Source organism: Sinocyclocheilus grahami, unplaced genomic scaffold (genome assembly GCF_001515645.1).
Source record: "Sinocyclocheilus grahami isolate Dianchi unplaced genomic scaffold, SAMN03320097.WGS_v1.1 scaffold116.1, whole genome shotgun sequence".
NCBI classification, from domain to species: Eukaryota; Metazoa; Chordata; class Actinopteri; order Cypriniformes; family Cyprinidae; genus Sinocyclocheilus; species Sinocyclocheilus grahami.
Genome location: NW_015505295.1, coordinates 993,413 through 1,056,927, shown reverse-complemented (window position 1 = coordinate 1,056,927; position 63,515 = coordinate 993,413). Strand labels below are relative to the sequence as shown.

At 37.0% G+C, this 63,515-nt stretch overlaps 3 protein-coding genes across 5 annotated transcripts in view; all 3 read right to left on the bottom strand.

The window, feature by feature from the left end:
* cers2a (ceramide synthase 2a) overlaps positions 1-1,571 on the bottom strand; it is a 24,178-nt gene extending 22,607 nt beyond the window's left edge. Inside the window, exon 1 of the mRNA XM_016277837.1 lies at positions 1,124-1,571. The gene's annotated coding sequence lies outside the window, so the exon portion shown is untranslated. The remainder of the gene's footprint in view (positions 1-1,123) is intronic.
* Positions 1,572-3,153: 1,582 nt separating this feature from the next.
* On the bottom strand, positions 3,154-41,708 carry celf3a (cugbp, Elav-like family member 3a). 3 transcript variants are annotated; one of them, XR_001609675.1, is made up of 15 exons: positions 41,451-41,708; positions 38,711-38,987; positions 38,184-38,266; positions 18,456-18,504; positions 17,754-17,879; positions 15,966-16,045; positions 15,623-15,766; positions 12,718-12,862; positions 12,474-12,623; positions 11,508-11,567; positions 11,049-11,153; positions 10,630-10,773; positions 8,097-8,233; positions 7,701-7,800; positions 3,154-4,280 (listed from the first exon to the last, which is right to left on the bottom strand). XR_001609675.1 is itself a non-coding variant. In XM_016277836.1 (14 exons), the coding sequence occupies exons 2-13, from the start codon at positions 38,853-38,855 to the stop codon at positions 8,106-8,108; spliced, it is 1,359 nt and encodes a 452-aa protein (XP_016133322.1). In that variant the 5' UTR covers positions 38,856-38,987; positions 41,451-41,708; the 3' UTR covers positions 3,154-4,280; positions 8,088-8,105. The 3 variants fall into 3 exon arrangements, 2 of the variants coding, with proteins under 2 accessions (XP_016133322.1, XP_016133321.1); XM_016277836.1 differs by lacking the exon at positions 7,701-7,800 and having other exon boundaries at positions 8,088-8,233; XM_016277835.1 differs by lacking the exon at positions 7,701-7,800.
* Positions 41,709-47,373: 5,665 nt separating this feature from the next.
* The window catches only part of rprd2a (regulation of nuclear pre-mRNA domain containing 2a), a 38,460-nt gene continuing 22,318 nt past the window's right edge, over positions 47,374-63,515 (bottom strand). Inside the window, exons 2-10 of the mRNA XM_016277927.1 lie at positions 55,322-55,378; positions 55,045-55,103; positions 54,792-54,918; positions 54,511-54,686; positions 53,348-53,702; positions 52,971-53,216; positions 52,438-52,629; positions 48,616-50,619; positions 47,374-48,237 (exon numbers count right to left, since the gene is read on the bottom strand). Coding sequence (XP_016133413.1) covers positions 48,941-50,619; positions 52,438-52,629; positions 52,971-53,216; positions 53,348-53,702; positions 54,511-54,686; positions 54,792-54,918; positions 55,045-55,103; positions 55,322-55,378 — 2,891 coding nt within the window. The 3' untranslated portion in view covers positions 47,374-48,237; positions 48,616-48,940. The remainder of the gene's footprint in view (positions 48,238-48,615; positions 50,620-52,437; positions 52,630-52,970; positions 53,217-53,347; positions 53,703-54,510; positions 54,687-54,791; positions 54,919-55,044; positions 55,104-55,321; positions 55,379-63,515) is intronic.

Below are 63,515 nucleotides of genomic sequence, written 5' to 3'. Positions count from 1 at the left end.
CGCTGTGTTTTTCGTTGCCACTGATGATTCAAACTCGAGTTTTGGGCAGTAGAGTAGCACTTGTTGTTTGTCATTTCTCTGATCACAAATGCAGACAGAGTTTTATGTTTATGCGGCGCGATGCAACGCGTAAAAAGTCTGTATAAGTCATTATAATCAGTAATTGTGTCCCAACTGGATGCAACAAATGCCTCATTTATAATGGGTTTTAATGTTTTTGTCTCGTCGCTCCGGCCTGACACTGCATCATGGTATGGTAAGGGGCGTAACCGTCACACGCTTGAGGTATTCGGCCAATCACAACGCACTGGATAGCTGGCCAATCACAGCACACCTCGCTTTTTCAGACCGATGAGCTTTGTAAAAATCGACACGTTTCAGAAAGGCGGGGCATAGAGGAGAAACAATAATGTACAGTATGTGGGAAAATAATGAGTTTTTTTTTTTTTACTTTAAACCGCATAAACACATTTCATTACACCAAATACACAAAATAATGTTATTTTTAGCAGCATCATATGACCCCTTTAAAACAAACACACATGCGCTGCTTACAAGCATGAACAGTTAGACGTCCACGATAACGGTTTACATTCAAACGTGTAAGTTATGTGAACAGCCGACGTCCAACATCGCAAAATATTCGTGCCTAACAAGATTCACCGCAGACATGGAGTCTGTGGCACTTAAACACTAATCCTCTAATTTTGCACTGACTCACTAAGCTTTACCCGAGCAGCTTTCAAACATAGAACCCGCCCCTAAAAGCCACAAAAGTAAAAACATTGTCGGCTTTCCCCACTGTCGATGCATTTCAGGCTACATGAACAGCATAGGGTAACGTACAAGTTACGACGGATATGTGTTCGTAGGCGTGCTGTAGTCACAACTATGCGTACTTAACATCACGCGCTACAAAATTGAGTGTGTACTTCCATTTCGCCGCTCCCTAATGAAGGCCGTACACATCAAACAACTGACTTCAAGAGGCTATCGAGCTCAAACAAAACCGCAAATTAGAAATCCGACAAATATGAATAAATGAAAATACATTTACAGAAATGACAGTACAGCGACAAAGAGCGACGCAGGAACGAGCACAGCTGCGTATAACGGTACTTACTTTTAGCCGTCTGTTAGTGCGAAACACAAGGGTGCGAGCAGATGAGATGAGATGAGATGGATTTAGCAAAGGTGCATGAAAGTGGGTGTATTCTCGCAGTTATTCAGCGCAATCTATACAATTGTGTGCGTTCTTCATAATCCATAATCCAGTCTGCCTGCATAGTTTTCTTAAATCCCCGTAATAGGACGCCAAGGGAAGTTTGGCGTTAAACAGACTTTCAGACTCTTCCACTTTTGGGTGTTTTCCTCCGCTTCGTTCACTGTTGGTTTTAATCGTATATTTGTCAGTCCACCGATAAGGAATGCACACAGCTCAAACTATATACTTTTTTTTCAACACTTTTCTCCTCACATATCCGAGTTGAAAGTGTCCAGACGTACTTTTACCGGGAGCTGTTCAGAGGCAGGCGAATGAAAGAGTGAAGAGGCGGGGCCAAACCCAGGAGGGCGGGGCAGATGCTGTTTAACGTGACGTTCAACTGCATGTGCGTTATGACGTGCTAAGGGTGACGCAACCTGTGAGCAAGCCCTGATGCTGAAAACCCAACTTTTTGTTATTTCAGATAGATATGACAAATTATATCGAGTTACTACTTGGGTTGAAAAACAGTAAAGCAAAACGCACTAGGTCTCTTTGTGAAGCTTTTCTGTTATTTATATGATGATCTCACACCTGTTCTTTTTTCTGCTTAGGTTTTTTGTTTTCATTATTATTTTTATTTATTAATTTATTTTTACCTGTATTATTATTTATATAATACTTTATATTTTCTATTTATTTTTTGTAGTTTATATTTGTTCAGTACCTTTATATTATATGTTGGAAACCAAAAAAAGAAATAAATAAATATTAACTGTGCGGCAGCGCCCTCTAGTGGACAGAACTACCGCACAAACAGCACAAGAGATCACTCCGTACACATAGATGGACAAATTCAGCTGCTAAAAGTTTTAATTAAAACAAAAACAAACAAAATACACAGAAGGGCTCATTGTACTAGAGCAGGTCAAGTACAAATGCTTCAAATGCTCCAGTTTTAACTACTGTAACAGAAAAGAAAAGGTGGTTTATGTCAAATCAATGATTTTCCCAATGTTACATCCCATCATTTCCAACAGATACCAACCTGCACAACTTCCACATGTCCCATCAACACACACACACTTGCATAAAACCAAAAAAAAAAAAAAAAAAAAAAAAAAAAAAAGCCCCGGTGCTGACTGTAAATGCCAGATGTAAAATAATAGGAGTGATGGTTCATGCTTCTCAATTGCTCAGTTGATAGTTGATCTGGAAGTACGTACATGAAGAACCATAACTGCATAGATTATAGAGTAGCTTAGTCTTATTTAAAACATGATCCATTTGTTAGCCACCCAAACAGAGCTAACGTTCTGCAATTAATATTAGTTATGACAAAATTAAAGAAAGTGTTTTTTTCTGGTTAAGTATACAGTGTGTGTGTGTGTGTGTATATATATATATATATATATACACACACACACTTTTTTTTCAATTTTCAATTTTTTTTCTTATACATTTGTCTGTTGTGAATTTTTTAATCCAGAAGAGTACATCACATTCAAATAATTATTGTCCTCATTGTGCATGTCTCTGATTAATAAAACAGAAAATTTAGTTTAGTACAACGTTTAATTATTAAAATTCCCAGGATATAATGCAGTGGAAACCAAGAACAGTTTCACACTAAGTGTCTATTAAAATAATTTGTGATGAAGTTCATGCAGCCACTATAAAGATGCCGAACTGTTCATACTCGGCTTTGTTAAAGCCAATAGTATGAAGACTTTTAGTACGCACAGAGGATGTTGTTAAAAATAAGGGGTGAAAATATGTTCTGCTGCAAGTTGGTAACAATTATATATACAGTATATATATCATACTTAATCTGAATTTTTATGCATCTGAAAATATCCAAAATACACACATTCATTCCCGTAATCTCACAGACACAAAAATATTGTTTAAAATTTTATTCAAATTTTTTTTTTGTAATTGACAGGTTGTGAAACAACAGTTGAAGAAAATAAATAGAATAATAATAATGATTGTTCATTAATGGTAAATCTGTAAATAAAATGTCTAAAAATACATGGATTCATCAGAACATGTGCCAATGATCCTCTATCTTCATAAATAATTTAAAAAATGCCCTCCATCAAGAAATAGATAAATTAATTGCAAAAAAAGAGATAGAAATCACTTTCCCTAAATAATAATGATAATAATAATAATAATAATAAGTAATAATATCCCAAACGTTTAAATCTTGACCTTCATTTTTAAAGCATGATATATACAGTGAAATACATTTTCATGAATCTTCTCGAATCATTCACAAATTAAAAAAAAGAAAAGAAAAAAGAAAAACTAACAAACCTAAAAATAAAAAACTCTAACAACAGCCTCTCTGTGATAAACTATATTCAGTCACTTTAGGGAGGTTCGCAATATAGGACCAGCATCCTATACCTCAGGTCATTTGTTTCCTTAAGTATTAAAGATGAAGAACTATGTATAACAGGACTCCGATTAGAGACCAAGAGCAAATCCTTCAAAACTCCCAAAAGGACATTCTTTCTCTATCTACCATATTCCTCCCATGATTCTTTGCTCTGATCACATTGACCCAGTCCCACCCTCCCAACCGTTTCGATATGACTGCACATAGTCCCCTTCAAATTTCTATATACATATTTTAGATTGCTGCAGAAAGACTTTAATAGTTCATAGTTCCTTTGAACCCAGAAGCGAAACTAGTGTAGTACTGACATATTTGCATTGGTCCCATTTGTGTGTGTGTGTGTGTGTGTGTGTTTGCAGGGCATAGATGTGTGGGCCGAGGGCAGAAAGGTCACGACCCACAAGCACACGGCACAACAGCGTGTGAAGCAGAAGAGCAAGTGGTGTTGCGTTGCTGATTGGCCCTATATCGTATACTGTTAAGGTAGCAAATCATTCTACTTGACCTGCACTTTGTACGACAAGTCAGTTTTTGTTATTAAATGTATATTTTTGTTTAAATAATCTCGGTAGGTTTTATACTGTAGTTTTGTGAAAGTTGTTGGTCCCGTAATTTGCAATGGAGGAAAAGTGACTTGTAATCGACTCCGATAGTCCTCTCCTTTCTTCCCTGTGAGAGGAAAGAAAACGAAAACAGCAGTTAAAAGCAAGTCATATAAACACAAAAAACACTCCTACTTATTTCACAGAGTTAACACTATTGTGCATTTGGGAAGGTTATCTAAGGCTATGTCCACATTGATCTGGATAAATGTGATCTTTTTTCGTCCACACTAATAATCAGAATTTTCTTGCATCTGAAAATATCACAAATACCCATTTTGGTGCAGCAAAAACAGCTGTTTGAAGATGCTCTCCCAAGTATATAAATTTGAAAACGTTGTAGTGTGGACTGTGATAATGGAGGTATGTTTAGTTATGTGACACATATTGTACACATATATATCTAGGGTTGTACCAGCATTGTTGTGCCTTCTATTCACTTTAATAATATTGCTAAAGATAAATGCCTGCAAAGATGACTGAATATTACTGAATAAAGATGACCGATTTTGAATGTGCCGTGGATGCGCCAGACAGTGGTAGGATATTAGAGGCTTTCGCACCGCATAGTCTTAGGAACTCAGTTCTAGGAACTAGCCAGAGCATGGTGGCTCCTAGAGAACCATTTTCTCCCTCGGGCCAATTGCCTGGTTGCATTCGCACTGGCAGCAGGAACTCTGAAGCGGCCAACAGCGACATCTTTATTCGTGGCATTTACAAACATCAACAGCTGGTCAATGGAGGACACAGTGATCAGAGCTGATTTTGTGGTGTGTGGTGGGTTTCGTGATAACGGAGATGGAATGTAAACAGACAATTTACGCAACTGAATAGGGCTGCACAATTAATCAAAATTGTAATCGCGATTACAATTACGGATGCCACAATTACGTAATCGTTCAAAGCGGCAAGTAATCGTTCAAAGTCCACTTATGTTATTCTGCGTGCTTAAGATGCGTTTTTTTTCTTTCTACATGTTATTTTAAGGGTCTTTCCCATTATTTTATTTTAGTTTTAGTATAACATTATAATACCATTCATATTTGAACTTTTTTTTATAATTTAAAGAAGAAACCAATCCGATGTATAGTTGACATTTGAGGCTTAAAGGGGTCATATGATGCGATTTCAAGTTTTCCTTTCTCTTTGGAGTGTTACAAGCTGATTGTGCATAGATAAGATCCCTGAAGTCTCAAAATCAAAGAGATATTCTTTATCATGTGTGTGTGTGTGTGTGTGTGTGTGTGTGTGTGTGTGTGTGTGTGTGTGAGAGAGAGAGAGAGAGAGCAAGAGAGAGGAGAGAGACAGGGTTAAATCACAGAGTCAGTTGTCTTAACCGTGGCTTGTGTACTGCAAACACATACCAGCTTCATCACTGTGTCTGTCACGCGACTCTGTTCCCCTTTCGGGCTTGAACTGATGGTAAAACTAATGACATTATTTACCGTCTTTACATTTATTTTGAAAGATGAAGCTCGCGATTATGGTAAGGTGCGTTACATTTCCGATGAGTGCTTGCGGTGTTCGGCCAATCACAATGCACTGGGTCAGCTGGCCAATCAGAGCAGACTGCGCTTGTCGGAAGGAGGGACTTTGTAGAAAACTAAGCATTTAAGAGAGGCGGGGCACAGAGGAAAAATATATATTATTTGAAAAATAATGTGTTTTTTGAACATTAAAGCATGTCAACATATTCTGTTGCACCAAATACGCAAAATAATGATCTTTAAAAAAGCATCATATGACCCCTTTAATACTATAGAGAAGCACTAAAAGTTTTTCAGTTAGAGTGTTTTCAGCTTGTTTATTTTCATTTAAAAATACGGCATGCAGTTGCATCAAACAATGGTATAAACATCATTTAATGTAAATTGTGATAATCGTAATTAATAATCGCAATTACAATTTCAAGGGAATAATCGACAATTATGATTTTTGTCATAATCGTGCAGCCCTACAACTGAAAGAGCAAAATCTCCAATGACAACTTGCAGTCTTACATATCATGGAGGCTGAGAAAAACACAATGCTGCAGACAACAGGTTAAAGCCGTTGTCGCTGTTTTCCATGTTCGTGGAGTAAATATTTTTACGTGGCTTTTAAAAAAATGCCGGGTAGCCAGTGCTTCGTATGCTTTTGGTCAATCAGTGTACACTTACGTCACATGTTAGTTCCTATAGAACTGTTTTAGGAGCTAATTTAGTTCCCCCCAAACGCAGTTCCTAGAACCAAATACGTTTCTAGTTCCTGCGGTGTGAACATGCCAAAAAGCGGGAACTTCCGCCAACAGTTCTAGAAACTATGAAAAGGTTCCTCTGGTGCGAAAGCCCCTATTTACTACTAAAATGACAGTGCTAGAATAACTTTATTATGTCTGGTCTTAGTAAGAGTTTATGGTGTTTTACGTGAGCACAGCAAGGGAATTTAAGCATTTTTTAGGTGAGCAACTTTTGGAAAACGCTTAAAAATGCTAGTGTGGACAGAGAGCATTTGAAACGTATTAAATCCATATTAATGTGGACGTAGCCTAATGCTTACCATTCTATACTTCCATGCAACCTACAATGCGAATCAGTGAATGGGGTTTTTATACAAGTGTGTGTTTCTGTGTTAGTGATCGTTTAGAGTGGGGAAACATTTCTGGCAGGCAAACAAATTTCCAACATGCACCATAGGAATTCTGGGCTGTATTGTGTTCAGCTGGGGACTTAACTGCATCTTTTTTGAGAGCTCATACGAATGACTGAATATAAATGAGCAAGTATAGGTTTTCTATTATAACCCAGAATTCCTACAGAGGAATGCTGTTCTTTGGTCGGCACAATGCGTCACTCGTTTCACCATAACAACCACAAAGTGTCACCTCAAACCTCAGCGTGAGAGGTTTGAGAGATATAATGAATGAAGTTCCCTACCTCTCGTTCGCTCTCACGCTCAAAACGCACGGATCGTTCGCCTCATTCACGCAAGCACGTACACAAGCTCACTCGTTGGCACGAAACAGCATATCCACTAGCACAAACGCTCTCGGAATCAAATACAACCACACTGAGACCCCCCACCCCACATTCACAGTAACTATAACACCACCAGACTACATATGGGAGTATTTTGTATAAGAAATAAGAGTCATGACCAAACAAAACACAGAGGAGACTGATCAAAAACAAAATCCACCCAAAAGCAGCACATTGAGCTGGTTGATTAGAGTTCAATAGGATCAATTGAGTTTGAGTAACTCCATTAGCTACCGGAGTTACGTTAGGAGAAAATCAAAGATTAGTGTCAGTTATTGATCAGTATTTATAAAACAAAAAGAGAGAGAGAGTCACAACGCACCAAACACAGTCCATAGTCACCACGGTAACCCGCCATGCACTCTCAGCATGGAGGATACATGACAAAGGGCCAAAAAACAAAACTGCTAATGGCAACCATCACAGGCAGGAATATCTCCACAGCAACCAACACAGGCCAATCAACTTACAAACCAACGCTGTGGGAGGAAGGGGGAGCTTTATTGGATGCTAGGCCACCGTAGCCATAGCGACGTGGTCTCCGCACGAGTTATGATTGGACGGGGCAGCCTTGGTGTGGATGAGGTTGTGTTTGTATGTATGATTGTTTTTTTTTTGTAGTTTTTTTTGGTGAACAATGACACAGCACAAAAACAATAAATGAAAGTAAAAATTAATGAGTGTTTTTTTTTTCTTTCGGCTTCTAATGCTGATGAGTTACGCTTTAGGTTACAGTATTTAATTATACATCATTAGGTCAGTGGTAACAAGTTTAATAAGTCAAAACAGGCTAGACTGTTTAGTTTAGAACTGCTCACAAAGCATAATACCGAGAGATTTAATGAAGAGGCACTCGCTTTCCTCACCTGTTCGGCTCAGTATGGGCGGTTGGCGTCTTTAGGCCTCTTCAGCTGAACTTTAAGCCTCTTCATGCCGATCTGAAAGCCGTTCATGGCCTGGATGGCAGCCTGAGCACTCGCCGGGTTGTCGAAGCTTACGAAACCTGCGGTGTGAAGGACGTGACCAGCAACAAGAAAGAAATAGAAGATGTAAATGCTGTGGAGGAAGTGCTTCGGTGAATGAGTCACTGATGATTCCCTTGTCATTTCAACAGAGTTTTAACGGTCAACTACGGAGAGGTATGACAGACTAATTAAATAAATACATAATTATATAAGTCATGGAATGCAATAAATAAATTGCAAAATACAATTAAATGTATGCATAAATAAGGCGTGAAATGCATATTTTTGTGTGATATGAGAAAGTGACAATTTTCATTTCAAAGCATATTTCATGTCATTTTTCATTTTAAGGCATATATGTGACCCTGGACCACAAAACCAGTCTTAAGTCGCTTGGGTATATTTGTAGCAATAGCCAAAGATACATTGTATGGGCCAAAATTATCGATTTTTCTTTTATGCCAAAAAATCATTAGGACATTAAGTAACAATCATGTTCCATGAAGATATTTTGTAAATTTCCTACTGTAAATATATCAAAACTTAATTTTTGATTAGTAATATGCATGGCTAAGGACTTCATTTGCACAACTTTAAAGGCGATTTTCTCAGTATTTTAATTTTTTTGTACCCTCAAGATTCCAGATTTTCAAATAGTTGTATCTCGGCGAAATATCCTATCCTAACAAACCATACATCAACGGAAAGCTTATTTATTCTGCTTTCAGATAATGTATAAATCTTAATTTTACCCTTACGACTGGTTTTGTGGTCCAGAGTCACATATCATGTTGTATTTTAGGTTTTTATGTTACATACATTAATTTCACACCCAATTTATTTATTTGTACTTTTCATTATGCTTACATTTATTGAATGTAACATTGATGTATTTATTTATTATTACGGCATTTTTCGTTTCATATTTGATGACATTTTTGATTTTAAGATGTATTTCACATTCTTTTTCATGTTACATGAAAAATCAATAAATATTAGAGATGCACCGATTGCAATTTTCTTGGCCAATTCCGATTTCCGATTTTTTGTTAGTGTGATCTGCCGATACCGATTTTTGTCAATTCCAATTTTCTTTCTAAGAACTATAATTGACAGCATTTACAAACAAAAATCTACTTTTCTTCAACGCAAAGTTTTATTTTCATAAAAAGTAAAAAGTCAGTAATAAAATAAGAACAAATAAAAAAAATGCAAACAACAGCACAAATAAATGCAATAGACTAAAGAGCGCTATGAAACTAAGTTTTTCGGGTTAAGTAAGTTTTTATTCAGTTAAGAAATACTATAGAAATTAAAGTAATCAAATGTAAAATAACACATCCAGTGTTATTGTACATTTGATTACTTTAAAGGGGTCATATGATGCGATTTCAAGTTTTCCTTTCTCTTTCCGACGAGTGCTTGCGGTGTTCGGCCAATCACAATGCACTGGGTCAGCTGGCCAATCAGAGCAGACTGCGCTTGTCGGAAGGAGGGACTTTGTAGCAAACGAAGCGTTTGAGAGAGGCGGGGCATAGAGGACCTACAATAATGTACAGTATTTGAAAAATAATGTGTTTTTTAACATTAAAGCATGTCAACATATTCTGTTACACCAAATACACAAAATAATTATCTTTAAAAAAGCATCATATGACCCCTTTAATTTCTGTTTTCTTCATTGTAAAAATTAAATACAGATTTATGCTTACCATTAAAGATATAAATGTATTCAGTCAAGAGCAGAAAATTATTTTCTTTGTTTTTTGTTCTTTGATTAACATGACAGACAGCAGCAGGAATATTGGACTGCGGTCCCTTTAAGAGTTTATCCACGGATCCAATATACTGTTACACAACATGCGTTCTCTTTCTCAACTATTTAACGTTCCAAAACTGACTGTGTTTAACTGGATACTCGCCAAGATGGGCATTTTGACATAATTTTGTATGTATTTGAACGTTTTAGCGCAGTTAGCCACTCATTTTGGTATTTGTGGCTCACAAGCGGTTTGTTTGAGACTGAGCGCGGATTGTGCGCTCCACTAATATAGATCAGTGGTGGTGCGCGCGTGTTTAGTATAAGCGCGAAACATGCAGGAATGACTAAAATAATGCGCAATACAAGCACTATTTAACCGGAGCGAATGAGACGTGTGTGAGAGAGAAGAGGGTGAGAATGCGTGGCTGATGTTATTACCTGTGCCGCTGGTAATAAAATGGATCGGCTCGAAATCGGAAAGAAGTGAGACTGACAGGCCAATCACCGATCCGAGCCGATCATGAGGAAAATCGGCCGATTCCGATCACTGGCCGATCAATCGGTGCATCTCTAATAAATATATTTCATGCCTTATTTATTTATGCTTACATTTCATTGTATTTCAGATAGTCCTTTTTCATGCTCTATATATGGCTTTTGGAAATCACTCACCAAAGCATTTGCTCTGGTTGGTGGCGCGGTCAACGAACACCTTGGCTGAGATGACGTTACCGAAGGGCAGAAACATCTGCAGCATCTCAGAGTCAGTGAACTCCTGAGGAAGATGATAAATAAAGATATTGCAGCCTTCTGGGCCTGGAGAGAGTAAGAGGAGAGAAGATATGAGACATTGGCAAGAGCAAAGGAGGAAATGAAATACATCAGACCACACAGTTACACATGTTTCAGTCTAATTCTTCTATCATAAAAAGGAAGTAACCATGTTGATTCCTTAATAAAACATTTTTGTGGCGCAGCATGAGATTCGGAGAACAATGATTGAGAAATGTGTTCAATAATAGTCTAGGGAATAATCAAAACAGGATGTCAGTGGTTATAGTAGCCAGTTGAACAGGAAATTACATCATTACCTTCTCGTTGTTGCAGCTGCTGCAGCTGCTGTGGCTGTTGGGCGACTAAAGTGTGCTGATGTGGGAATGGTTGACCGACCAATCCATAAGCAGCAGGATACGTAGCTGTGGGTGGAGTAATGAAGTTAAACATGAGATCAGGATAAAGTAATCTATTCAAGTGCCATTCCACAGTCTGTTTTTGTTGTTTTGAGCAGATCAAACCTTGAGGAAGACAAACTGCATTTGCCGGCCATGCTGTAAAAATAGCCTAAATCAACTCAGCTAGTGACTAGCTTCAATTAGTCTTTGATTAAACCTCAGTAGTGAAAACAACTACTGACAGTATTGGGAATCCCATCAAAACTTTGTTTTCGTTTAGTGAAAACAATTTTCTTTTGTTGAAAGAGAGAGTACTGTATTTCACATTCTTCACTTTGACATATTTCAAATAGAGATTCAAGAGTTCAGAAGTCTCACCCGTGTAGTGTTGCATGCCTGTATACGCCTGCTGGAGAGGATCCAATACAGGACTCTGAGCTGAAGTATAGATAAATATTGAAATCAAACAGAAGAAAAGCAGTGATGAATGAGACAATAATAATGGTAATGGTAATAAAAATAAAAAAAATTGAGTACTATGAGTATTAGTTTTATTTAAAGTCCGTGTAAAGCAATATTAAATGTGTGTTCTGAGTTTGTCACACCACAGAAAAATGTGTTCTTAACCACACAGCCAAATTTGAATGATAAAAACCACTAAGTAAATAAAATAAGGTATCAAAATCTTGAAAAAATAAGCAGTATTCTTTGCTCTCAAACACTGGCGGAGTGTCCGCTGTCAGCACTAAAACCACGCCCACTCGTGGAAAAGCTGCCGTCTCGCTCAACCAGTGTTGCCAAGTCTAAAGCAACCCCAATAACGTGATATTTAGCCTCTGGAATGCAAATTGTACCAGGGGAACCCTGCCAAAAAAAAAGTATTTTACCCCCCGGAATTTTTACCAGGGAACCCTTCCCGAAACGCGATTGGGCTGGTTTTGTTGCGAAAACCCAACAACTCTGCTCTCAAACTTCAAATACCGCTACAACCTGAATGGATGCTTCCTCTAGCAGCTTAATTTAAATAAGGAGACCGAGCTGTATTGCAGGCGAACCACTGATGCTAATGATTTTAGCCCCGCCCAAAAAAAACCTGAACATGGTGAAAAACTGTTTAACGGTTTAACTTCACAAGTTCGCAGTCTTTGTAACATGTTTCAGCAAAGCATTTCTAACATTAATAATGAGTTTAGAAAAAATTCTCAGAATTGACCTTACTCGGACAAGGATTATGCCTAATAAATCAAGCGAAGCAGAAATCGTGAAAACATTTAAAATATGATTTCTCATGCAGCCCTACAATATAGTATAATAAAGAATAAAGACTGGAGGAGCTATCCTCACCCTGATACGGATGGACACCATTGGTGTAGAGGGTTTCAGAGGCAGAATGGCCATTGGTTAGTGCAGGGACTGGAGGGTAACCGCTGACTGCGATTTGTGGAGGCAGAGCAGGCACAGGTGTAGCAGCAATGGTAGGAGGAGTGCTCGTACCTAAAGCAGAACGACAATTACAAATACTTGAATAAATCCAACTGGAATGGGAATACTAAATATAAACTGCTTTTTGTAGCAGGCTGTCATTTACCTGAGGAGGGTGTGATTGAGGCGATGGGTGTGGCTATGATGCTGCTGGGATTGAGAGCAGCCAACTGCTGCATCTGCACTGCAGCAACCGTCGCAACGGGAGACAGATATGCGGACTGAGCCACCAAGGCCTGCTGTTGGACGAGCTGGATGGGACAAAACAAGGAGTGAATCCAAAGGACTATGACACATCAAGCTCTGACTAAATTCAAGTACTGTGCAGGGGTTGTACAGGGGTTATTAGGTCAATGCCATTTCAATTAGAACTTCCTGTGTGCAGAACGGAACGGAAAGTAATTATGGAAGTATTTCTGGTACCAAACCTAATGCAACTTCCAGTTATTGCTATAATCCTCAATTTCATCCCAATGTATTTTCTGTGAAATAAATCCTGGTGCATATAGTGGCCCATAAAATATTTGGACACTTAAACCACACGTAAAGTATAAACTTGCGTAATAGAAACAAAAAAAGGAAACCTATTAGAATTAAAAGACAGAGACTGTTCAAAATAAAGTCAAAAATATTTGCTTCCTCAATGGACATGATGCTGGTAGGATTATAAAAATTATTTAAATGTTTAATTTAATCTGTAATCTTATTCAGTTCATGTCATATGCACTACTGTTCAAACATTTGGGTAAGATCAGTAAGGATTTTTAAAATGGTTTTCAAGTCTCTGATGCTCACCAAGGCTGCATTTATTTGACCCAAAATACAGTAAAAACAGTAATATTATTACAATTTCAAATAACTGTTTTGTTATTTAATATATTTACAATATATTAGCATCATTACTCCAGTCTTCATGTCACATTATCCTTCAGAAATCATTCTAATATGCTAATTTGCTGATCAAGAAACATTTGTTGTGCTGCTTAATATTTTTTGTGGAAAATGTGATTTACTTTTTAAAGATTCTTTTATATTGAAATTAAAATAGAAATCTTTTGTAATAATATACAAGTCTTTACAAGCATTAATTTCTGACTCCAAAGTTTTGAATGGTAGTGTAAGGCTACGTCCACACGAAGTCAGAGCTTTCCCTATCCGATCTGTTTTTTCTCCTCGTCTCAAGAAATATCTGCATCCACACGAAACCACGAAACCGATACAAAACGATGTAGTATACATGCCAGATCAGCATGTGGCACTGTAATTCTGCCACAGAGACACACTAAAACGGAGAAGAAGACTTGGACTATGCGCATAAACCTTGCGCGCGGTATACAAACGAACATGGAACAATACATTTATTAATCTGTGTTAATGTTAGTTAATAAAAAAGACAATTGTGCAGTGTTTGTTCATGTTTTTGTTGCTGTTACGTGACGTGGCAGTGTCTGATTAGGGGCGAGACTTGGGCTGATGACGTCATCGTTTCAGAAAATATATGGATCAGTGTTGCCAGACGTATGATAATTATCGTATTTGTACGATAATTTTGACCTCTGTACGAAGTACGATCAATAATGAAAAAAATCCCATAATGTACGATAATTTTGAAATTTCAGAACGTGTTTTTTCCAAAGTCAACCTCGTCAAAACAAAGCCATGAAATCAGCTCATTACAGATGCTCTAAATGGGTTGGTGCACACCTCAGGACCCTCAACATCTGGCAACATGCAGGATTCTGATGACAGCGACTCAGAGGTGGAGTTTGGACCTTCCCACAAGGTACGTCTATGGTCCTATGATTTCCGCGATGCGGAAAACACGGATGGAATTGCGGAATCCAGTCAACGGAATTTACTGTATAACGCGGAATGTCACGGATGAATTAATCAAAGGAAGGTCATTACACTTAAATCGTGATATGGACTAGTATCTGTAAATGTTAAGCCGCAAAAAAGGCTATTTAAATATAAATCCTGCATGTCCTGTGTCTGTCTGAATCATAGTCTAAGGACTGAATGAATGTCACGCGGTTTTGTTTACTACACACATACTGAAGCGCACGTGACGCTCGCGGTGATTTCAGCATCTGCCTTCTCACTAAATAGGACATAAATACATGAGCAACATCCCCAGAACAGAACTGCTCTGAGACTGAAAAATATATAGTTTCTGCCAGAAATGTATTCCTATTGTTAAGTAGAATGTACGTACAACTACTAAAATTATTAAGGAATAATCACAATATTAATTAAAAGATAAATTAAATTAATGTGTTATGCAGAATTTCTAAAGAAAAAAGAAAAACATTTCATAAGGCTATAAATAAAAGTAGTTTTTATGCATTCAAATAATTAGACATATTAAAACACAGAATTTGGTAACAATAAACAAGGTGAAAAAAATAGAACATTTCATAAGACCCTAAACATGAAATTTTTGTTAAACTTTTTAATAGATTTGTTGTTGAATTGTATAAGTTTCATTATTTAATTAGACATGCTTTTGATTAATACAATTTTATTTAACCATTTAAAAAGGTGTCCAGAAAAATGTAAATGGAAAAAAAACTGAATCCCAAAATTTTTTTATTTGGAATTTAAAAAAAAAAAAAAAAAGGAATTTGGGAAAAAATAAAACCTATTTCATAGGGCCCTAGCATAGTTATTTATTTATTGTGGTCATTTGAAGGTTGTGTCAAAAAGTTGTTGTTCTAGTCTAGTAGATAAATAGCTGTTTTCTGTAAGTTTTTACTCGTGTACGATAATTTTCTTCCAAATACGATAATTTTGAGCTTCTGTGTACGATACTTGGACATTTCCAATCTGGCAAAACTGATACGGATTCGATGTCCGCACGAAAACGCAAGTGCACTCTCCCAAAACGCCGGATCTGTCTGGACGAAACGCCTTACGATACGAAATTTATGTGTATACAGCTAAACGCGTCTCTGTGTGGACGGGGCCTAAGTATCTTCTTGCACTGGATCTTGTGTGGTGTTAGTGCTCACTGCCTGTGTGTAGGCGTTGTAGGCGCCCAGGTGTAGGCTCATGGGACTAATGACACCCAGCTGGGAGGCCACCTGCTGCATACGCCTGATTCCTCTCTCCTTCTCTGTGTCTGCAAACTTCACCACCAGACTAGAAGACGCACCCTGAGGGGATAAAGAAAACCAAATAAAAGAAACTGTCAAGTCTCGAGGTAAAACATGCAGTGGGTGATGTTTAAACAAAGCACAAAGACTCTGTAGTGAGTAAGTATGACTATCTAAACAATGTGCTAGTGTGTTGTGTTATGCTTGTAGGTGTGACTGTGGGTGGAATTCTGAATGTGACCGTGAACGGAACACTAACCGGGAGAGTGCGGCTGCCATGGAGAGTGCTAATGGCCGCCTGCGCTTCTGCATTACTCTGGTATTTTACAAATGCACAACCTGCAACACACAACACATTATTAGACAAAGCCAGAGCGATGTGGCAAACGCATTAGGCTGACATGTAATAGTCTAAAACAATGCATCATCAAGTGGGAGTTTTTAAACATCCAATTAAATCAAATACAACAAGCTGAGTTTGGTACTAATGCCCAAATTATTTCCCAAGGCCTATGTCTGTAGATATGGGAGGGTAAAAGTGAAACAGTTAATGATTTACTACAGCAGGTGCATCTGTTCCATTCACACTCACACGTAATTACCCAGAACACACATCCATCACGTTATAAATCACAGCCTGTCCCGAACAGACTATCATTCATCAGCCAACATATGCATGAGTGAACACACTGCTGCAACCCTACTAGTGTTGTATTACTACAGATGTGCCTGCAATCTTACTGAAAGAGTCTTCAAGTCAAAGACAACTGGAAAGCCTTACTAAAACCATTTATTTCCAACAATTTATCCGATCTATATTATGTGGTTAATTTGCGGTCAGTGCTCAGAGTGTGAGTCTGTGAAAATGGGGCTCACTGAAAGAGTATTTTTGTAAGGGAATGTAATTGAACACTCCACTCCATCTGTTCCAAAGAAAGAATAATAATGGGTAAATATTTTTTTCAATTATTATTAAATAAGTATTAAATTATAAAAATCATTAACAAAAATATCTGTAAAAAATAGGATTCACTAAACGAATAAAAAAATTTGTAAGGGAGTGTAATTGAACACAGGCAGAAGATCCACTTAAACCATCTCTTCCAAACAAGAAATGCTAATAAATAAATACATAATAGCAAATATGTTTTTTTTGTTTTCGTTTTTTTATCTAAACAATAGTAAATTATCAATTATTATTACTGATTAATTATTATATAGAATGAGAATATATATAAACAAATATAACCAAGGTTAGGTGGGGGAAAAAGTAAAATGATAGTGTTTAATATTATATTAGGATACACAATTCTTCATTAATATTTTTGTCTTGTTTTTAGTCAAAATATCTAAATATCCTTAAAAAAAGACAAATTTGCCAGAGCAAAATTGCAAAAAAAAAAAAAGAAATCTGTTTTCCTAGAATGTATATTGAAAATATGAGCGCACATTTTTCTGAATACAGATTTTTCATTTGTTTTAAGCATACACTTTAACTACTAAAAACATATTTTTGTAAGGAAATGTAATTGAACACAGACAGAAAGTCCACTCCATCTCTTCCAAAAAAAGAAATGCAAAGAAAGAATAATGGGTAAATATTGACTTTTAATTATTATTAAATATTAAATTATTAAAAAAAAGATTTAAAAAGTCATTAACAAAAATAACTGTGAAAAATATGATTCACTAAAAGAATAAAAATACATCTCTTCCAAACAAAAATTGCTAATAAATAAATAATAGCAAATATGCTTTATTATTTTTTTTATTATAACAATAGTAAATTATTAATTATTAATTAAATAATAATTATATAAAATATTATATAAAGCAATTAATTAAAAATACAATAATAATTATCATTTTTATTATTAGTAGTACATATAAAAAAATATTAATATTATTATGATTAATTATTATTAAATATCTATTAAATTACAAAGCAAAATCATTAATACAAATTATTATTATTATTATTAACTGGTTAACACTATTCCTTGCAGGGGAAACACGCAGTGCACGTATCTGAATGTGGTTTGCACACCTTTGCTGGCTCCGTCAGGCCCTCGGAGTACTGTGCACTCCTCTATACTCCCGAACGGCTCAAACAATTTTCTGACATCGGTGTCTGACAGCTGTTTCCCCAACATCCCCACAAACAGCTTCCTGTCTACACACAGAAAGATAGATCATGGTAAGTATACATATATTAGAGAAAATGCTGTGTGGAATCATGTATCATTCTTAAGTGGTAATAACCATCAAATCATCGCAGCCAATATCTGTCACTCCATGTTAGTGTAAGCGTCATGGTGCGATAACATGAAAGGCCACTAGAGAGCCCTAGAGGACCGTCACTTGCTGAGCAACACAATTGCACTAGCTCATGTTTTGTTTGTGTATCAATGCAGAATAAAAATGAAAGAGCCATTTGCATTGTATTTTGGATTGTGTTGCTGTTTTCATCCAATAAGAGATTATTAATTCAGTCTGTACTCATTCCACACCCATTTAATGGGTTTAAAATGTTGAATTCTTGAATTATTAATACATTTTTGGCATTTGTAATACAAATTGTGAAGTGTGTGTGTTTACTTTGAAGAGAAAACTATCCTCATAAATGAGCAAAATGTGACAAAACTGTCCTTTGAAGACATTCCTAAAGGTAAAATTGATCAAGTCAATCTTAAATATGCATATACATACAAGATAAATAGACATCCGTGTGTGTGTGTGTGTGTTATACCTCCTCTGCCCTCACTGTCCGCTGGCTTCACTTGAATGGGGCGGTTCATCTGAAACAGAGCACATGATCACATGATGAACTGCACTTTATAATCCAGCTCTTTAATTTCCTCTTGTGTTTGTGTGTGCTTTTATTGCAGAGCATCATGAATGTATGTGCATGATGTAGATCTCATGACCTGCCCATCTGCCTCAATATTCCAGAGTTCAAAGAAAAATCTCCACACTGGCTCTGCTTCTGTTGTGTTTCCGTCCATTTATCTCTGCTCTCTCCATGTAGCCTTTGTACTCGTTTGCCTCTATTTGAGGCCTATTCACCAGCTTCTCTCTCTCGCCCACTTTTATCTCTCATCAAGAATCAGTTTTATGCTCTTTCTCTCTCCATCACACCTAATCCTGCTCCTCTCTCTCTCTTTCTCTCAGGCACCAGGAAAAGCACACACCCACGCGGGATTGGGGAAGTGATGGGATTAAGCACGCTCGCTGGCTAATCTGGATTACAGACGCACGGCAGATTAAAAATGGTGAGAGATTCTGGGTTTGTGAAACAGAAAAGAGAAAGAGGCACCGAGGTAAAGAGAAGAGGGATGGTGATCTGAGAGGGAAAAGAAACATGAAAATAGAAAGAGGGAGAGAGAGCAAACGAGAATGGAAAGGGGGGGAATCAAGGAAAATTAGAATATAGAAACAAATATAACCAAGGTTATGTGGGGGAAACGCTATTTGACAATTTTATATTAGGATACACAATTCTTCATTAATATCTTTGTCTTGTTTTTAGTTAAAATATCAAAACAGCCTTAAACAAGATACATTTACTTGAGCAAAATTACATTAAAAAAATGAAATTTGTTTTCCTAGATTATATGTGTACATATTTTTGTTATGAATACTGATTTTAAATTTTTTTAAGCTTACACTTTAACTACAAAAAAGTGAGAAAGTTATTAAATGAAGTTATTGAATGCTCTTCTTACTACTTCCACAAAGGGAAATCAATCAATATACTAAAAAAGAATTTATTTTTTAAAGAAAGCAACACTTTTATTTATCAAAGACACGTTAAATTAATCAAAAGTAAAACGGCATTTACATTTAAAAGGCATGTTACAAAAAATATCTATTTCAAATTAATGCAGTTCTTTTGAACTTTCTATTCGTCAATGACTGCTGAAAAACGCTTTGTGAAAATTCAGCTTTGCCATCACAGGAATAAATCACATTTTAAAATACATATAAATTGGAAAACAGCTATTTTAATTTGTAATAATATTTTATTACATATTATTAATATATATATAAAATTACAGATATATCAGTTTCACAATTATGAGCACAACTGCTACAGTGCTAAACTGTAAAAGAAAGGTGACAAACTATTACGTCTATATTATTCTCTAAAAACAAACATTAAATGATTGTTAGGACTAAATAATTTTTTTTACCATGAAATGAAAAGAAAATATGAATTAGCATGAACAGTAGATAGTATTAGTATTGTAATTCAAATGATTTCGCAATTCTACGTGGAATTGTTCAGCTCTAATTGAAATAAATACAATTAGTAAAGGAGTAGACGAGAGGCAAGGAGAGAAGCTGTGAGCTAAATTGCTCATATCAACATAAAGGCGTTAATTATGCAGCAGGTGACATTTCGGCCCAATTCAGATCGCTTGTTTTATCCGACCAGCAGCGATTACTCATCTGGGGTCCGCATTGATCAGGTACTCGCTCGCAATCATTCACACACACTCATACAGAGATGTATAAACCATACATAATGACTTTCACTATTTCACAGCACGCCAAAAATATATTACACGACTCACGGAGAAGGACACAAACAGAAGGGCATTTATCAGGGTGACTAATGAAGCAGGTCTCATTGATTGCTGCAGTAATGTAAAGCACTGTAAAGATCTCCAACACCCACTATACGTCTGTCCTGGATCAGTTTTTTTGCTTTCCTGGTGTAAATCCCTCTGGTGATTACTAATCTGATCTCAGCTGTAAGAGCTTGTTTTGCAGCGCTTAAATCTGATTTGCCCAAATTGCTTTGTTTATCTTCAGAAAACACCGGCATATGGTGGGGTAAAATAACTTTTGAGGGCATTTTAGCATTGTATTGAGGGCAGCTGCTCCCAATTTAGCTCACACACAAGTTTGTTTAATGGTTCTTCCATCACTTTCAGGCAAGAACTCTTTTCTTGGACCCTCAAAATTCAAAGTAGTGCTGGGCGGTATACAAATTTCATACCGAATACCGATGTTTATTTTTGTTATATGATATGAATTTTTAAAATAACGCAAAACCGGTGTATGTCGCTTAAACAACGTTCGGAACACGACACTGTTTGAAAGGGGTCCCTTTTCACTGTTGCACTGTGGTGAGGGAACAGCTGTATGTGTTACTAAGCGTGAAAGTCATGTCGGATAGATCGTATTTACGAGCTGAACGCACATGAACGCCACCACAAAGTCGTTATTACCAGTGGGAAACTCTAAATTTTCCGAGTTGGGGGCGTGTCAATGAGAAACATGGCAGAATCCATGGATGCAACGTCTGTAGTTGACGGTAAATTTTTTTAAAATTGATAGTTTAGTTGTCCTATAAACTTAAATTGGTCATGTTCTTGTTACGCAGCTGAAATTTAAGTAAAAAAAATGCAGACCCTGTTGTATTTTCTTGTAATTTATTAAAAGAAGGAACTGTCTTGTGCCGACTAAACTGACTTGAACGCACCTGACGTCATAATTACGACTCATCAACTCGTAAGTACGAACGTCCCAGGAGGACTTGAACGCAGCATAATAGAACGTGATGACAGAAGAACTCATCCACTATATCCACATTGACCTCCACAAATATCCACCGCCCCCTACCATCAGCTCCCGCGTCTCACACACACACGAGCGTGACTTTAGCACTAGATTTAGCAACTTTCAGACCCTTTTAGCGGCTTTTTTCCATAGAATATTCATACTGACAAACCTAGCGACTTTTTTTGGATACACCTTAGCTATGATTCAGTTGGAAGATTTCGCCAGTGCTGTCCCGTGAACGCGAGGTCTGACTTTCCCGGAGAAGTGTCACCTCTCTCGGCATCTGTTCTGTGCAGTGAGCGGCAGAGAAGCAGCGCTTTCAGTTGGCCGCACCGCAGCAGACTCGTCAATAAATGAGTACAAAACAGCGTTTCCTAGCACCTGTCGCTTACTGATTGTTTGGAATTATAAATATGAGCGTAGTTTGTCTGTTAATATCACATACACTTTTTTTGTTTGTTGTTTTTTTTAGTTTGTTACTCGGACGCAGGCAGTACGCTGCATGAGACAAAAAAGTAATATAGCCAAAACAACTGCATAGCCACTCTTTAGTGTAGATGCATGTTGATTTTATCAGACGATGCCGCGATTATCCTGGTTAACATGTATTAAAAGGGGTCGGGTTTAGTCACTATTTAGTGTGGTATTTTTTGACAATATTCACTCATCATGACAGTAAAATAGAGCATTCCAAGTCGATATACTGCAGTATTTCCTCTCTCAATCAGTAGAAAATATGGTTAACACCCGGACATGCATGAAAAAAAAATACCATCATGTAATTTTGAAAAATACCGTGATATACATTTTTGGTCATACCGCTCAGCACTAATTCAAACCATTATTTGCTGAAAATCTTGTTAAATATGACTGGAGTTCACGTACATTCAAATATGGGTCAATGGAAACAATGGCATTTGATGTCATTAATATGCCATACTGGAATATACACTACTGATCAAAAGTTTGTGTCAGCAAGACTTCTCTTTTTTTAAATGCTTCTGTTTAGGAAGGATGCATTACATTGATTAAAATTTACAGTAAAGGCATTTATAATGTTACATTATGCTGTTTTTCTATGAAAAAAATTATATTCATCAAAGAATGCTGAAATAAAATGTTCGCAATTTCCACAAAAAACACAAAACAATTTTCAACATTTATAATATAAAATGTTTACAAATCCAGCTTTGCTGTGTCACAGGAATAAATTACATTTTAACATGTATTCAAATAGAACATGTTTATTTTAAATTGTAAAAATATTTCACAATATTACTGTTTTTACTGCATGTTTCACTAAATAAATGCAGCCTTGTGAGCATAAGCGGCTTTCAAAAACCAACCCCAAACCTTTGAATGCTAGTTTATAAGATCATAAATAAGATTTGCAGTGGAGTGAAAAAACATAATAATAAAGCAAATAGCCTCTTGAATGTCTTCAGAAGACTTATAGACAATAGAGCAAACAAGTAACATTCACTTCCAGTGCATGGTAAAGATTCACTAGGACATTCTGACAGTGACTGAGTAAATGATGACAGAAATTTCCTTTTTTGGTGAACTTTTCAATTAAATAGTTTAGTGGTGACCCCGACTAAGGATTTTCATAGTCGAATTGTAATTTTCGAATGTTGCCGATATTCGACTGATAGCGAATCATATATTTTGGGGGTGGGGAAAAATACATTACCAAGAGTCAAGTCAGACATTCGACAGCCATAATTACGTTAACACACAGGGAAAATGTGTAACGGTCGCCTCGCAGATACAAACGGGGTAGGCTAAATAATGTTTTATGTTTTGATTAAAAGATAGTTAACATTAAACCCTAAGAATTCACAACATTTTTTACAATAGTGCTCTCATTACAACGTTATGTATATGCAGGGCCATCCTTAGGGGGAAGCAACTGGTCGCTCCCTACCTCGCACCGGGCCCCACGTCAGCTAAGGACGGCCCATAATGCATTTCTGTTTTGAGCTGCGTACGCTGAAGATGACCAGTAGAATGAAGCAGCAGCTTTTTAATCAATGGGATTTAACTCATCATTTATCTCATATAGAATATGCTTCGTTATTTATTCAACATAACGTTAATATTACGACTTATAGGCTATCTGCACAAAATGCCCCGAATGCATGTCTGTGCGGCTCTGAATGAATTCCTTTTGTGGACGCGTTCTTCACGCAACAACGTGCAGAAACACGGCAACTAAACTAAAAACTCACAGCGTTTTATTATAACAGTATTCTCATTAGAATTGTTATGTATATGACAGTCCCAGTCATAGTTATTAATATTCTGCATTGTTGTTTGTCCTGCTCGCGCTGCACGCTAAAGAGATAATCACTGTAGTACTACAATGAAGCGCTTTACTGCAGTGCAACTCAACCAAATGCATATTATATGAGATAAATAATAATAAACGATATAATAAACCGGCTGAAATGTTTTGAAATCACCCTACCTGACTGAAAAAAATCCAGTCTTTCACTCTGCCGGCTACAGTTAATTCGAAGATATAATCTAAATATTTATTATGAATCATAACCATTTATGATTCGTCATAAATATTCCCCTTTTTAGAGCTAATAAATAATAATAAACGTTACACAGCGAATATTCGACTGTGAGATTGGTAGTCGAATCAGGCTCCTCCTATCGAAGCATTGAAACTTCGACTATTCGGGGTCACCCCTAAAATAGTTCAGATCAATGTTTTATATATTAGGGCTATAATGGTACACGAAAATTTTCAGTACGGGTCTTTCGGTTCGGTAAGCATGTGTACTGAACAAATCAGCATTGTTTTAAAGGGGTCATATGATGCGAGCCGTTTTAGGGGGGCGTGGCAGAGTCTTAACTTTGATAAAGAATATCTCTTTGGTTTTGAGACTTTAGTCTTTGCAACTTCAGGGATCTTATCTATGCACAATCAGCTTGTAACACTCCAAAGAGAAAGGAAAACTTGAAATCGCATCATATGACCCCTTTAACCAATGCATGAGTGGAACTTCATTGGAAACTTCCAGTTTTATATTTTGATAAGAAACAAAGCCTCATCTTTCAAATCATGTCCATTTATTCAGGACATTCAAGCAATAAATGGCGTTTTGACGCTCTTTGATGTGGCGTGAGAAATCGCTGTATAAACGCCTCAGTTCAAATGGCAGCGTGAAGTGCGAGTGATCTTTACTACTAGTTTTAATGCAAAATAAACATGAATGAACATCTCACGTAATCATTCAATAAGTGTTTTAACCATGGAAAGAAGTCACTAAAACAGCTTGTAAACAAAACGTCACGTAGCATTTACCTCAGGCAAGTCATCAGTGTCTACAGCTTGTTAGTTTGCTAGAGAAATGAAGTCTAGAGAAGAGCATTTCACGAAATCTTAGACTATATACTCATTATATTTTACTTTACCTGTTAGTGATGTCTTAATTATTTAATGTATGTTTAAATGAAACTGTTATGAAACAAGTCATGACAGCAAAATGTGTAAATTAATATATTTTAACAATAAATAGAAATTGTTTAATTTAGAAGTTAATTTAAAAACTGCATTATGTGCAATTTACATGTTTGCTTAGGCTACAATTTTTTTTTTTTTAAGTTGAGTGTTGATTATTATATTTAAAAATAAATAGTAATCAAATTTAAGTTTGGGCTCTGTTGTTAATTGTAACCTTATAGTAATGTAAACGGGCTCCCTATATTTTAGAGCAGAAACTGAGGTAGATTTTAACCCTAAGAAAATGTTTAAATATAATTGAATTTATTTAAAGAAAGAGCAATTTGTTCAGTAAACCACTGTTTAATAAAAAAAAAAAAAAAAAAAAAAAAAAAAAAAAAAAAAAGTAAAAAAGCAATTTTTGTTTAGTTAATCCCCCTGTACCGAAACCATACCAAACCGTAACGTCAAAACCCGAGGTGCATACCGAACCATCATGTTTGTGTGCCGTTACACCCCTAATATATATCCAACAAAAGAGGAAAAGTAAAGCCCTCCTGTTGAACATGCAGAGGCTCTTCTATGACATTTACCTTTATTTTCGAGAGTGTGCAACACACAGCAGGTTGCTGGCCAACTGTTGACTGCATGAGCACTTGAAATGGTCAGCAAAATGGATTAGGTTAATGACTGTGCCATTTTAGTTTCATTTTCAGAAAGGAGCCAACTCACATCAAGGTTGAGACAAAGGAACAGCTCGTACACTCATTTAACATGCATGCATCAACAAAGATGGCACATCAAAACTGGAAAGCATCACTTCTGTTCTGATACACTGGGCGGTACAGGCTTCACATGTGGAGCTTTATTCATATCTTTTCTTGCACTGTGATGAGTCACGGAGCTTCAAGGATTACAGAAAGGAAAAACAGAGACAGCAGCAGAGAACAAAAAGAAAAGGGTGAGGAGAAAAAGGTACAAAGGGACGAGAGAGACGGGAAGAGACAAGAAAGCGAGAGACAGAGAGAGAGTCGTGGCACTGCCACTTCAGGTCGGCACGGCAACCAACCCTGTGTCACCATGACAACGTCGAGACGAGCTACCCAGCAGGTAAACAAGGTTGCCCTGGACGACGAGGGGAGGGGAAGGTAGTGATGGGGGAAAAAAAGAACAAGCAAGACAGAGGGCGACGGAAGGATCGAAATGAATGAAAAGTGAGTCTTTGAGAATGTATTTATGAGAACAGAAAGAGAGAGACAAAAGTAGGGGGTGTAACTGCTGTGGTTGCCAAAGCAACAGAGACAGTGAAGACTCTCCATCATCTAGGCGAAAGAAACCTGTTGGCTTCCATAAACATGAAAATCAAACAAACAACCGAACCCAGAGACTCCACATAACCACATTAATAATTAAAGGGCTTGTTCTGGCCAATCACTACTCTCTTTATTACACTTCTTTTTTCAACACGCTTGTCCCAACAGCAAACTAGATGCAGTGTATAGATAACATTGTGTTTAATGGGAAAACCAGTTTATGGAATTTTTACACACATATTACATAAAGCAGAATGGTATATCAAGTCATTTTGTTATATCTTCTACAACATAGTTGAGAATCATCCTTATGCAAAGTTTGGTATAAAAAACCAAAAAACCAAAAACCAGAAACCTAAAAATTGATTGGTGATTTGAAAAATTCCCATTGTTTTTGCCTTTTCATGTCTATTCATGGCATTTTATTTTTAGAAAAACGTAGTCCTGGTGTCCTCTACGGATGACATAGCATAAAATATGAATAAAATGTTATTTTCCTTTTTTTTTCTTATGCTCTAAACAATGTAATGACATTACAATCTAATTTATTTATGTGATGGCAAAGCTGAATTTTCAGCATTATTACACCGAACTTCAGAAATCATTCTAATATCTTGATGATTAAGAAACATTTATTATTATTATTATTATCAATGTTCAATAGAACAGCATTTATTTGAAATAAACACTTTGTAACTATGTAAATGTCTTTACTGTCACCTTTGATCAATTTAATGAATCATTGTTATATACAATTATTATTTTTTTTTTTTATAAAAAATGAATGATGACACCACTAACCATTCAAAACCACCCTTCGAACAGCATTTATTTGAAATAAACACTTTGTAACTATGTAAATGTCTTTACTGTCACCTTTGATCTATTTAATGAATCATTGTTATATACAATTATTTATTTTATTTTTTAATAAAAAATGAATGATGACACCACTAACCATTCAAAACCACCCTTCACAAAAAGACTGGTGTTTTTCATAGATTTTCAAGCAAAAAAAAAATACATAAGCATAAACAACAGCAAAAAGGTAAAAATAAATAAATGTTTTATTTTTTTCCAAATTCCGTTTTAATTTTTCTGGATTCCATTTTTTCCCATTTAAATTTTTCTAGAATCTGTTTTAACGGTTATATAATAAATAAATCAAAAATCAAAAAGTATATCTAATTAATTGAAATCATGAAATGTACACAATTTAACAGCAATGTATTAAAAGTTTAACAAAAATTAAATTTTTAAAGCCATATGAAATGAGTTTTATTTTTTCCCTCAAATTAAGATTTTTTTTTCTCTCTCTCTTTTTTCCCCCCAGAAATACTGTTGTGTATTTAAATTTTTCTGGTAAATATTTTTTGGGTAAATATTCCTTATAAAATAATGTTTGCGCCATTCATTCACACAGAGATGTGCAGAACATGCAAATTCATATTTAAATAGTATTTTTACGGCTTAATATTTACAGATACTACTCCATGTCGCATTTGATTTCAATATTCTGACCTACTATTGATGTATCCATCTAAAATTTGGCAAATTCCGTGACATTCCGTGTTATATAGTAAAATCCATTTTTATGTCTGGATTCCACGATTCTGTCTGCGTTTTCCACATCACGGAAATCATAGGGCCCTACCTTTAAACCTGAGGATGAACATCTCACACTTTCCATAAATATCCAGCTGGTGTTTTTATATTGCAGTAGCACCACTGACATTAAAACTAGGTGCATTTTATTAAAGTATATACTTAAATCAAATGTAGAACAACTGATTTTAAAAACACCAGGAAACTGAGACTAAACAAATGTGTGCTTTTTTTTTGTGTATGGAAAAATGTAAAACACATCAGTACACAAATAAACATAATCCTTCAATCTGTGTTGCAGCAGGAAAATGCAATTGTACGCTTACAAAAATAGAAAATATTAATGTAATATCTCTCCATACATGCCATTAGAAGCACAGGTCATAACTGTCACTGCGTTCGTCTGCCAGCAAAAACACTCCATTGACATGATGAGCACACCCTTAATCTCCGCCTTGATCTGATGCCAGGGATTTCAGTGGGATTATGGGATATTAAATCCATAGATTATTCAATCAAAACTGACATTTACTCTGCCGCCACCCTCCATGTATTGCCTCAAACATATATAGAAATAAATCACCATGTTTGACCTGTAAAATATTTATGCTTATATACCTAAAACAAACTGTGAAGACACACCCAAATCTTTTCCATTCACAGAAAATTCAGAAAGCTGGCGACTCATAAGAGTTTAAAAATCAGATCACAATTCACGTTCACACTATATATGCCCGCAAGGCATGCTGTTTGTTTATATTCCCTAAGTTTCTCTGTGCATGGAAAGAATGACTGGGTGTGTGAATTGCACTCAAGCTCAAGAGGATCTCTCTTGCGACTTGTCAGTGTGTGTGTGTGTGGCAGATGTTAAATTAGGTGTGTATCTACACAAAGCCTATTCTCAATCTTGCCTCTGTACCCATCATGCAATGCTGGCCATCGCATTGAGCTGGTTCCCTAGCAACCCAGCATCCCTTGTCTCAGCCGTCTCCTGGCAACAGGACCTGCGACCGTAATCAACCTGCACGCCACCCCACCCCCAATATATTCCACTCGCTTTCTTTCCAATCTCCTTTTTTTCTGGCTTATTCTTTCAGCCGTTCTATCCATCTCCCATTTTTTTAACACTGTTACAACAGAAATGTGTAGTTTCATTCACATTCAACATGTCAAAGAGAACATACTTTTATCGATACTTACATTTCTTATACTCAAACACAACATTTTACATTTAATATAAACAATCTGTTTTCAAGAATAGCTGAGAAGTAACACTGAAATGAACTTTTTCTTAAATTCAAGATTTAGCATAGCTTAATGTATAATGTACATTTTAGGTGCAATAGATGTCACCATTTAATATAAATGTACCTTTTTGCAGTTCATTTGCTGTGTTATGAAGAAATAGCACTGAATACAAATATTCCATTATTATTAATTATTATGAGGTCATCGAAACTGCATACATGACAATCTAGTAAGAATGAGGAAAAAGTCCTTTAAATAGTATGTAATACTGCTTGAAATGTCACATCAATTACCCTTAAACAATGAAATACCATCTTGGCTGGATGATTAAAGCTCCTGAAATCTTCATTCTTGAGATAATCAATATACTCTAATCAATTAGTGTGTTTCAAATGTGTCATTCACTAGACCTCAAGCAGTTACAATGGTAACACCGACTTTAAACTGTCAGCGTTGACGCCTGCTTAAATAGGGAAATAGGGAAAGATGGGGGGGACGTGTGAAAATGGCACTGCTTGAGAAACTGAGATATGCATTGGTTGGGCTTGCTAACTCAATATGCATATCAAATTCTGAATGTAGCACATTCAAACAAACTCGCTTTTGCCAAGCAAACAGACCTCATATGAGCGATACTTGCAATAACGCTGATATCTAACACCCCGAACACACCGTCAACACTGGTGATGCTGTCCTATTGTTTGAGATAGGGGTGCTACTTTATTTTTGTCTGTGGGAACCAAATGCCAAGTGGATGAGGAAAGCAATGGATTTCAACACTCTTTTCATAAAGTAAATAATGCATGTTTGTTTGCTAGTCTTTATAGATTAGATGGAGTTGGTTCTCAGTTTGTAAAAATGAACAGTCACACTTTATTTTAAGGTCCAATTCTCGCTATTAACAAACCATTAACTATGACTTTTGCCTCAATAAACTCCTTATTTGCTGCTTATTAATAGTTAGTAAGGTAGTTGTTAAGTTTAGGTATTGGGTAGGATTAGGGATGTACAATATGGTCATGTAGAATAAATGCTTTACAAGTACTAATAAACAGCCAATATGTTACTAATAGGCATGCTAATAAGCAACTAGTTAATAGTGAGACTCGGTCCCTATACTAAAGTGTGTACTTTTTGTTGTGTACTTTTAAATGGAAATCTAAGGGACAACCATTCATTTCTGTGGTAATTGTCAATACGTATTTGACACACAATATTCTTAAAGAGTGAATATTCTTCATTTGTAACACAACTTGCCTGGTAAAAACAGGTATAGATTATTATTTATGTTTTAAAAAATCATCATGGGCACTTCAAATTGAAAATTCGATACGGCCTTATTACTCATAAGGAAATCTGCAAATGCCATATTCATCATTTAGTGCCTTTATGGGTTTTCATGAGCAACAATATTGATCTGGGACACATTCAGAAGGAAGACATATTACCACCTGCAAATAAGCTCTTAAAATTGCATGATTTGTTGCAGACGACAAAACCAACCAAATCAAGAGAGGAAGTAGGACGGACCCAAGAGGATCTGTTGTTCGTGACTTTATTATAACGAATGTCTGAGCATCTGAACACTACCAAAAACGTAAACAGGATGAAAGGCGCAGCTAATATTTGCAGCCAAAAGTAGAAAATGGCCATTAGCTAGTTTATGTTGTCTCTCAATGGTGTGAAAAAATCTGCTGTGCACAGTGGATAGATGTCCGTCAGATTAAGTTCTGCTCTCATGGAGTGTGTAATCATCAAAGGCCACACACACACGCGCGCACACACACACTCATGCTAGCAGATGTCTGTCTTTAAGCTCGTGGATGTCCGCCGCCTCCCCTTTCAACAGTGGCCCCTCCCCCACCACCACCCATGGCTCATTATGTCAAATTTTCTTTCATTTCCCCCTTCCCCCAATTCACCCCCATCTTTCCCCCCTTTTCACATATCTGTCCAATTTCTCTTTAATTAGACCTATTTTCACCTCTCTCCCTCTTTTGCGCTCTCGAACCCTGTAACCCTTCAATTCATCCGAACAATGGACTCATCCTGTCTGGATGTGAGTATAGACACTGACACTAAGTCAAATATACTTAATCTCGCAACTCTAGAAAGGAAACATACGAGCGCACGCAATTTCGCATTTGACGCGTCGGTTCGTGATAGTCTGATATGACCGCTCGTCTTTTATTTGTGTAAAAAGTACTCGTATGAATTTGCATATGCTTTCTCACACATAATCCACTTGGATTTTTAATCGAAGTACATTTCGTACATGTACAATTTCATAGGAACACATTAGTTAAATGTGAAATGTAGTGCACTGTGACACATATTTTAAGGTATCCAACCACCAATCTTATCTTATTTGACTTTCCGGGTGCACTAAACATACTACGACGGAAATCAGAATGAGCACATTGTACTAAACTACAAACAAACATCCAGACATTCGCTCTCACACACTCCATCCCCCTCTCTGATAACACCTGCCCTCCCCTCCCCCACAACAAAGGCACAACAGACGCTCTTTTAAACACGCGTTCAACAACTTGTCCCAAACACGAAAATGCCAAAATGTGTGCGCACACACATCATAGATAGATGTTTAACTGCCATTTTGCTATCAATAACCAATGGAAGCACTAGCTCGATAGAGATCGGGTGTAATTTGATGCTTTGAATCAAAATTATAATAGTAAAAACAACATTAATAGTGCAAACATAAGCTATCTGGTCTGTCCTGTTGATCGACTACGTCTTGCTTTCTTGTCACGATTTTTATGGCTGAGGCAGGAGTAAGAGTAAAGCTGTTTCTGAAACAGCAAATAAAACAACTTAAACCACAAAAAACCTCAATGTGAAAGCTGATATTTATCTTAACTGAAGTTGAGTCACATTTTACCATAAATCGCCAACACAACAACTGTGTTTCAAATTCATCCCGTATTTTAGCCCTGTAGTTCACTAGCTACTGTTTGAGAGAAGGCCAAAGGGAATACGATTTGAGATGTGGCCAATGAGTGAATAGAGGACACGGGAGATCGAGGGTATGTATGTGAATGCTGTGCCGGATTTAAAAGCACAAACGAATGCGTGCACGACTGAAGTGTCTTGGACGACGCCCGGCGCTTTGTTGTGGGGCCATGTGATAAACCGAGTTAAGCAAACACATTGGGATGGCAACAATAGGCCGAGAGTGAGAGATAGGAGAGTTGGGGAAAGATAAGAGGGGGAGGACGAAGAGAGCATGGGATTGAAAACCAGAAAGAGGACTCTCCTCCTCTGTCTACAATCACTGCGTGCCTCTCACCTGAAATTAAACATAAGGCCAGGTGTACGTCTTGCTTTCTTGTCACGATTTTTATGGCTGAGGCAGGAGTAAGAGTAAAGCTGTTTCTGAAACAGCAAATAAAACAACTTAAACCACAAAAAACCTCAATGTGAAAGCTGATATTTATCTTAACTGAAGTTGAGTCACATTTTACCATAAATCGCCAACACAACAACTGTGTTTCAAATTCATCCCGTATTTTAGCCCTGTAGTTCACTAGCTACTGTTTGAGAGAAGGCCAAAGGGAATACGATTTGAGATGTGGCCAATGAGTGAATAGAGGACACGGGAGATCGAGGGTATGTATGTGAATGCTGTGCCGGATTTAAAAGCACAAACGAATGCGTGCACGACTGAAGTGTCTTGGACGACGCCCGGCGCTTTGTTGTGGGGCCATGTGATAAACCGAGTTAAGCAAACACGTTGGGATGGCAACAATAGGCCGAGAGTGAGAGATAGGAGAGTTGGGGAAAGATAAGAGGGGGAGGACGAAGAGAGCATGGGATTGAAAACCAGAAAGAGGACTTCAGGTCTCCATTCTCCTCCTCTGTCTACAATCACTGCGTGCCTCTCACCTGAAATTAAACATAAGGCCAGGTGCCACTCCAGCCATGCCATCTGTTCAACCCCTCCTCCCTCGTCTTCCTTTACCTCTCCATTCAATTCACTGCTCGCAGTTGATCTTTTATTCAGTTTCAACCTTAGCCAAATTAGAATATTAGACTTTTAGTTTTTGTCAGTTATTTTTTCCTCATCCAAACAAACAATACAATCTAAAAATGCATGAAATATGACTTTTACAAAACCCAAACACATTTGAATGTTTCGAATCTTATTTCATCAGCAGAACACAAAAGGTGTTTTGAAGAATGTTTTAAGCATTTTTGTCGATTCAATGAAAGAGTGTTGTAAAATTAACTAAAACTACAACTAAAACTAAAGCTATTACAGGTCAGATTTGTTAATTGAAATAAAGTAAATCAAATTAAAAATAAAATTAAATTAATTGAAAGAAATGGTAACTAACCTTGGTAACTAACGAAATTAAAAACCTAAAAAATTAAAGCTTAATATAAACATTTAAAATAAAAATGACAAGCACATAACAAAATGACTAAAACAAACAGAAAAAATTAAAATAAAATGTAAATAAAAATGTTAACAAATACTACAATAAATAATAGTAAAATAACACTAATGATAGTCGACGGAATCCAAAACAGCATTGGTTCTCATTAACTTTCAAAAAACCTTCAAAATATCTTTTGTGTTTTTGCAGAAGAAAGAACGTCAAACAAGTTTGGAATGACATGAGAGTGTGTAAATGATTGCAGAACTGTCATTTTTTTGGGTGAACTATCCTTTTTCTTACCACATTTGAACAAGCGCTTATGTTTTCACCACTCGCAAAATGACAATGCACAAACTGAAAAATCTGAAAAACAAATCTGAATTGGGAGTAGTCTGAACAAAGCCTGAGAGAGAAAAAAATAAATGGTGGGAAATGAAGGTTCCAAGCCAATTTCTGTCTTATCTTATCTGTCTTTCTCCCCTCATCGTGGTTACAATTCCTATCTCACCCGCACACGCACTCTAAACACACATCACGCAGCGTTGCTGGAGCGATTCGCTATGATTGACAGCCTGGGGGAGGAGCCTGCTCTGAATGGCAGGTGCCATGAGCTGGTAATAATGCCACACAGCTGGGCTATCTGCGTGTGTGTGAAAAAAGAAAGAAAGAGAGAGACCAACCCCATCACAACCCATGGCTCATTATGTCAAATTTTCTTTCATTTCCCCCTTCCCCCAATTCACCCCCATCTTTCCCCCCTTTTCACATATCTGTCCAATTTCTCTTTAATTAGACCTATTTTCACCTCTCTCCCTCTTTTGCGCTCTCGAACCCTGTAACCCTTCAATTCATCCGAACAATGGACTCATCCTGTCTGGATGTGAGTATAGACACTGACACTAAGTCAAATATACTTAATCTCGCAACTCTAGAAAGGAAACATACGAGCGCACGCAATTTCGCATTTGACGCGTCGGTTCGTGATAGTCTGATATGACCGCTCGTCTTTTATTTGTGTAAAAAGTACTCGTATGAATTTGCATATGCTTTCTCACACATAATCCACTTGGATTTTTAATCGAAGTACATTTCGTACATGTACAATTTCATAGGAACACATTAGTTAAATGTGAAATGTAGTGCACTGTGACACATATTTTAAGGTATCCAACCACCAATCTTATCTTATTTGACTTTCCGGGTGCACTAAACATACTACGACGGAAATCAGAATGAGCACATTGTACTAAACTACAAACAAACATCCAGACATTCGCTCTCACACACTCCATCCCCCTCTCTGATAACACCTGCCCTCCCCTCCCCCACAACAAAGGCACAACAGACGCTCTTTTAAACACGCATTCAACAACTTGTCCCAAACACGAAAATGCCAAAATGTGTGCGCACACACATCATAGATAGATGTTTAACTGCCATTTTGCTATCAATAACCAATGGAAGCACTAGCTCGATAGAGATCGGGTGTAATTTGATGCTTTGAATCAAAATTATAATAGTAAAAACAACATTAATAGTGCAAACATAAGCTATCTGGTCTGTCCTGTTGATCGACTACGTCTTGCTTTCTTGTCACGATTTTTATGGCTGAGGCAGGAGTAAGAGTAAAGCTGTTTCTGAAACAGCAAATAAAACAACTTAAACCACAAAAAACCTCAATGTGAAAGCTGATATTTATCTTAACTGAAGTTGAGTCACATTTTACCATAAATCGCCAACACAACAACTGTGTTTCAAATTCATCCCGTATTTTAGCCCTGTAGTTCACTAGCTACTGTTTGAGAGAAGGCCAAAGGGAATACGATTTGAGATGTGGCCAATGAGTGAATAGAGGACACGGGAGATCGAGGGTATGTATGTGAATGCTGTGCCGGATTTAAAAGCACAAACGAATGCGTGCACGACTGAAGTGTCTTGGACGACGCCCGGCGCTTTGTTGTGGGGCCATGTGATAAACCGAGTTAAGCAAACACGTTGGGATGGCAACAATAGGCCGAGAGTGAGAGATAGGAGAGTTGGGGAAAGATAAGAGGGGGAGGACGAAGAGAGCATGGGATTGAAAACCAGAAAGAGGACTTCAGGTCTCCATTCTCCTCCTCTGTCTACAATCACTGCGTGCCTCTCACCTGAAATTAAACATAAGGCCAGGTGCCACTCCAGCCATGCCATCTGTTCAACCCCTCCTCCCTCGTCTTCCTTTACCTCTCCATTCAATTCACTGCTCGCAGTTGATCTTTTATTCAGTTTCAACCTTAGCCAAATTAGAATATTAGACTTTTAGTTTTTGTCAGTTATTTTTTCCTCATCCAAACAAACAATACAGTCTAAAAATGCATGAAATATGACTTTTACAAAACCCAAACACATTTGAATGTTTCGAATCTTATTTCATCAGCAGAACACAAAAGGTGTTTTGAAGAATGTTTTAAGCATTTTTGTCGATTCAATGAAAGAGTGTTGTAAAATTAACTAAAACTACAACTAAAACTAAAGCTATTACAGGTCAGATTTGTTAATTGAAATAAAGTAAATCAAATTAAAAATAAAATTAAATTAATTGAAAGAAATGGTAACTAACCTTGGTAACTAACGAAATTAAAAACCTAAAAAATTAAAGCTTAATATAAACATTTAAAATAAAAATGACAAGCACATAACAAAATGACTAAAACAAACAGAAAAAATTAAAATAAAATGTAAATAAAAATGTTAACAAATACTACAATAAATAATAGTAAAATAACACTAATTATAGTCGACGGAATCCAAAACAGCATTGGTTCTCATTAACTTTCAAAAAACCTTCAAAATATCTTTTGTGTTTTTGCAGAAGAAAGAACGTCAAACAAGTTTGGAATGACATGAGAGTGTGTAAATGATTGCAGAACTGTCATTTTTTTGGGTGAACTATCCTTTTTCTTACCACATTTGAACAAGCGCTTATGTTTTCACCACTCGCAAAATGACAATGCACAAACTGAAAAATCTGAAAAACAAATCTGAATTGGGAGTAGTCTGAACAAAGCCTGAGAGAGAAAAAAATAAATGGTGGGAAATGAAGGTTCCAAGCCAATTTCTGTCTTATCTTATCTGTCTTTCTCCCCTCATCGTGGTTACAATTCCTATCTCACCCGCACACGCACTCTAAACACACATCACGCAGCGTTGCTGGAGCGATTCGCTATGATTGACAGCCTGGGGGAGGAGCCTGCTCTGAATGGCAGGTGCCATGAGCTGGTAATAATGCCACACAGCTGGGCTATCTGCGTGTGTGTGAAAAAAGAAAGAAAGAGAGAGACCAAGAAAGAGGAAGAGCGATTTCTCTCTAGGAGAGGGAGGGGGCTGTTGTTCTTAATAATGTGGTTCCCGTCATACCTCATGGGGGAGGTTTGAACACCGTCTTACCAGGCTTAGGTGAGGGGGTAGACTAATAGAAGGATAGAGGGATAGAGGAGGAGGAGAGAGGATTTAAAGCCAGGGAGGCCCGCTGATCTGCGCCTGGAGAGGTCGGCAAAGGTCAGACTACTGTCATGCTAATAATGGGATTTGTACTCACGAGCACACATGCGCATAACGTTACTCGCCATAAGGAAAAACAATCTAAACAGATGCTCACAAACACTGATTCCCTAAAACCAAGGCAGAACGAGGTTTACTTTGCTCACACTTTGATTTAATTTCATCACTTCTAACACTACTCAACCAGCTTTCGATGTTACGTGATGTGACATATGGAGCAATAAAGTCATATATCCCTTCATTAGCCTACGTCTGGTGGGACCACAGTTGGCTCAGAGTCTGTTCAGAAGCACCAGAAGCTTCTGTTTGGCCGCTCAGTCCACATTGTGTCTCATCTTTTACGACAAGCAGCTTCCTCTAGTGCAAATTAAACTCGCTTAAATAGAATTTGAGGGGAAGCAAAAGATTCCCTGTGGGTTTGCTTGCTCCAAGTCTAATCAACAGGGGGGGGAAAAAACATCATCACGCGAGCACTGAGCGTATGGTTGTATTAAAGGGATATTCCACCCAATAATGAAAATACAGTCATCTTTATTCACCCTAATGTCATTCCAAACCGGCATGACTTTGGCATTTCCGGCATGGAAAACAAAAGAAGATATTCTGAAGAATGTTCCAGCTTCTGTTCCCATTGTATGGACAAAAAAATACAATGGAAGTTAATGGGAACCAAAATTGTTTGGTTACCAACATACTTCAAAATATCTTTTTTGTGTTCAGCAGAAGACAGAAAGTCATAGAGGTTTGGAATGGCATAAATGAAGAAAAAATTTTCATTTTTTGGGAGGACTATGCCTTTAGTTCCTGCCTGTAAATCACAAAACAGACCATATGATCTCATCCTCGAGTTTTATACGTTGATGTCAAGTACATTCGAATCGCAACACCGCTCATAATGATCCCATACATCTGGCAAATCTGGAAAAAAGTAGGTAATTTACGCATGAAACCATAAAAAAGCATTAAAAAGATGAAGAGATTGGAGGTTTCTGAATTTACAGGTTGCCCGTCACGGCAGATGGCCTAACAGCTAATCAACGACTTCTGAGAGCGACACGAGCGCGGATGCCTTCAAGGATTGTGCCCTCCTACATACCTAATTAAAGTCTGTTCAGTCAACACAGATTTTCACAGATCCTGTCTCCTGAACCATATAATGTGTTGTTTCCACTTTTAGAAATGACTTCAAGTTCCTCAGCCTTGTTAGAAGAGCTTTATGATAAAAGATTTATCCTATATGTAGTCTGCTATATATAGGCAAATGGAAGTGTTTGTCTGACTTAAATAAATCTATTTTTTTATACAGCCCGTTCACTTTATTAACAGCGAAAACTCACCCCCGGCAATGTCTTCTGCTCGTGTAGTGCATTCTGGGCCTTCAAGGCTGACTCCTTCGCACAGTACGTCAAGAACGCACATCCTGAAGAAAGACCAAGAATACAACGTGGGATGTAAAAATAAAAATGTACCAGTCCTAGACAGACCATGAATAACAAGCAGTGTTTTGCGGACATAAAAGGATATGACAACTGTGACTCAGAAATGGAAAAACGTTGAACAATTTGTTTTCGCACCACAGATGCATTTTCTATGAATAGATTCGTTTATCTCGGGAAGCTAGACTTTTGGAACCCAACTCAAAGTGAAATGGGAGGAAATGAATGCTATTACAAACTAACGGTTAAAGTTTCTACACATTAAAACACAGTATACATCCCACTGTCAAAGAAGAAGACATAACTAGATGTACTAACACAGATGTTTCTCTTAAGATATGAAAAGGAAGCTCATCTAGCACCATTAGTCTCCCATCTCCCCTTGAGACTGTCCGTTCAATAGAGCCACGTCAATCTCATTTAATTACCTTTGTGCATTCCCGTGTACTTGTCCTTGATCACCGTAAGCTCATAGATCTTCCCAAACTGCTCAAAGATGGGCTTCAGGTCCTTCTCCTCCAGATTCCGTGGGATCTGGCCAATGAAGAGCTTGATGGCGTCGGCCTCCTTCATTAGGACAGTTTCCTAAGGGGACGGAGCGACAGCTGCACCCAGGGTTTCAGCACTGGAGAGCGGCTCAGCGGCGGGGGAAGAGTCGCGATGTTAAACACGAGTCCCGGTGGAAAGGTTTGAACCGTGACAGCTCTGAATAATTAAAAAAACAGATAACGCTAAAACCAAGACACTTAAAATCATCGCTAACACTTTATACTAACTTCCATTAACAAGATATATGTTTGTAAAAGGACATGTGGTGCTTGTAAGCAGCCAAAAAAAAAATTTGTGTTAAACTAGTAATTTGTTTTATAGCACAGTAGGCCAAACATTAACTGGAAGACCTTTTAAATAAAAAAAAATTTATGCTTTTGTTATGTATCTGTAAAATGTATATCGAAGAAAGTAACAAATAACGACAGTATTTAACCCTCTGGACCTCTTCGGTCACTTTTGACCTAAACATTTTCTGTTTTGAATTTTTTTTTAAATCACAGCTACATCGGAATGGTACGAAACTTGGTGATTTATGGCATTTGGAATGTGAACACAAAAAAATTGAGGGCATGATTCGAGCAGGCTAAGTGGTCGTTAAAAAAAAGACACACTCACTCAAACACACACTCACTTAACACACACCCTCAGACACATACACAAACATACACACTCAATTGAATTGGTATGGCTATAACCATATAGCCAAAATGAGTCAGAAAACTGCTAGTCTAAACTCCTAGAGGTTTGGCTGAAGTAATAATAATTCAAAAACTGATGCTTCAAATCAACATTTCAAACCAAACAAAAATCTAAACCTTTACAAAATTTGTCTAAATATATATCCAAACCCACAACTTAATAAAAATAAGTATTTTTGTCTAAAAACAATTAGAGAATTTTTAGGCCTTTTATATAGAGCTATATAGAAATCTATGGACTAAACCATGGAATTGCAGATGTTTTTCTTATTTTACTCCCACCAGATGGCACTAAGCATTCATTGAAAAGTAATATACAAATATATATTTTTTAAATGTGTATTATTTTCAATGTGCATCATAATTATTGCATAAATATTAGTCAGTGCCATGAAATTATCTCAAAATACAAAATACAAAATATTATTGAACAAAAATATATTACATTGATTTTACTGGGTGAAAAAAAAGGTTACATTTCAGGTGTCCGGTCACTTTTGACTGTGAAGACCACAAGTGTGACTCCCAAATGAGGAGCACCAGAGGGTTAAGTTTTGTTAATGTAAAATATGATAACGATTATGTGCTCGAGCTGTTGCTATGGTTACCTCCTCAAACTCAAATAATTTCTGTTCGTGAGCGTTTTAAAACCAGCTAAAACCTACTAAATTTGTTCTTAAATGTAAAACATTTTATTTTAAGGCCCTCAACCTCTTTTCTTTGACTTTCTGAACCCCCTTTGCCACCGAGAATCAAAATGATCTGTTCCGCAATCTGAAGGCATACTTAATTCGATGTAAGAAAGATAGACCAATCGCAATTCAATATGCAAATAAATACAAGAAAGACCTCCAATCGCCATTCAGCTTGCCAGAATCTCAATATCTTCTTCCAAGACGGCCAATTTTGAATGGCAAACAATTCTCACACAATGAAAGATCATATACATTTCTTTAAAAGTATAACGTTAACAGATAGCAGCCCTATATTAAAAATGATCTGCCAAACAAAGTTTGAATAGAGTCGTACGTTTAAATTGGAGCTGAATTAAATGCATAATATTATGGAGGATAATGAGGATTATAATAAAGTGCTGGCTTGCTGTTTGACATTTCAAAATCATACAATGCTTTGCACATTTGCAGTAGCTATATATATTCAAAAATGAACATTTTTAGCTATTTGAATATACACTAAAGATCTGTTTGAATGAATGCATTACATCATTTAAATATGAATAATTTAAGATACAATAAAGTGTCAATGAAAACACAATGCAATACGAGTGATCAGTCAATCTCTAATTTTAAGAGATTAAAATGCTATAGTACAACAAAGACACTGAGCTCTGGCAAGAGAGCATATTAAAAGTGAATGCAATAAAATGAAATGCATAAATATTGACGGATATCCCTATGGTTTCTTTGTTTAATCCACACTGGAGGCTCAGGCGTATGTGGCTCTTTGTCACGACACCAACTGCACATACGCACATACATGATAGAGAACAAAAACATGCAACTAGCCATGCAACTTCACGCCTTTAAATCAAAAGGGACTAAAAGAAGTTCATTCAAATATTACGAGCTCTCTGGTGTTTGAGCAAAGGCGAAATTCGCTCTCGTTTCCTTCCCTCTCTCTCTTTTGTTAATCCCAAGGGGATGTTTGTTTATTTGCTGTCTTTCTGCCTGGTTGTAGAACATGGTCTGATATTCTACGTGCACAGATAAAGAGAGCTGATGGAGAGCGGGTGGCTCGAACGCCAGCCAATGTACATTTAACTAAATCCGTGCATCTGTCACCCTTGAAAGGTCTTGGTTTTTGTCTCTCTGTGCCCTCTCAGATATCGCCTGTTGACTAGAATACATGCATGAATCAATACAAGTATAAATGCAAATAAAATGTACATTTCACTCACGTTTTAATGCAGAGGCTGTAAAGCGGGCGCACGGTAATGCTGTAGCCTATATTCACAGTGTTGACACTCCGTATAACCCGTAGCTTTTGACGTCGAAAGCCGGTGTCCCCCTCCTGTCCATCTCCCGTCCTCCCTCGGGGTGTGGAAACCGTGATGCTTACTCGGCTTAAGGGAGCGTCTACATTTTCCTCTCAGAGCGTAGCCGCAAAACCACTGGGTGCTGTCACATAGAAACAGCTGTCCCTTTCATATCACTGTAATACTATGGAGGTAAAAAGAAAATCTAGTCATGTTTTTCTCCTAATAACGCCTTTTTATCTCAATTTAGCATCTGCACAAAATATCATGCAAAATGTTTTGCAATTATTTTAGTTCTCATAATGCATAGCTCACATCTGACTCAAATGTGCCTCGAAATCTTGTAATAGCAACTTATATATATATATAAAAAAGGATACAATTTATTCTTAGATCATTTTATTATTCTCCCAACTACTGCAGATCATCACAGCTAAACTGAATAGAGTACAGTACTATAATTACGGTATGATTAATGTTTTTTTTTTGTTTTAAGAATGAGTTGTACAAGGGAAACACGTTTGACAAAAATAAGATCAATAAATGTTCCTTATGTATGCAAAAAATTAAAGCGAACATAAAGGGAAAAAAGAAAAAGGAGGATGGAATAATCATATGTAGAATGATTAATAATTAGGCTTTATGAATAATAATATCACACGTTCCTTCACGAAGAGCCATGATTCATAACAAACATAAAATATGCCAAGATTTATTTTACTGTTGAACACAAACAAAATAACACGTTTTACTTCAAAGAAACGTACTTTAGATAAATAGGTTTACGGTTCCAGCTGTCCCTTTCATATCACTGTAATACTATGGAGGTAAAAAGAAAATCTAGTCATGTTTTTCTCCTAATAACGCCTTTTTATCTCAATTTAGCATCTGCACAAAATATCATGCAAAATGTTTTGCAATTATTTTAGTTCTCATAATGCATAGCTCACATCTGACTCAAATGTGCCTCGAAATCTTGTAATAGCAACTTATATATATATATAAAAAAGGATACAATTTATTCTTAGATCATTTTATTATTCTCCCAACTACTGCAGATCATCACAGCTAAACTGAATAGAGTACAGTACTATAATTACGGTATGATTAATGTTTTTTTTTTTGTTTTAAGAATGAGTTGTACAAGGGAAACACGTTTGACAAAAATAAGATCAATAAATGTTCCTTATGTATGCAAAAAATTAAAGCGAACATAAAGGGAAAAAAGAAAAAGGAGGATGGAATAATAATATGTAGAATGATTAATAATTAGGCTTTATGAATAATAATATCACACGTTCCTTCACGAAGAGCCATGATTCATAACAAACATAAAATATGCCAAGATTTATTTTACTGTTGAACACAAACAAAATAACACGTTTTACTTCAAAGAAACGTACTTTAGATAAATAGGTTTACGGTTCGCTACTGCTTTATTTGAGCGTTCGTTTTTTAGGGTTGCATGTAACATTTGGACGGCCCCTGATATCAAGGACGCTAATCCGCCTTTTGTTCTCGTCGAGCTCTGACCACGGTGCTGAAACTACATTGAGCCAAATCATGTTTTCTCGCAAATTAACGCCCACGTAAACTACGTGATGTCCTCGCTATGTGGTCGAGCAATTTCGCCATCTTAGTGCGCGATCTGACAGGGAATTCACTTTAATTCATTCTCTATTACTGACTAAATAAAATCAACCTTTAGGAGATTATAGATCACATCCCAAACCGTGCGCTCGATTTACATCCGCCGAGACATCAAGTTGATTTGTAACTGTTAAATGGTCAGTAACCTATTTTTATGTTGTTGCTGTTGTTGTCAGACTAAATTAAAGACTAGTCTACTTGTGTTCATTTACTGGGATTGGCAACCATCTCGAGCCCCTAAATCCGCCAATGCTGTTTTTACCCGTGACCCCAAATTCATATTAAAACGTATCTTTCTGATAACCTCACTCAAGAACAACAACAACAAAAACTATTTAACATGACCCAAAGCACGATTCATTCACGTACACAAGAGCACGCATTTAAAATCACAGATGACTCAACTGGTTATACCAGACAGATGAATTTAACGACGACATCTGCTGGTTATTTCAGTATTGCCTATTTGTAAGCATTGAGAGCTTGTCAGTGGTCAAAGTCAGTGTCAATTATGCAGGAGGATCAATGCCATGTAAGCTCCCAGATGCTCAACATGCTTTTTGAACAAGGGCCAAGAAATCCAGATGATAAACAAACTACTTTCATCATTTGTGAGTAGCTTCTTTTATATTTTATACATGTATATTCATATAAAGCGACCCAAGGCCTTCACATCTTTGTGAGGTATGAAATGTGATATTGTATCAGCTGCATCCACCTCGCTTCAAGTGAACTGGCATAAAGGTCACCTACTGATATACCCTGTCCCTGACCTTTATCTTGTGCACTCTTTTGAGCAATAACCCAATTTGTCAGTTCTGGGTTAGACGATACGCTAGGCCTATACGGTCATACTCATCTATTAAACAAAAATAATTTACATTTTTCCTTTGTCTTATAATATGTAGGCACAATATTGTCTGCATATTCATTACAAGAACTACAGAAACCACAATAAATACCTCTAACAAGAGAGCAAGCCAACCCAGGAGACCTGTAATAATTGCCTATAGCAATAAAGTGCCAGCTTATTAACATCAGTGTGTACCAGAAGAGGGAGGTAGAGCTCTAACTTTACACTGCGTATTGCATTTGTCCTGAAGGCCTCAAAATAAAAGGTTTAACCATGATGTGCACATCATCCAGTTACAATATTTTGAAACATTACAAGTTTAAGACTACTATTATATTCTGTCCGTTGCATAAGACAATATGCAATAGTTTGTGCATTTTACCACAGGAAATGAACCACCGACTTCGGAGTGCCTAGCTTTGCCATGAACTTACAGTCTGATATAATTTACATTTCTTGCAAATATAAATGTAGAATTATCACATGCTGAGTGTGCTTTGTGTAACTGCTTGCCTTGATTTGCAAGCGGATGGGATACAAGGGCATTGGGTGTCCCCTCAAGCACTCTGTTGCTGGGCAGAGAAGGTCCTCGCCAGAAGATCTGCAATACATTGAGGATGGACAGAGGGAGAAAAATAAAACAAACTGTTGATTGGGTTAAAACAACACAAAGGTGACAGAATGGGGAGGGGAGAGAAAAAAGATAAAGCATTAATTGATAAGGTCATGCTTTTTATATATATATATATATATATATGCACCCTAAGGTAATAAAAACTTTGTACCATATTTACACCAAAATTGTGCTTCAAAATACATATTAAAAATACATATTAGTATCTTTTAAAAGGGTACCACTCCTTGACAGTTTTGTATAACAGTGTGTGTGTGTATATATATATATAATATAAAGAGAAAACATTTTATTAAAAATGATATGAAATGCAAAAAGTACAACAAAAACACTGGTTACTTGAGCAAAGTGTTTATTTTAATATTTTGGTACCGAGCTAATTTCTAGTGTATGAACGGTGTATGCCGAGGGCGGATCATTTGTTGGTTGGCGTCCCACGCAGCACGTGCTTCTGTGGAAAGTGTTGCACGACGCGTTAGAAAACGTTCCGCTTTTATGAACCGTGCACGCGCTCTTCGCGTTTGGGGGCGTGGCCCTCACTACTGTTTAAAAAAGGTAGACTATGTTAAATAAAATAAATGCACGAGAGCTGATGAACTTCAGAAGATCACTGGTAAACGTCTTCTTCAGTGCTGGCTGTGAAGTTTAAAAGGTGTAGCATTAGCAGCAAAATTACATTATTTTGATATTTAGATCTACTACAATTAAAAAAACATGACTCTACACTACTTATATTATCTATTAATTAAAAGTAATAATGTGTTATAATGACACGGCGTTTAATCTTATAATTGCATATTACAAGCAATGCAATAATAATAACAACAGTTTAATGGGTTAGATCTTAAGTTTCCTGTTCAGGAACTTGAAGGGGTTTTTTTGCGACAAAATATTTTATACATTTGATTATTTATCTATATATTTTTCCTTGCAAAAAATCGGAGTAGGTATCATAATCGGTCTTACTGACACATTTAATGACACGACGATTGACAGTTGTTTTGACTTTCTAACATATTGGAGAGCTTGACAGTTAACTCGTTATATTTTAACAATACGTTAGAAATTCAAACAGCTTTGCATATCCATATGAAAGAGGTGACTGGTTCTGAATGTCGATGCAATGCTGAGCTCTGACATCTCAGGATTTGTGTAAATAACCATTTTTTTGAAGATGTCATTTAAACCCATTAAGGAATATGCCATAACTTTATTTACCATTATCACGTCTATTTGCGTACACATTTAAGTTTGCAAAAATGAACAATACCAGTGGATTCGTTTAATTTAAAGCTTAGTATTACTTTCATTTCCAAAAACGTGATTTAGGTGTTTGTTAATTAGGCTACTCCTAGTCCCACCAAATCTCCAGACATGTATAGCTGGCAACTATTAATGACCTTGAGATCAGTTCAAGAATTTAGGTTATGTTTTACTGATAGCAGTTTCTACATGTAATTCAAACCCCGTCTCTTCATGCACATCTGCTTTTGTCCATGAGAGACAGAGAGGAGATCAACCGTATGACACCTATAAAGCAGGTGTGTCACTGAAGGTTACATCTCAGAGGGCAAAAGAGAGTTTGAAAACCCCTGGTGTGAAACTATGGAGAACTTAAAGATATAGTTCATCCATCTCAATGACTCACCCTTAAGTCATTCCAAACCTGTATGATCTTCTTTCTTATGTTGAACACAAAAGAAGATATTTTGAAAAATGTGGGTAACCAAACAGTTGCTGATAGCCATTGACGTCCATAGCACAGAGGAAAAAAACATTAGGTAAGCCAATGGCTAACAGCATTTGGTTACCCACATTCTTCAAAATATCTTCTTTAATGTTCAACAGAAGAAGAAAACTCATACAGGTTTGGAACAACATGAGCGAGTAAATGATGGGAAAATGTTCCCTTTAAAGTTGGCTGGACACCAGATGTTTTCTTGCCTTGAGAACGTTATTTTCTTAAGAAAACTGAACTTTCTCTGAAACGAACAGGAAAATACGTGAGCTAGATTTAATGAGGATGTGAAAGTTTAATGCAGTTTCTGAACTATTTAGCTATAATGGGCTTTTTCGCAATTTAATGCTAATTTCATGATTTTAAGCGGTTTAATATTATAAGCAATACATATTTATGACTTCACTATAAAGGACAACTTAATTTATCAAGCAGCATTGATTTGGTTTTTAGCTAGTTTTTCTGTATTTAATGTTTTACAGTAAATTAGCCATCTAATTTAAGCCTTTGCTTCCTTGTCTCTTTAAGGAAAGAAAGTTGAAGCACAAAAGATCTGTATACTGAGGGAAAACCCAGTTTCAAAATGTCCCGTAATGTTTTACTTTTGTGCTTCTTTTTTTTTATTCTGCCTATTTGCCAGCAAACATCTAAATGCAACCGAATTGAAGGCAGAATGGTTTCTCTTTTTACTTTACACTTTTTAAATGTGTTAATCAAGAAGGGGGGGGAACCCTTATGGAGTTGTAACCCTGTTCTGATTCAAGGAGTTGACTTGATAAACATCCATCTGTGCCTAATGTAATCAGCCACAGCTGATTCTCGAGCATGAGTGACACTAAATTAAGTGGAACCATGCTGGGCCTTAATTTTAGAGGCAAAAGTTACTGTGCAAATTCCTAGTCTTATATGCTACAATGAATTCAGAGAAACATAATTCCTTGTCTTTTATGCTACATTTATTTCAGAGAAATATGCAACAGCGTGATGCAACATTTGCCACACAACTGAAGTGACCAGTCATCTCTTGATAAAGTCCTTATTTGATCAGACAAAAAACTTGCATCTTAATCTAACCGTGTCTGCATATAAATAGAAATTTCAAACAGTAAAATTGTGCAAATATTAGCCTAAAGTGAGATGAATATGGGTCATTTTGAAGCAAATATTCATCGCAAACCAGACTAGTATGTAAGAGAATGAGGACTTAGAAATGTTAAGTCCAGGATCACTAAGCAGGTAACAGAAACCCCGAAGTATTTCCATTGTGTCATTGTAGTGTGGATTTGAAAATTTGACTTGAATTGACTGTATACACTTAAATTCTGATAACTCATGCTATGCTTTGTACAGTTTGCAGTTACATAGTTTTACAGTTTTTATAATACAAATGGCCTACATTTACCCATTCAAACACTAATTAATTGAGAATTACATTAAATGTGTTTAAAAGCCTCTGGTTTTTGGTTCTAGAACACGGTGAAGGACAAATCTCAGTCCTAAACAGTCGACATGAGTTCCAGCCATTTAGTTACAATAAAACCTCTGCGTATAATGTTGATCGTATTTTATTGATGAATGAAAGGTTTTCGCGAAACTGTGGAAAGCAAAAAAAAAACAATCACTGAAGCAACTAAGATGAAAAGACTCGAAGACATCATGGTTGAGACTGTACTCCGGCACAGTGGTTTTTTCCAAACACATCTTTATTAATGTCAGTACAGTAAAAGCCTCAGGGAACTGAGGGAGGCCATGATGATTCTGCCCGACAACTTCGTTTCTTCTGCATCTTCTGCCATTGTTGGCAAAAACGGCTCGTCACTGTACACCTCAGGACCTTACCTCAAAATTGTAAAGATTACTTTTTCTCTACACTGATGTTTGTCCATTAAAGACGATAATGAAGTTTAACTACCTGTTAGGGTACATTTAATTACATGTACAAAATAAGATCAAAACTACCAGCTTTGCATAACAATATAGCTTGATCATCAGTAGAACTTAACTTCGAAAGTAAAAAAATATTACATATCAAACTTAGTTAAATGTTGATCCAAAAAACCATTGAGTTCTTTCCCAAACATATGCGCAAGATACATGCACACAAATTCCAACTAAGGGAAAGAACATTAACCTTTCAATTTGATTTTTTATAGAACTAGACAAAAACTATAGAAATTAAAGAAGAATTAATGAAATGAAATAGAATAACCACCTCTTGTTTTGTCTGCCTTCAGATTCCATCTCATTCCCCCAGCATTCCTTGCCAGATATTCTTTCCAATTCTCTGCTCCAGTGCTCCTTGACTTCTTGTTGGAAAAGAGCACATCTTGCTCAAGAGTTTTTGGCGATCTGATTCCATGCCCCTGATTACTTGAATAAATTTGCACTTCTCTACTGTGATCTTGCAAAGGTGTTCAACACCATCCCCTTCGTGTCATTGTCCACAGCAATCTTTGTCTTGCTGATAACCCAACTGCATTTGGACGTCTTTACCTGCTCACTGTGACATGCACTAAACACCTGAGCAAAGACACACTTCAGTAATGCGGAGGCAAGAAGGGTCTTTTAGGGGGATAAAAGGGGCCCCTGAATCTGGGAGGTCCACCAAACGGTGGGCCAGGTCGCTTGCCCCTGGGAAAGGGTGGCTCATGACGGACGGGTGGTGGCCTACGAAGGGGCCTAGGAGCTGGATAGTGCCCAGGGTGAGGTGGACGAACATGGTGTGGTGGTGGATGCCTGTGTTCCAAGTGAGGAGGAACCCTGTGCTCTGGGTAGTGAGGTGGGATTTCTTCAGTATAATGCTCTTGTGCATGAGGTGAAATCGGGTGCATGTCATAATGAGGGGGAGAGGGGCTGCGTGGTGGTTGTTCATAGTATGGGTCAAAGTATGGATCTTCAGGTAAAGGTCGAGGAGGACTTGAGGCTTCATGGTAACCCCTTACTGAAGGAGGAGACCCAATGTGGTGATGGGGTACACTTGGAGGGCGCTGCAGAGGTACTCTTGGTGGATGTCGGTGGTTGTAGTCCACTGGACCATTCGGTGGGATTTTAGGAGCAAGGTGCGGTGCATGAGCAGAGTGAGAGGCCCCATCCCCATGTGGATGGAAAGGCTCCTTGTTTGGAACCTCATGAGACAAGTGTTCATAATCAGAGTTTGCTGGGGCATGCGATCCATCAACACCATCTCTTTCTGCTTCCCCGAAAGGTTCCTGCAAATCTCTGGTGGGACGAGGACCACTTGCTCTCGAAGATGCTGGATGCATGAAGTCTTGTGGTGGAGGAGGAAGCTTTGGGATTGGTGGCAGAGGTGTTGTGAAGAAGTTAGGTGCAGCAAGATCCTGTCTTGGTTCTTTAGCAAGGTATGGCTCTGCACCGTATGCATCAGAGCTGGCCGATACTTGCTTCTCTTGATCATCTCGATATGCATAGCTACCTTCCACCATTTTAGAATTTGGTCCCACATCACGAATTAAGGGGTTTTGTCTCGGCTCTTGAAGCATCACACCTGATCTCTCGGTGGCTTCTACACGGTCTCTCAAAGGTTGCTGGTTGCTGGACAAAGAAGAGGAACGCATTGCTTCGATGCGTTGATGCCGCATAGCTTCTGCCTCAGCAAGAGAGGGCACAGACTTTTGGAAGTCTTTTTTTGGTGCAGTCTTCTGGTGCATGTCCATATGAGCTTGTGGATCGGTCTGAGCATTTTGTTCCTGCCAAGATGGAAGTGATTTAGCATCCAAAGCTGTAGAAATAGACATCATTTGTCCCTGCTGATACGGGAACAGCTCTGATTGAGGAACATCCATAATTTCATCTTGCGTTGGTGTAGAACCACCTTCATCCCTTACAGGGGTTCCACCAAGGTTTTCTGCACTTGCTGAAGGGCTATCAACAGCTCCTTTAGGCCATGTCAGAACAGATGGAAAGCCCAAATTAAAGCCTTTCAGTCCTGGGTGACCTTGGAGGAAGTTATCAATCTTGGAGTCCAAGTTAGAGTTGAGAGAAGAGCCCTTCTCATTCGCCATATTGGACTGCATGGGCGTAGGAGCCACACATCCTTGAGAGGTGGGATCCCTAGCCAGTGGGAGACTAGATGGAGTAGGTAAGACTTTAGGAGATGTATCAGTCTCTGCTGTAATAGGTGTCGTTAGGGATTGCTTTTCAGAATTTGAAATTGTGGTGGTCTTTGCAGCCGGGTTGTTTAGCAAAGAGGACAGACCTGTGGGAAAAAAATTATAGAAAAAGAAAGATAGGGGTAGGGACGCATGGGTCAGCAGATTGATTTAAATACACAACACAGTTTCTGAAGAACTCATACTAAGGGCCAGACTACTAACAGCTTGTACCAGCGCAAACCCTCTTTTGGCATTAAAAACTACTGCCAGAATTTCTAAAGGAATTATTGATGAAAAGGCATGGCTGACTTTATTGCATATGCAGTTGTAAAAGCTTTCATTTCAGACACAAAATTTATGGGAGAATATTTAAATTAATTGACCAATGTGATTTACCAAGGTTTGCGGTATTCAGTTTACTGGTATTTGTACCATTATTTAACAGCCAAAATACAGTAGATTACCCATACCTGATCATCATCAGCTTTGCTTGTTTGCGACCCTACACTGATTTATGCTGCTCTTGGTAAATTTAATTGCCGCTTTTATGGTATTGCATTCTCACACTAATTTTCCCTGTTTAGTAAATCTGGCCCCAAGTCTTTTCTAATATCATCTAATGTTGCTTCCACAACTAGGCAAAATATGTATAATGTTTTAGGTCAACATGAAATTACATTCTCAACTCATTTAACTTACATATTGTGATGCATTTTCGAGTGAAACATTATATTTAACAAGTAGGGTGGACTGCATCCATCAGGAATTGTGGGCAAGAGAACCAGAATGAAGACACACCTGAATGCGAGTTTGATTGCACATTTGACTGTGGAGGACTATTATACTCCTAAATCAATGCCTGCCTGGAACCAACTATTGAGCTTTAAAAAACCCACATTACCTAAAACAATCATTTGTTTATTTGTCATTACAATCTTATTAAAGGCACAATATGTAAGATTTTTTTTTAATTAAAATATCCCAAAACTACTAGAACAGTGTTATATATCTTGCTGACTTGTGTACTTACATTCTCCCAAATGTTTCAAAGAATGTTTAAATCCAGAGAAATAAGCAATTTTAACTAGTGACACGGACTGTGTCCATAGTGTCATTGTGTTGCCTGCCAATGATGTCATAAGCCCTTGATTTCCGGTTTTGTTTTGTAGAAAACATGGAAACACCAAAGACGCTTTAATATGTTATGCGTTTTATTAGACAGGTGACGACCGCACAGAGTAGCATTATAACAGAACTTTCAAAGTATCTAGTATGATAAAACAGCCCTGCTTTTTTTTCCCCACATACGCACGACCGGAAGGAGCGGAAGCGGTCGACTGTGGCATAATAAAAGCTCCGCTGCTTTCGAGCCGTACGTGTGTCGCGCTCGTTCAGCGGCCTTGTTTCGCTTCGTCGGCTTTCAGCCTCACCCTGCTTCATTCTACTACGTTAATAAATCATTAGCTCATCCATGAACATGATTTCTGCCCGAGTCCAGTCGGATTGCATCGGCTGTGGGGATGAAGACAACAACTCCCATGATTCCACACTCAGTCACGGCGTCATCAAACTACGCCTTTGTTTCTTTGTTTATTTTGAATTTGCGCCCTCTAGCAGCGAAAGATTACATATTGTGCCTTTAAGCTTTTTGGCTTTTGGGTAACATTAATGACCTAGATGATATCATCAGTGAAGGAAGCTGTTTCAAAGGTGGAGCAAGTTATTACATTTTGATGAAGGATTACATCAAACTTTTTCTTCTGAATAACATACACTGATGAAATCACACACAGTGAGACTGCAAACGTATTAAAACAAAAATAGGGTTAATTCTGATTTCATGTTGACTTAAAACATCTTGAACTACTGTGTTCACAAATTTCATATCCCAACTCAAATAATTTTTCTTTTCCATTTCTCACCCTGAAAACCCCCATGGGTTTGTGTTTTGGATAGAACACTGAGCAGAGTGTTGGGGTTGATGTCCACCCTAGAAAGGATGCTGGCCAGTGGGTTGGCTGGAGGGGCAGTAGAGGGAGTGGGAGTCTTTTGAGTTGAGCTTGGAGTAGAAGGTACACTTGGGGAAGACCGAGATACAGGACTAACTCCAACAGCTGCAAAGGCAAAAGCAATGTTTGAATGCATGATATAACGTACAAATACAAATTTTTAACATTTCACTTTTCATACTATCAAGCAGTTCTCCAAATACAATATCCAAAATTATTTTACTTTTAATTTTTTCTACTTTTTAACTAACAAATAGTGGAGCTGTAGACAAGAAAATGAGTAGGGGAATAAGGAGCAGACACAACACAGGCCACATTCAAACATGCATCTCTCAAATAAGCACCACAGCTTACCACTAGGCCAAGGCATTGATCAGTATGCATATTTAATAAGATAATTTAACCTGTGCATGGCATGCTGTACAAATCAAATTTCAGCATCTCACCTGAGTTCTTCATAGCATTTGTGATTGTGCTGAGGATGGAGCTGATCTTGCCTAGGTCAACACCAGCAAGGTTCACTGGCAGTGATGGTGTGGTTGGTGTGGTGGTGGTTGTTGTTGTTGTTACTGCTGAGGGAACAGTCACTGCTGGGGTTGCGATCTGCTTTGTTTGTGTGCCTTCATTTGTTAGTAAGGATTCTGTGACAGTGGACTGTTTGGACACAACAGCAGAGGCCACATGTTCCTGAACTGTAAGGAGAAAACAAAATGAAGGAAATAACAAAAAAGAGAAAACACTGCATCCTAACAGCTTAACAACAGTTTCTATTAAATGAGAAACATACCGAATATCAAAAAACTTAGTAAAGGTCATATGGTACCTATGATGGCAGGTGTTTCCATCTCCTCTACATCCGAGAGGTCCATGTCCTCTACGTCACGATTGTCTTTGTCTCCCAAAGGGGCACTTGGTGGTGAGGAACCCCCGACAGATGAGAGAGGGCTGGGAGCATCAGCCAAAGCAATGAGGTCCTCCTCCATTGCTTGCCCATCCAGCTCTGGGTCTGGGGTACCAATCCTTTCAAGAGCATTGAAGGGTGACTCAGAGCCCGTGGGTGAGGGAGCATCTTCAATCGGGGAGGGAATGGGGGAGTCATCTGGATCAGGCAACATATTCTTCAGTGCATCAAGTTTGCGCTTAAGGTGCGACACCCGGTTTGCAAATGTCTCGTAGGCCTGGAGAGGCAGGATTTGGAGAGTTCCACTATTAGTTCCAATAAAATAGTCATAGTTCCAAAATTGGCATATTAACAAATGCTTTGTTTTTGGGGTTGAACCATACGAACATACATTACAGATCAAAAGTTTGCAGTCAGTAAGATTTTTACATTTTATTCTTATATATATACAGTGGGTACGGACATAAGTTTTACGTATACTTGCGTATAGTCTATTATCTTTTTTTTTTTAAACCGTCAACCTTACAAAACCAATGAAAAGGCTAATATTTTTATGAAATGGCCAAATATGGCTGTCACAGATAGACTAAATAAAACAAGGACATTTTGCTAAACAATGGTCTGGATAGCTTTATTTTCATACAAATTCAATTGTGGCATAATGCAGCCGAAACCACTAAAAGCATTAAATGAGCATTTGGTCATTACTTCTGTAAGGACTTTCAAAAATAAATGTATATGTGCATTGAAATAATGAGTCTGCTGGAAGGCCTGAGGCTGCTGTGAGTGAGGAGAGATTAAGAGCTCTTGTTGAAGCAAACGGAAATAATTCGATTTCATAAAGTGCTTTTTGGAAATATAAATAAAACAACATTTTACTTATTTTATACTTTTATACCAAATGGTTCTTTATCTTTACATTCATTTTAGTCTCCCAGTGTGGAGAATTCATGAATTTAATAATATTGCTGCATCAAATACTGCAAATCACACTGTAAATTTGTACAGGATTGTAGCTAATGTATGTTTATAATATAATTTCAAATTACACCAAAAATAGCATCACATTAAACTGCAATACTCACTTTAGCCACAATCTTGACCTCTTTATATTGCATCTCATAAAATATATCTGCATTTTCCAGAGCTTCTATCAATGGAGAGCCTTTTTTGACCTCTCCATCCAGAAAGGAAACAAACTCCTGAAGCTTTGCACTCCCATCTTCAAAGTCTTTAGAAAACCTTTTACCTCCTGCCTTGTCTAAAGTATGGGATGCAGAAAGAACAAACACAAAAATTAGAAAAATATTGATTTATTGATGAATGCATATCCGTTTAGAATCATAAAAGGCCACTGTTTACTGACCTTTCAGTTTCTTCAGAGCCTCTGTGCTGCACACATCTACTCTCATTGCCGCCAACTGTTTCTCTTTAAGCTCAATCTCATCCATGGACTTCCTGTACTTGGACAGATGCTCAATAAATGCTGAGGGCTAACAGGCAAAAAAACAAAAAGTAGGTAAGAAGTTGTATAAATGAAAAGTATAGCCATTTTCAAATTCCCCAAACCAAGGGGTCCAAAGAGCCATTAAATTCCAGTGTGAATAATGATTATTTACCACAAACTCAGCAACAATCTTGGATTTCAGGGCAGATTTGGAGCTGACTGGAGCTGAAACTAAAATTAAGGAATATTTAAAAAGAAAAATCATTACTTTATTATAAGAATTTCAAAAATATGTTCAAGTCTTAACATTTTTATACATGAAGACTTTTAATGTTAAACTTAAAAACACACTGACAAGCCTATAAAATACTCTCAAGAGCAACATTAAGATGATACATCCTTAGTTATTTTTATACATTAAGACTTTTAATGTTAAACTTAAAAACATCAGTTCTGAATGACATCATTCACCAGGTAGAAGAGATTAAGCCTGTGTGGCGCATCCGCTGGGAAAAGAATAAGGAAAAATTTAACTTCATCATAAAACAATCCGTTTAATGGCCCACTTACAATGGAATGACCTTTGTCTAATATTAGAGCCCGACCGATATATCGTTTAGCCGATATTATCGGCCGATATGAGCCTGTCGCCAATATATCAGTATCTGCGAATATGCAGAATATTTTTTTTACAGAACATATAACGCAGATTAAATGCTTCTGAATGGTGTAATTACTTAGTTTGTCCAGCAGAGCTACTGGCGACCCAGGTCAGTGTAGTGTAGAGATGTGCGGATGAGCTCAAACTTCACCGCCTGCCTGCCACCCACACCTATATTTTGTCGTCACTAGTGTTGTCAAAAGACCCGGTACTTATGTACCAAGTCAGTACTAAAAAAATGTAAATGTTACGGTACCAGGTTTTTTTAAGTACCGGTGGTACAGAGTACCCGGTCCTTGATGCGCTATCTGAAAGGTGCGCAGATGCGCTCTCTCTTCATAAAAGCACTGAGACGTGGCAACATCAAAACGAGGAAACACACCAAACTAACAAAAAACTTTAAAGACACCCAGATCAAATGAAAGAGTTCAAGCAAGTAAGTTTCATTTTAATTTTTAATATTTAGATCAGTCGTTCCCATACATTGATTTATTTGTGGCGGCCCACCACAATATCAAAACTGACCGCCACAAATAGATTTTCCAAAAGGCTTTGACTTCGTTGAATAAACATGAGCACTACACTTTTCAAAGTCGAAACCCAGTGCGGGTGTTTTTATATCCCTGTATTTCTGAAGGAAACCGACTGTCTTCAGAAAATTATGGATGTAATTTTAATTTCATCTTGCCTGTAATGCCTGAGCAGCGTTTGTGAGTGCAGCGCCTATTTGATTACAGCGTTACTGGGGAAACCTCCATCTCTCCCGCTTTACAAGCGCCTCCTGCTGGCAGAGGATGAATTTGCATATATATGCCGCCACAAATAGAGTGCACGTTCTGGGGGAAACACTGCTTCTGTTATGAATATTATTCAATATTTTAATTTGAATGTCAGATTGAAATGAACGCTGTTATTAGAGTAGTTCATCGTTAGCATAAGCGAGGCTAACGCTAATATAATGAGCATTAGAATGAAGTTTCTTTATTAACTACTTAATGGCTCCTATAACTTTTATTATGGTAAAAAAAACAGGAGGACATGATATTTACTATTTTTACACACCAGAGGCTTTTAAATGAATTGTGAATCTAAAATATGCGTGTTAGAGAACGTACAAATGGTTAACATCGTTTGTGTCATATCAGTCAGAAGTTCTGGGCTTTCTCCAACTTAGTTGTTATTCTTGGCTGAATAGCTCTAGGTTTTCAAAAGCCCTTTAAAATTAAATATGTACAGTTTGTATTAAATGAAAGTGGTCAAATTTTTAAATTAGCAGGTATTTGTGTTTTGCTTTGGTATCGAAATTGGTACCGAGAACCATGGATTTTCACTGGTATTGGTACCGAATACTGAAATTTTGGTACCATGACAACACTAGTCGTCACATTACAATGATTCTAATTCTTAGTTTTGCATGATGATATGATGAATGGATGGTTCATTTTTAACAGCAGATTCAGTGACGTTAGTGACTAGAGCTGATCTGCGCATCACGGCACGCTGATCGCGGCCACTCAGTCAATGTTGCACCGGCTGCGCCGCGGCCCAGACGTTAGAACTCATGCTTATCACATCGGTCACATCGCGTACAGTAGAAATATTGTATTTTGTCGCGCCGCACCGCTCGCGTCCAGTGTAGAATAGAACCCATTATAATCAGTGATGTTGTCTACACCAGGCTCTGGTCTACACTGGATGCAGTAAACTGATGCCTCGTTCTATTTATGACGTCTGACACAAAGTTCAAATGATTTTCAATGGTCGCTTTGTCGCCCTAGACACGGTGTGTCAGCATAGTTTGACAGTACAGTCAGTAACAAAGCAGATTGAAAAGTTAGTATCTTTTTGCAGTCCAATAGACGGCAGTGCGGTGGTGGCTTGAGTCTTTAGAACGGTGAATTAATGCTACGTTGTCACCTAGTTGGAGAGACTTAATGCTAAGTAAATCAACAACAATGTCCCCGTCTTTTATTCTCACAATGAGCTTATCATATTCGTTTGCTACATTAGTAGGGCCCTATGATTTCCGCAATGCAGAAAGCATGGATGGAATCGTGGAATCCAGTCATAAAAACTGAAATACAGTAAAAAAATGAATTTACTGTATAACGCGGAATTTCATAGAATTTGTCTTATTTTTGATGAATGAATAAAAAACAGATCAGTACATTATTTATATATATATATATATATATATATATAATGTGTGTGTAACTTTTGAATTATTCAAGGATATATCTGTCATTCATTAACAATATATATATATATATATACACACACACACACACAGAGAGAGAGCGAGAGAGAGCGATACGGTGTCTGTGAATATTAAACTGCAAAAAGACCATTTAAATACGAATGTTCTGCATGTTCATTGGATTACCAGAAAATACACAACACAGAATTTGTGATATTAAATTATTATTTATTCATTTTAGATGTTTACATTTGGAAAAGCTGTTCTTCCTGCATAAACCTGCCCCTGTTGGTTTGTCAGTAGCTTCCTTGCCCTACACAGTTACCTTGTTTAATTTCTTAATTCAGGTTATATATATTTTGTGGTATTTAAGTTATTTATAATAAGTGAAGTGAAGTTCACTGTTAAGTGCACTGATGTCAGACTCATTTTGAATAATAAAGTTTATTGTTAAATACCCTGCCTCCATTACATAGGCCTATGTTTGTCACATCAGTATAAGTGTTTGATCACAATATTTGAGTTATCATTGCAACAAATGTGTTTATGTATATATATTCTGTTTATGTAGACTATATACTGTATTCTATATACCGGTACATATTTTTTTACTCCCTAATAACGGTATCGGCCCCCAAAAAAAACATATCAGTCGGGCTCTATCTAATATTATAAAAAAACCGGGCAAACCATAATGAATTGTTAAAATTCACGCAAACTGACATTGAATAATTTGAGGAATGTCACAAATTACAGCAATCTCTTTAAATTCCATCACATATCTAGGCTACTTTCTTAAGTCTTAAGTGAAAGTGACGTGACATGTGGCCAAGTATGGTGACCCATACTCTGAATTAGTGCTCTGCATTTATCCCATCCAAAATGCGCACACACACAGCAGTGAACACACACACACACCGTGAACACACACCCGGAGCAGTGGGCAGCCATTTATGCTGCGGCGCCCGGGGAGCAGTTGGGGGTTCGGTGCCTTGCTCAATGGCACTTCAGTCGTGGTATTGAAGGTGGGAGAGAGTGCTGTACATTCACTCCCCCCACCTAAAATTCCTGCTGGACCCGAGACTCAAACTCGCAACCTTTGAGTTACGAGTCCGACTCTCTAACCATTAGGCCACAACTTCCCCATGTATCTACTTTCAAAACAACAACAAGGTATTTCTTCAACTACAAGTACTTTTATGGCCTAGGGCTAGTATTTTGTATGTTATAAACTCTATTATATTATTATGACAAAAGGCCCATTCCACCAAGAGTAATAACTGTAAAGATAACTACATCAGCGTCCACACCAATGCACTATAATGTTCTATTTATTATAAGTGTGTGCTGCAGTTATGTCATGTGCTGCTTTAAATGTTTGAGCTCTTTAAAACAGGATGAAATCTGATTGGCTGTCATGCATGTTTTGACAAAAAAAAATTGATAACAATAGCTTTCCTCTGTGTAGCTATTGAAATAGTTGTGATGCAAACTTTGCTATTCTTTTACATTTAAAACATTTTTTAAACTATATCTTTATCAATATCATAGTTATCGTCATTGGTGTTAACAGCACTCAAACTTTTTTCGCCATATAAAATTCACATTAAAACTGTTGTGGAAAGTTTTTTACTATGCCTATGCATAGTTTTAAATCACTTTTATGTACATATCTGGTTGCACCCTTGTCTCAGACCCAGACTATATTATTAAATATACGATATTCTATAAAAAATAATTAATTAATTAATTTAAAAAAATAAAGTATTTAAATATTAAATGTGAAATTGACTTTTTACATAAGTTACAGCTGTAATATTATTTGAAATAAATTTACAGTATGACTTCTATCACTATCATTTCCACCACAACAAAAAGCAATAGGCTATATGTAGGGCTGGGCGATAAAACAGTATCGATATTTATCGATGGTACACCTTCTTCGATAACGATAGAAACATTTTTTCGATATAGTGCACGATATAGGCACATGCTATGAGTGTGCGTGTTATGTAAAAAGTCAATTTCACATTTAATATTTAAATACTTTATTTTTTTAATTAATTAATTAATTTTTATAGAATATCGTATATTTAATAATATAGTCTGGGTCTGAGACAAGGGTGCAACCAGATATGTACATAAAAGTGATTTAAAACTATGCATAGGGCTAGTATTTATAATACTAGCCCCACACAAACACATGCTGAATTGAGTGATGTGCCTGCCTGTGATGAGGAGATTGTGAATAAAAAAAATTTATATTAGTCAAATTTAAAAATAAACATTTGCATTTGAATGCTATTTGTGCATCAGGGAGCATCATCAGTAGCGCACGAGATGCGGTGATGATGATGTAAGTGACGTTTTTGCATTTTAATGTTTTGTTAGTCTACTCTAGCCCATAATGTACTAATACCATGATAATATGGTATTATCACAATATTGAAATTTAGTTGCAAAAAAGTGTTGTCATAATACAGTATAATAGGTTTAATAACTTTTTTCTCATAAAAAAAGGAACTGAACATTTAAATACAATAAAGCAATACACAACAAATGTATAAAGTAAAATATTTCACACAGATTAAAGTGCAAAAGAATTATAAAGAATAGGTAACACTTTACAATAAGATCTCATTAGTTAACCTTAGTTAATGCATTAACAAAGAAAATGTATCTGTGCTAATCTTATGCTTAGCCTCCAATTCACACACTGGCGAGTAAAATCTGATAATTTATTGGCCATTGGCTAATATTAGACATCATTTAGTCACCCAGAGTGAAGATTTAGTCGCATATGCGAGGGATTTACTCGCAATGTAGAGGGTTGTTATATAAGAAGAACATCACATTACAAGTCTTCTACATCCACAAGACTCACTTCTGCAGGCGCTCCATCAGTAATGTAACATTGTGCATGTGCATCAGCAATACTTCACCTGATAAATCATGAATGCAGCCCAAATCTTGTGTTTACGTGTTTATAGTGGTTTGTAATAAATGTGGTGGAAGCCTTAAAGTCAAATAATTTCTCCCAGAGGACCACTTTTAATCTTAGTACTGTGACAGATTCACAAAATAATACAGCGCATAAACTATGTTGACATGTTCACGTAGCTCATTAGATGATAATTTCAGTTTAACTTTACATGTTTCCACATCTGAGATCCTTCAGAAGTACATGCAGAGCAGCATGTGCTATACACAATGAGAATTTTTAATCTTGCTATTTCCAGGGGTTAAAGCAAAAAAAAAACTCTGAGCCTGAGGGGGTTGGGGGTTGCGGGGGCGGACACATACACAGGGTTATTTGGCAAACAAAAAAAGAAACTAACTAGTAACGTATCTGCCATTGCCATTAGCCCTTGACAGGCTACAGATTATGGTGGGATATTTGAAACAGCGATACCAAGAAAGTTTACTCATTACAATATGGTGCAAACATTATTCTAACATTTAGGATGCTTTTGATATCAAGTTTTGCTGGTTAGCTTTGTCCTTGGCATGTCCAAGATGACCTACAATCTAAAACATGAAATTTCTGAAATTGTTTTGTTCAAAAGAAATAATGGTAAATTAAATACTAGGAAATGAATATAAAATAGGAAATATACCATATCAGTTTACAACAGAAAATACAGTTCAATTCGATTAACAACAACAAAAACATTAAAATGGTCCAAGAACTGGTAACTTAAACAGGGTTCGTACAGATAAAAATTCCAGGACTTTCAAGGACTTGTACTACTTTTTTGGTTTTCAAGGACTAAAATCAGATCTCACTAATCAATCAATGTTGTTATTATCTTTCAAATTCTAATAAATAAACTAATAAAACAAAATGGTACAAATAAAGTGCAGCACATGCAAAGAATGCAATGACTGTGGCAAATTTAACATTTGAAAGGATACTATGGCAAAGTTATCGCTTTCCTTATTCAAACTGATTTTTTTCATGAATATATGACTGACCTGAAGAATGAAAGCTATATCATACACTTGGAAAATTGTGAGCTTTATCACGCTCATAGACACTAGGGGTGTGACAATACACTTAGCTTACAAGGTGAGACAAAATGCAGATACTTGGTTCACTAGAACGAGACAATGTTTTAATACTTTAAAAAAATTTAAATGACAAAATATTTGTCTTTTAATCACAAAAAGTAAAACAATGCACTTGTATTTTGAAATGCTTGAACTAATCTAGTGCTTAACTAATGATTATTTTGCTAATCAAGTAATCTACTGATTATTTTGACAAGTGAGTAATCTGATATTTTTTACTAATACAAACACAACTAAGTGGAAAAACAGGCTTTAATATTACTATATATAAAGTAACGATGAGGCAATAATAATTGGCCTCAAATAAAGTATCAAAACCAAACAGCCTACATGGTTTTATTGAACAACATTGTTGAATACATAATGTAATATGCCTATATTATAACAAATACCTGCAGAGGGCGCCAACGGCCTGGTGATATTTTATGTGATTAAACGTTTAAATCCATTTAATTTTAATATTTGGCCACATGCAAAGTCGGCAACTTTTATTTTGAAATCGAGATGTACAATAAATCGCATATTTACACATATGTTGATTTATTCTCCTGTGTTGGCATAGGTTTAAATGATTTACGTTGCAAATCAAGTGAGATTTCCCAAATGACGTTAAGCAACCCAAACTCACCGCATATTCAGAGGAAGAGTTTAGCCCCTTTCACACATACAATCTTTACTGGTAAATTACCATTAAGAGATCATGTGTGAACAGGACCTTTTCAAAAACCCCGGTAAATTCGTTCTGGCAATCATATCATTCATATGGAGATGACTTGATTACTCTGAGCTGTTTTCAAAGCGCCGCTGCTTTTTAAATAGCTTTTCTATGTAAATATGATGCTGTAAATATGATGCTAGATGGAAATCTTTGAACATTGCGCTTCACAGCTTTTTCAATGTGTTGCGCTCGAGACCCAGGCTTCTTCGCCAGCTGCGACTCTGCAATTGAATACTATTATGCACGTCTCATGTTTATAAGAGCAAAAACTTCTGACTGGCTAGTAATGTTAGTCTGGTTGAGAGTGAAAGGTGTGTTCCTCTCATACATTGGTAGGCGAACTCATGAACTCGAACGTGATATCAACAAGTGTTTTTAAATGTAGGACGACTATATTTTTTTTTCATCCCGTAGCCATACGCCGCACACCGGAAATCCGGCACGGTGCCGGAGAATTTAAGCCCTGTATTTCTAACAGTATTCATTCTACTTCATCTTTTCATTATTCAGGCATGTGATCAGCTGGAGACAAAAAAGCAGGAAAATCTGACCACGCCCACAAGCCGCACCCCCCAGCACTTATTATTAAATATATATATTTTAGCACATTAAAAGATATATCTTATATTGTAATAATACATACTATTGTCCTGTAAAAAATAAAAAAGCAGCATTTAATAATCATGATAACAATATAATATAATACATTATAATTAGGGATGTTCATTTCGGTTATTAACCGACAACCGACGCTCGTTAACCGATTGTTAACCATTAACTAGGGATGCACCGATATGAAAATTTTGGCCGATACCGATAACAGAAAAAAGGAGCCGATATGGGCCGATACCGATATGGTGGCCGATATATCGTGCATCCCTACCATTAACCGACAAGATTATTTTAAATTAGAATTGAATTAAATTAGAAAGGATAAGTGTCTGTGACCCTGTTTAAAAATACTAACATTTGTTTCCCGGGGATTAATTTTACATG

What these genes read in the sequence shown, in the direction of transcription:
- celf3a (XM_016277836.1), bottom strand. Translation starts at nt 38,855, where the DNA reads ATGAAGGAGGCCGACGCCATCAAGCTCTTCATTGGCCAGATCCCACGG. An exon ending in ACAACGCCTACACACAGGCA is followed by an intron (nt 12,863 to 15,622) that starts GTGAGCACTAAC and finishes TGTCCCATCCAG; the next exon opens with CTCGTCCAACAGCAGGCCTT. An exon ending in AGGCATGCAACACTACACGG is followed by an intron (nt 11,154 to 11,507) that starts GTGAGACTTCTG and finishes CTCCACCCACAG; the next exon opens with CTACGTATCCTGCTGCTTAT.